Genomic DNA, 64,375 nt, shown 5'->3' on the forward strand with positions numbered 1-64,375 from the left:
TTATTTTTTTTATTCCTTGTAATCTTTGGAGGATGAAAATTTACTTAAAACCTTTGGAGATGTGAACGTTTAGATTTTGTTTCACCCCTAGGATTTAGATGATGGAATATTGATTGGGGTTTAGTCATAATTTAATATTTAATTGTCTAAATTTTGGGGCGTGACAATTTGGTATCAGAGCTCTAGGTTACCCTGGACTTATGAGAGTTTAGGTGATCCTCAGATTGTGAAAACATGGGTTAGCTGGTTTAGGTTAGTGGTTGAATTTATTCTAAGTAATTATGAACGAATTCTTCTTGTGTGTTTCACTTGAAGGTGATGGCTGGATGGTATAATTTGATAAGCGCTGAGCCCAGTGGCACAGGGGAAGAAACAAGTGCTAATGCGGCGGCAGTGGTAACAGCAGTGACAGCTGCTACTAGGGCAACGACAGCTGTTACCGGGGCAACCAATACAATGCAGGTTAATATGGAGGAGATGATGTCTTAGTTACTTTAGGTTGTTCAAAACAATAATCAAGGCCAACATGGAGATCCCTTTGTAAAGAGAAACAAAGACTTTGGTTCATTAGGAGTTCAAAAATTCTCCGGAGATAGAGGACCCTGTGCAGCTGACGCTTGGGTTCAGAAATGTGAGATGTTGTTTGGTCGTATGTAGCTCACCAAGGTTCAAAAATAGGAATTGGCTACATATCAACTTGAGGGAGCATCCCTATTTTGATGGAACTCGTGAAAGGAAGGTCTAGATTTGACAACTTTGACTTGGGCACATTTTAAGACCCATTTTGACCGGAAGTTTGTTCCTGCTGCTATTCGGTCTCAGCTGAGTAATGAATTTTCGAAGCTGACCCAAGAGGGTAGAACAGTGATCAAGTATCTCACCAAGTTTAATGAGTTGTCTCGTTAAGACGTTTACTTGGTCGACACGCAGGAGAAGAAAAATAAGAAGTTTATTAAATGATTGAATCATTACCTGTCTAAGTCCCTTATTCCCTTTGATGCTGAACCGTTTGACAGAGTTCTTGACTTGGCATTGAAGTATGAGGAAAATGAGAAGCAGTTTAAAGAAGGGAAGGTCAAGGTCGGAGAGACTTCTAGAAGGAGTCACTTCTAGTGGCGGGATGGAAACAGATACTGACTCTATGATCAAAGGCATATGGGTCAGCAGTTTCAGAGGACAGAGCAGGGTAGTCAAGGAAATTTCAGACCTCAGGGTAATTTCCGACCTCAGGGCAATTTCCAGCCCCAGGGGCACTATTATCCGAGACAAGGTAGTCCGCGCCCACAGAGTTGTCAAGGATAGCGGCAGCAGGTGCCACAGCTTGGTTATCGTCCTCCCATACCTCAGTTAGAGGGACCCCCACCTATCAGAATAGTAGCACTTCAACCGATCAATAGAAAGTGTTTTGGGTGTCAGCAGTTGGGACATGTAATCAAGGATTGCCCTCAGAGACAGCAGGCGCGGTACAAGGATTGCCCTCAGAGACAGTAGGCGTGGTAGGGTCAGGCAGGTCCAGCTAGGGCATTTGCAGTGATGCCAGGAAATGACAAAGTGCAAGGTACTGTTAATCTTTTTCAAAAACCTATTAGAGTACTTTTTGATACTGGTGTCTCCCATTCTTTTATATCTAGATAGTTTGTAGAAAGAGAACATATTGTAACTACCTCATTGTCTAGACCTATTCGTGTTAAGACCCCTTTAGGAGGGGCAATTACTCTTTATGAGATGTGTAAAGATTTTTAAATTGACCTTGCAGGTAGAATCTTGTATGCGAACCTAATTATGTTAGGGTTTGAGGGGTTTACAATTATTTTAGGTATGGATTGGTTGCAAAATACTTTGTGACTCTAGATTGTGCTGGAAAGACTGTAGATATAGATATTCCCAGTATGCCACGGCTTACCCACATTTCTAGAGATGGAGAAGAGTCGGTAATGACGAGTTTTTTGTGCGCGGTAGAAATCCCCAAACAGGATATTAGTGAGGTAGATGTGATACGTGAGTTTGAGGATGTATTTCAGGAGATACCTGGACATACACCTCGATGGGTAGTAGAATTTCTGTAACAACCCTCATTTTGACTTAGTCATACTTGCATACATTTATGGATGATCTTGTTTTAATATGTGCATTTGCAAATCTTGTCTTGTTTTGCTTGAATGATTGCTTGCATGCTTTGTTCTCGTCTGGTGCGTTGCCGAGGTCATCTTAAGCCTAGACACCTTCGAGACCTTTGTCACTTAGAACTATCTTGGAACCCCGTTGGTTGACCTCCATCTTTACCCTGGCATATTGGCCGAGATGTCACTATCTAGGCCGAGGTGCGCGTCGCCTAGGCTGAGATGTGCATCATCTGGGCCGAGATGTTAATATCTAGGCGTTCTAGATCCTTGATCCTTGCATGAGTGATTTTGTTCCTGGAATGGTATGACCTAGACCGAGGTGTGGCACATCTAAGCCAAGGTGTGGCACAGTATAGTCAAGTGTTGTCCTTCCAAGCCGATGTCCTTGCCCCTTGATTGCCGGAGTCTTGTTGTTAGCCGATGTCGTTACTTGCCGGTGTGTTCTTGCCACCTAGCTTGTTGAGTACACTTTGTCTTGGTCTTGTCTTGTCATGTCAGTCACCTTTTTGGATAAAGCCAATCAGCCGATGCCACGTGTCCCGGCAGAGGGATTAAGTCAGTGATTGTCGTGAGGAGCATATCATTTTGTATCAAATCTTGCCTTTTAGAGAGAGAAACTCTAGGGAGAAGAAGGAGAAGTTTGAGCTAGAGAGAGTAAACTTCCAAGCTTGATCGTTGGAGCTTGAGCCGTTAGATTCGAGTTTTGAGGTTAGAATCTTAACCTATTCGTGTTGTTCTTATTGATCATCTAGCTGCATTGCACGATCAAACCTGTTCTATACGCCATTCATGGATTTAAAGTTGGTTTTAGAAAGAGAAAACGGTTTTCATGTGTTTTTTAAGAAAAGCCTTGTTTGATCCGAAAGTTTGCATTAAGGCTCATGCTTTTGTGTTTGTTTTGATAAGATTCTTGAGTGTGGGTACCCAGGTCCATGTTTTTGAAATTATAGCATGAAATCTCAGCTTTTGTAATAGCAAGTTTTGATCTTTGCATTCATCTTCTTCATACTCATGTTCTTAATGTTTATTAAGAAGGAAACCCAGATTTTCCCGACTTCGCTTTTGAATGTGGCCATCGAGACTACACCTCGGCAAGGAGGTGTGGGACCTCAGCCTAGACTTGGTAGTTGCCCAGCATGTTTTTCCAAAGATCAGAAACTGTGTTTCGATTTGATTGACTTAGTTTTTGAAGAATGCCGAGGTCATTTGCATGTAAGCTAGACTTGTTTTGAGAAAGTGCATTCAATAGACTTTGCCATGTGTTTGTAGGACTGGGACTTGCCTTGACCTTGACGTTTGAAGAACTATGTGAGTGGTTTTTTTAATAAAGCTATGTTATACGTTTTGATAAAGACTTTGCTTTGCTTTGTTTTGAAAGTGTTTGTTAAGCATGAATAATTGTCCCTGTTTTGTATATCAAGTATGGTCTTGTTGTGATGACCTTCTTGAAAGTCCCTTGTGCTGGAGGACTCTAAATTTTCGCAGCACATCTCGTTTGAAAGTCCTTTGTGCTGGAGGACTCTAAACTTTCGCAGCACATCTCGTTTTTGATGTCCCTCGTGCTGGAGGACTCTAAACTTTCGCAGCACGTCTCGTCTTTGAAGTCCCTCGTGCTAGAGGACTCTAAACTTTCGCAGCACATCTTGCCTTGAAAGTCCCTTGTGCTGGAGGACTCTAAACTTTCACAGCACTCTCGTGTTAAAAGGCTACGGGCCTTTGTAACATAGGTCCCTTGTGCTAGAGGACTCTAAACTTTTGTAGCACCCTTGTTTGAGATGCCTCTCTTGCTTTGTCTTGTTTTGCCACGGACGGTTTACCGCGTGGATATGTTTGCCGGAATGTTATTATTTGTAATATGTGATGCTAGTAAGTATCCCTGGAAACTTTGAAGATTTGTTAGATGGACGAGGTCCATTCCTTGTTATATATATAGTTTTGTCTTGTATTGTTTTGAAAGGATTTCGGCTATTATTCATGCAAACCCCTTTATTATTTATACCATTCACTGAGTATCCAAGCTCACCCTCTCTATATATATGTAGGTGATGAACAAGAAGGCGGTGACGCCTAGATGTGATTCTGGAGCTTATTTGGGTTTTTGATTATGTCAGCTTAACCGTATTTACGTCGGCAGTCTTGAAAATTATGCTTCTCGATTTGTAATACTTGTATGTTGCATACGTCGGCTTGAGAAGCCTTTTGATCAAGGTGTGTGTTTTGTATGATTGTTATGTTGGAAAAGTAGATGTCGGCAACCTGGTAGACTGTGTTCTTAGACCTGTAATTTGTACATTTTGTTTATGTCGGCTTGTGGAGTCCTTTGCTAATATGTAAGATGTAATTTGTACTTTGCTTTGTTTGTAATTAAGTTATAACCCATATGTAGATGGTTACTATTTCATTTAACGTATGCATAGCTCTTATGGACCAATCTGATTGTATGTATCGCTTCCGTACTTGTGAGCCCCATATATTTATACTCTGTTGTGTGTGAATTTTGTAAGTTGGCCTTCGGTAATCTCGGATTACTGGCCATCACGGCACCAAACTACTAGGGGCGGTTTGGGGTCGTGACAGAATGGTATCAGAGCACAAGTTCCTTATAGTACGTTATTCACACACTTTGAGTCCTAAAGAGCATAGGATTTCCCCTTAGAAGAATGTTAGGATTGCATCATATTGCTTGCTATGTGAACATGGTGTGCATTGTCTCGGCATGCTTAATTGTTACTTGCCTACGTGATTATTTGTTCGTCTTGTTTAAAAGTCACATTTTGCATACTCATAGCATCATGAGGAGGGGTAGACCTCCAGTTGGCCGAGATCAGTCCGAGGATAGATTGGACAGACTGGAAAGGTTAGTTGAAGGTTTGGCTCGTGAGTTAAGGCAGATAAGACAGCAGTATGCTAGTGCTACATCGACTCAGGCCGAGCAGACAAACGACCGAAATGCAGTTCCACCTCCACCTCCTCCAGTACCACAAGTGCCCCCACAGCCAGCTTTATATAGGGACGGCACGATAGCTCTGATCAGGGAGTTCAAGAAAATGAAGCCATTCCAAGGGGGTATTGAACCGATGAAGGCCGAAGCTTGGGTTTTGGAAATGGAAAAGCTGTTCGAGATCTTTCCCAGCACTGACACCCAGAAGGTGACATTAGCAGCTTTTACACTAGATGACGACACCCGCAGATGGTGGATGATGGTTCGAGAAAGCAATCCAGACTTGACCTGGACCCGATTTTTAGAATTGTTCTACACCAAGCATTTTCCCTTAAGTGTTCGGAATCGCAAGGCTACTGAGTTTCAGACTTTGATGCAAGGCAGCAGAACAGTAGCTGAATATGACCATGCCTTTACCGAGTTGGCAAGGTACGCACCCCACATGGTCAATGATGAATATATGAAGGCTAGGAAGTTCGAAAGTGGGCTCCGTGGACCGATACAAGACCAGGTTAACATGCTCAACATGCCGACTTATGCCGGAGTGTTGGACAAAGCTATTCTGGCCGAAGCCAACTTGAACAGATACCAGGGTTCGGGAGAGAGCCAGAGGAAGAGGCAGAGTTATGACAATCGCCGAGCACAGTTGGGTACCAAGAAGAAAGCGAACATCGGCAACCCAAGACAAGAGAGTGGTACTAAGCCGACATGTTCCAGTTGTGGGAAGCCACATTTCGGGGTTTGTCGTCGGGCGTCTGGGGCTTGTTACGAATGTGGTGAAATAGGTCATTTTGTGAGGGACTGTCCAAAAACGAAGGTTGATGAAGGTAAGAAAGATGAGAATACTTCGGGCTCCGTGCAGAAAGGTAACGCTGGAAAAGGACCGATGAGGCAAGGCAGATTTTTTGCACTGGTACCAGGGGACACTCAAAATGCTGAGACAGTGGTGTCAAGTATGCTTTCAATTTGCTCTCAAAGTGCATATGTATTGATTGATTCGGGTTCTACACATTCATTCATTTCTGCTAAGTTTGCCAAGAAGATTAATAGGAAACTAGAACCCCTTGATTATGTATTATCTGTATCTACTCCATCTGGGAAATCTATGAATGTTGCATCCATCTATCGAGCATGTGTTGTTGTGATTGGGAATGTTGAACTGTTAGCTGATTTAATGCCATTGGACATAACTCATTTTGATGTTATATTGGGGATGGATTGGTTAGTGGCAAATCACGCGTCCATAAACTGTGTTTCAAAGAGTGTCACGTTAAAACCCCCAAACCTGGCCGAGGTCACGTTTCAGGGAAAAGGGGTAGTATCCCCACCTTACTTAATTTCAACCATGAAAGCCTATAGATTGATCCAAAAAGGGTGTCAAGGTTATCTGTGTAGCATACTAAATAATTTGAATGGAAGTGTTGAGTTAGCCGACGTCCCAGTGGTTAATGAATTCCCCGACGTCTTCCCTAATGATTTGCCTGGCCACTTAGTCGATAGAGAGGTGGAATTTACTGTTGACATCATATCGGGAACCCATCCCATCTCTAAAACACCCTATAGGATGGCCCCCGCCGAGCTTAAGGAATTGAAACTTCAACTACAAGAGTTGCTAGATAAGGGTTTTATTAGGCCAAGCACTTCACCCTGGGGAGCACCCGTTTTGTTTGTTAAGAAGAAGGATGGAACACTTCGTCTTTGTATTGATTACCGGGAGCTGAATAAGGTAACCATTAAGAATAAGTACCCGTTGCCGAGGGTAGATGATTTGTTTGATCAGTTGCAAGGAGCATGAGTCTTTTCCAAAATTGACCTTAGGTCGGGTTATCATCAGCTTAAGGTTAAAGCCGAGGATGTTGAGAAGACCGCTTTTCGGACGAGGTATGGCCACTACGAGTTTTTAGTAATGCCTTTTGGAGTGACCAATGCGCCTGCAGCATTTATGGATTTGATGAACAGAGTGTTTAAGCCATATCTAGACGAGTTTGTGGTTGTCTTCATCGATGATATATTGATTTACTCTAGAAGTAAAGCCGAACATGAGGAGCATTTGAGACTTACCTTACAAACTTTGAGGGATCGGAAATTGTATGCTAAATTTAACAAGTGTGAGTTTTGGCTTTCCACTATTTCATTTTTGGGTCATGTAATTGATGAAGAGAGCATTTCGGTCGATCCTAGTAAGATTGAAGCCGTTGTGAATTGGCCGAGGCCGGTTAATGTGACCGAGGTTCGTAGCTTTCTGGGATTGGCTGGTTATTATAGAAAATTCGTAAGGGAATTCTCAAGGATTGCAATTCCGTTGACACAACTAACTAAGAAGGGAGTGTCTTATGAATGGACTAAGGATAGAGAAGCAGCTTTCCAGGAGTTGAAGACGAGATTAGTCGTGGCACCAATTCTTGTACTACCATCAGGTAATGAAGAGTTTCATGTCTACAGTGATGCTTCACATAAGGGTCTGGGTTGTGTATTAATGCAAAAGGGTAGGGTTATAGCATATGCCTCTCGTCAGTTGAAGCCACATAAAAAGAACTATCCCACCCATGATTTAGAATTAGCAGCCGTGGTATTTGCTTTGAAGATTTGGCGCCACTATTTGTATGGAGCTTCTTGTCAGGTTTTCACAGATCATAAAAGCTTGAAGTACTTGTTCACTCAAAAGGAATTGAATATGAGGCGGAGAAGATGGCTTGAGTTGTTGAAAGATTACGATATGCAGATCCAATATCATCCAGGTAAAGCTAACACCGTGGCCGACGCTTTGAGCAGAAAGATGGTTGGAAATTTGGCATGTCTAACCGCAATCTTAGTGGAGCCGACTATTGTTGAGGAAGTAAAGACAAGACAGATGGAGGATGAATTCTTGAAGAAAGTAGCCGATGAGATTATCACAAAGCCGAGATCAGGGTACACCATAGAGAATCAAGTGCTCAAGTTTGAAGGAAGGTTGTGTGTCGCCGACATCCCAGAGTTGAAAAGAAAAATTCTGCAGGAAGCTCATGGTTCCAAGTTTGTTGTTCACCCCGGGAACACCAAGATGTATCAGGATGTGAAGCAGACGTTTTGGTGGCCAAATATGAAAGGAGAGATAGCCGAGTTCGTGTCCCAGTGTCTGTATTGTCAACAAGTAAAAGCGGAACATCAAAGGCCAGCAGGACTTCTTCAACCTTTGCCAATTCCTGAGTGGAAATGGGAGCACATCTTCATGGACTTTGTGGTTGGTTTGCCAAAGACACAAAAGGGTATGGATTCGATTTGGGTTATCGTGGATAGACTAACTAAGTCAGCGCACTTCTTGCCTGTTAAGACCACCTTCAATGCCGATAAACTTGCTTTGTTGTATGTGAATGAGATTGTTAGACTTCATGGAGTGCCGATGTCAATTGTGTCAGACCGAGATCCAAAGTTGGTTTCCAGATTTTGGCAGAGCCTACAAAGAGCTTTCAGAGCCGAGTTGAGGTTTAGCACATCTTTTCATCCCCAGACTGATGGGCAAACAGAGAGGACGATTCAGACACTTGAAGATATGCTTAGGCTATGTGTATTGGACCTCCAAGGAAGTTGGGGAGTACATTTGCCTTTGGTGGAATTTACCTACAACAACAGCTATCAAGCTAGCATTGGTATGGCGCCGTATGAGGCACTGCATGGAAGAAAGTGCAGGTCGCCGATATGTTGGACCGAGGTAGGAGACAAAGCTCTGCTTGGTCCCGAGTTAATTCAAGTAACAACTGAGAAGATTAAGCTCGTTCAGCAAAGAATCAAAACCGCACAGAGTCGACAGAAGAGTTACGCCGACCAAAGAAGAAGAGAGTTAGAATTTGAAGTCGGAGACCACGTGTTCCTAAAGATTTCGCTGATGAAAGGAGTTACAAGATTTGGGAAGAAGGGTAAGTTAGCACCCCGTTACATCGGGCCTTTTGGAATTCTTGAGAAGGTTAACCTCGCTGCCTACAGACTTGCTTTGCCACCAAGATTGAGCCAAGTCCATAATGTATTTCATGTTTCGATGTTGAGGAAGTATATTCGAGATCCACTACATGTGATCGACTATTTTGGAATTGTAATTAATGAAGATTTAGGCTACGAAGAGAAGCTGATACGGATTGTCGATAGGCAAGTGAAGCAGTTGAGAAGCAAGTCGATACCAATGGCGAAAGTTAAATGGAAGGAGCATTATGGAGAGGATGCTACATGGGAAATGGAAGAGGAAATGAAAGTCCGACATCCAGAATTGTTTTTGGAACAAGGTAACTCAAGTTTGGGGACCAAACTTCTTTAAGGGGGGTAGGATGTAACAACCCTCATTTTGACTTAGTCATACTTGCATACATTTATGGATGATTTTGTTTTAATATGTGCATTTGCAAATATTGTCTTGTTTTGCTTGAATGATTGCTTGCATGCTTTGTTCTCGTCTGGTGCGTTGCCGAGGTCATCTTAAGCCTAGACACCTTCGAGACCTTTGTCACTTAGAACTATCTTGGAACCCTGTTGGTTGACCTCCATCTTCACCCTGGCATATTGGCCGCGATGTCACTATCTAGGCCGAGGTGCGCGTCGCCTAGGCTGAGATGTGCATCATCTGGGCCGAGATGTTAATATCTAGGCGTTCTAGATCCTTGATCCTTGCATGAGTGATTTTGTTCCTGGAATGGTATGACCTAGACCGAGGTGTGGCACATCTAAGCCAAGGTGTGGCACAGTTTAGTCAAGTGTTGTCCTTCCAAGCCGATGTCCTTGCCCCTTGATTGCCGGAGTCTTGTTGTTAGCCGATGTCGTTACTTGCCGGTGTGTTCTTGCCGCCTAGCTTGTTGAGTACACTTTATCTTGGTCTTGTCTTGTCATGTCAGTCACCTTTTTGGATAAAGCCAATCAACCGATGCCACGTGTCCCGGCAGAGGGATTAAGTCAGTGATTGTCGTAAGGAGCATATCATTTTGTATCAAATCTTGCCTTTTAGAGAGAGAAACTCTAGAAAGAAGAAGGAGAAGTTTGAGCTAGAGAGAGTGAACTTCCAAGCTTGATCGTTGGAGCTTGAGCCGTTAGATTCGAGTTTTGAGGTTAGAATCTTAACCTATTCGTGTTGTTCTTATTGATCATCTAGCTGCATTGCACGATCAAACCTGTTCTACACGGCATTCATGGATTTAAAGTTGGTTTTAGAAAGAGAAAACAGTTTTCATGTGTTTTTGAAGAAAAGCCTCGTTTGATCCGAAAGTTTGCATTAAGGATCATGCTTTTGTGTTTGTTTTGATAAGATCCTTGAGTGTGGGTACCCAGGTCCATGTTTTTGAAATTATAGCATGAAATCTCAGCTTTTGTAATAGCAAGTTTTGATCTTTGCGTTCATTTTCTTCATACTCATGTTCTTCATGTTTATCAAGAGGGAAACCCAGATTTTCCCGACTTCGCTTTTGAATGTGGCCATCGAGGCTACACCTTGGCAAGGAGGTGTGGGACCTCGGCCTAGACCTGGTAGTTGCCCAGCGTGTTTTTCTAAAGATAAGAAACTGTGTTTCGATTTGATTGACTTAGTTTTTGAAGAATGCCGAGGTCATTTGCATGTAAGCTAGACTTGTTTTGAGAAAGTGCATTCAATAGACTTTGCCATGTGTTTGTAGGACTGGGACTTGCCTTGACCCCGACGTTTGAAGAACTATGTGAGTGGTCTTTTTAATAAAGCTATGTTATACGTTTTGATAAAGACTTTGCTTTGCTTTGTTTTGAAAGTGTTTGTTAAGCATGAATAATTGTCCCTGTTTTGTATATCAAGTATGATCTTGTTGTGATGACCTTCTTGAAAGTCCCTTGTGCTGGAGGACTCTAAACTTTCGCAGCACATCTCGTTTGAAAGTCCTTTGTGCTGGAGGACTCTAAACTTTCGCAGCACATCTCGTTTTTGATGTCCCTCGTGCTGGAGGACTCTAAACTTTCGCAGCACGTCTCGTCTTTGAAGTCCCTCGTGCTGGAGGACTCTAAACTTTCGCAGCACATCTTGCCTTGAAAGTTCCTTGTGCTGGAGGACTTTAAACTTTCGCAGCACTCTCGTGTTAAAAGGCTACGGGCCTTTGTAACATAGGTCCCTTGTGCTAGAGGACTCTAAACTTTTGTAGCACCCTTGTTTGAGATGCCTCTCTTGCTTTGTCTTGTTTTGCCACGGACGGTTTACCGCGTGGATATGTTTGCCGGAATGTTATTATTTGTAATATGTGATGCTAGTAAGTATCTCTTAAAACTTTGAAGATTTGTTAGATGGACGAGGTCCATTCCTTGTTATATATAGAGTTTTGTCTTGTAGTGTTTTGAAAGGATTCCGGCTATTATTCATGCAAACCCCTTTATTATTTATACCATTCACTGAGTATCCAAGCTCACCCTCTCTATATATATGTAGGTGATGAACAAGAAGGCGGTGACGCCTAGATGTGACTCTGGAGCTTATTTGGGTTTTTGATTATGTCGGCTTAACCGTATTTACGTCGGCAGTCTTGAAAATTATGCTTATCGATTTGTAATACTTGTATGTTGCATACGTCGGCTTGAGAAGCCTTTTGATCAAGATGTGTGTTTTGTATGATTGTTATGTCGGCAAAGTAGATGTCGGTAACCTGGCAGACTGTGTTCTTAGACCTGTAATTCGTACATTTTGTTTATGTCGGCTTGTGGAGCCCTTTGCTAATATGTAAGATGTAATTTGTACTTTGCTTTGTTTGTAATTAAGTTATAACCCATATGTAGATGGTTGCTATTTCATTTGACTTATGCACAACTCTTATGGACCAATCTGATTGTATGTATCGCTTCCGTACTTGTGAGCCCCATATATTTATACTCTGTTGTGTGTGAATTTTGTAAGTTGGCCTTCGGTAATCTCGGATTACTGGCCATCACGGCACCAAACTACTAGGGGCGGTTTGCGGTCGTGACAATTTCGCATTGACTTAGCACTAGGAACTGCACCAATTTCTAAGGTGGCATATAGAATGGCCCCTAAAGAGCTTGTGGAGATGAAGAAGCAACTGGAAGAGATGCTTCAAAAAGGGTTCATTTGTTCAAGTTACTCCCTGTGGGGAGCACCTGCGATCTTTGTCTCCAAGAAAGATGGCACTCTTCGTATGTGCATAGATTATAGAGAGCTGAACAAGGCGACTATCAAGAACAAATATCCGCTACCTAGAATTGATGACTTGTTTGATCAGTTAAAGGGGGCAGCCATGTTCTCTCAATTTGATCTCAGAACGGGTTACCATCAGATGGGTGTGTCAAAGGAAAGTATACTGCTTATTTCTTTTTGGACTCGGTATGGGTTGTACGAATTTCCTATAATGCCTTTTGGTTTGACCAATGCTCCTTCCTATTTCATGGACTTAATGAACAAAATTTTTCAATCGTATCTAAATAAGTTTGTGATTATCTTCATAGATGATATTCTGGTGTATTCTAAGAATGAAGAAGAACACAGAGAACACTTGAAAGTCGTGTTGCAGACTTTGAGGGAGCAGCAGTTATATGCTAAGTTAAGCGTCACTTTTGGGAGAAAGAAGTTCGATTTTTTGGGCATGTTGTGTCCAATCAGGGGATAGCGGTAAACCCTGAAAAAGTTGTTGCGGTCAAAGAATGGAAGCAGCTCACGAGATTTATAAAGGAGATTTATAGGACTAGCCGATTATTACGGTCAAAGAATGGAAGCCTACAGAGGTGAGAAGTTTTTAGGAGAATTATTGCGGTCAAAGAATGGAAGCTTACAGAGGTGAGAAGTTTTTTAGGACTAGCCGGTTATTACAGGAGATTTATAGTGAAATTTTCCACTATTGCAGCACCCATGACCAAGTTGACCCGCAAGAATATGAAGTTTGCATGGACAGATGATTGTGAGAGAGCTTTTTAGGAGTTAGAGCAGCAGTTGACTACAGCATCGGTGTTAACTATACCAGTACAAGGGGAAAAGTTAGTAGTGTTTACTGATGCGAGTGGAACTGGGTTGGGTTGTGTGTTGATGCAGCATCAGAAGGTTGTATCTTATGCTTCTCAAGAGTTAAAACCTCATGAGAGACGATACCCTACTCATGACTTAGAGTTGGCAGCAATTGTTTTTGCGTTAAAAGTGTGGCGACACTACTTGTTTGTTGAGCACTTTGAGTTATACACAGATCACAATAGCCTAAAATATCTTTTTTCTCAAAAAGAGTTGAACATGAGGCAATAGATGTGGGTTGAATTCATCAGTAGTTATGATTTCGAGATCCTTTACCACCCAGGGAAAAGAAATGTAGTTGTAGATGCACGTAGTCGACAACATGGGATTATAGCTTCTTTGATGATTCAGGAATGGAAGTCCTTGGAGTTAATTTCGATGCATGATGTTCAACTAATAGAGAGTATTGAGAGGGCATACATTGATAGTTTGACTGTGCAGCCGACGTTACTAGGTCAAGTTCGTTAGATGAAGAATTTAGATGGGTTTTTCGTCAGCAAGCTCGATGACCTTGTAGTGGATTTGATCGATGATTGTTCTACTGATTGGTCTGTGGACTCGATGGGGGATTGTGATTCAAGGGCAGGTTGGGTGTACTTAACATTGTTGAATTGATGAAAGAGATTATGGATGATGCCCATAGGTCCCGATATACCATTCACCCTAGTGGGACTAAGATGTATCATGACCTGAAGAGGACGTTTTGGTGGGAAGGTATGAAGAAAGAGGTAGGAGAGTATGTTTCTCGATGTTATGCGTGTCAACAGGTTAAAGCAGAACACCAACGACCGTTTGGACTTTTGCAGCCTCTCGAGATCCCTACTTGGAAATGGGAGTACATCTCTATGGATTTCGTGGATGGATTGTCACGTTCTAAGCGAGGCAATGAATCTATTTGGGTGATAGTGGATCAACTCATCAAATCTGCTCATTTTATTCCTATCGGTGTTCACCAAACTACAGATAAACTGGCTAGGCTATATATTCGGGAGGTGGTGCGACTTTATGGCGCACTAGTTTCTATAGTTTCTGATCGTGATTCATTGTTTGTGGCTGAGTTTTGGGAGAGTTTTCAACATGCTTTGGCTGCTAGGTTAGACTTGAGCACAACTTATCATCCTCTGACAGATGGGCAAATTAAGAGGGTAAATCAGATCTTGGAGGATATGTTGAGAGCTTGTGTCCCCAATCTTTGTGGTAGTTGGGAAGAGCACTTGTCATTGGTGGAGTTTGCTTATAATAATAGCTATCACTCCAGTATCGGAATGGCACCTTTTGAGGCTTTGTATAGGAAACCATGTTGATCATCTGCTTGTTGGATAAAGGTAGGAGATGCGCTGTTGTTAGGGCCAAAGTTGGTGAGAGAGACCACAGAGAAGGTGAATATTATTCAGGAACGTATTAAGACTGCATAGAGTCTTCAGAAGAGTCACGCTGATAGAAAACATAAGGGGGTTGAATTGAATGTCGGAGATTTTTTATTTTTGAAGGTTTTGCCGATGAAGGGTGTCATGCGGTTCAGAAAGAAGGAAAAGTTGGCACCTAGATTTGTGGGACCATGTGAGATCACTGAGATGATTGGTAATGTGGCTTACAAATTAGCCCTACCACCTGCCTTAGCTATGATTCACAACGTGTTCCACATATCTTTATTGCGGAAGTGTGTGCAAGACTCTTCCCAAGTAGTATCACCAGAATTGTTGGAGATTAGTGACGATCTAACATATGTGGTGCAACCGGTTGCTATTCTAGATCGGGATGTAAAGCAATTGCGGCACAAGAAAGTGAACTTGGTGTAAGTACAATGGAGCGAGGATAAGAATGATATTACCTAGGAGTTAGAAGAGAAAGTTTGGCATATGCACCTGGAGCTTTTTGTTTAGTACCCTCTTCTATCGAATCTCGGGACAAGATTCTTTTGAGGTGTGTATATTGTAGCGACTCTGATTTTTCGTAAGTCTTTATTTATTTATTATTACTTGATTTATTTTTGGCTTTATTAATTGCGTAGTTATATAAGAATTTAATGTGATACTTAATTAATTTAATGTGTTAGTTAATTATATATAATTAATCTGAATATTTATATTTATATATGTTTATATATATATATATAAAGAAATTATTGATATAGATTTTATATAAGATATTTATATTTGTATATGTTATATTTTTGATTTAATTGTATAATATAATATAATAGGAAATTAGGTTATGATATATTTAGACTTAGGTTTATAATATAGTATAATATAAGAAGTTAATTAGGTTAGTAAGCCCGTGAGAGAGAGAGAGAGAGAGACAGAGAGAAAAGAGGGCGTTGTGGTTTAGCCGCGAGTGAGAGAAAACATCGAGAGAAAGAGGAGAGGAAAGGAGAAAAAAATTAGGGTTTTATTTTGGTGGCTTCATTAATTGTTTAAGTGATTCTTTGATCTTCAAAAAAATATTGTGAGTACAAAATCCACTTCCTTTGATTTATGTTTAATTCGTTGTTTTTATTTTTATTTATTTATTTATTTGATGTTGGTTTGATTTTGTATTTGCATGTTGATGATGGATTGATTTTAATTATTTTGATTAGTTGTGTATGCCATGTTTAAGGTTTTAATATGGATTTATTTTATGGTTGTAATCACATTGATGGATATATGAAATTAAAATTAATTAGGAACCCATAGATAAATTCCTTATACTCCACCATGACTTCATGAATTGTTGTTTTATTTGAGTGTTGGTGAGAAAGAGTGTATAAAAAAAAAAAAAGAAGGACGATTATGAGATTTATTTAAATGCCTTAGGCTTGGCATTATGATGTTTGTTCTCATGAGTAGATGAGAGATTATGTATATATATATATATATATATATTGTTGTCTCGTTCTCATGAGTAGACGAGTGCTTTAATTTACGTGTGTACGTATATGCTAACCATCTGGGGAGTGTGGGTCAAACTCGAGATGATATCCCCGTGCAAGTTTGGCTTCAGAGCGGTGTTAGATATACGGGAGGCACATGGGATATATGTGTAGGCCGGAAATGGAGGCCGAAATAGTGGAGTTAAGGTACAAAAAATAAAATATGAGTTTATTGTTATAGTGTGAATTATATTGATTTGTACATCTTGAATAAATAGTAAACGACCTCGAGAAATTATGAAATTTGAGCAGAGGCTTGTATATGTGATTCTAGACAACTTTTGTGTTGTAACTTTTTATTAAAAAGATCGATTAGAACTTATAATCGGATGATCTTGGTTACAGTAGTTTTGATTCATTTTAGCAATGCAGATTTTAGAGGCTGTTTTAACCCACGAAACGTGCTCATTTTTATTGGTTTCTAGTAAATTGAAGTAAAACATTATTCTGAATACTTTTCATGTTTTCAACTTTTCCGAAAAAATTCATCTTACAGTAGTTTCTTTTTGTTTTCAGTTATAGATTTTTCGATCAAATTTCGGTTAGGATTTTCTATTAAGTTTTTCTCTCAACTTGTTCAGTTTCTACTAAATTCGTTTGCATTAGCTTTTAAGAAATTTGATTCTGTACAACTTTTGTTCTTTGAGTTTTGGTCAATTCGAATTATTTAAGCAAGAAACGGTACATTTTTATACTTTTTCAGCAAGTTATTTATGATTAAATTACAATAACTTTATTTTTTTGCAGAATGGTGGGTTTTACTAACTTTTTATGTAGGGTTGATCTACCATATTTTTATTTTTATTTTGTATATTTTATACTCAATTTATATTTCGTTGTGTACGGACAAGAAAGTAAATGCCACCGTATCTCGGGAAACTACCCATTCGTATCAGTGCGAATGGAACTACTTGTCTTGTCCTGTAACAAGAATTAAATGTATTTTGTTTGTGTCTGGTGGACACGTGGGTATTAAATTTTGTACTCACACCAGTATACCTATATACTGACTCGTTTTGTCTCTCGGCAACTCAGGTGCGTTCTGTTTGAGCGCAGCCGAGCTTCCTTTGCAGGATTAGTTGGGACTATGGTGGTGACAAGAAATAACTATGATCGTAGGACATGTCTTTTGGACTTCTTTTGGTTTTCTTGAGCTTAGGGTTAATATTAGTTTATGTATTTATTATTTTTTATGACCTTAGTATTTTTGACAATTTGGCATTGTGGGTTGTTTTTCAACGTTGCATTATTTAAGTTGTTTTGACTAGTTGTTGTTACTTTAATGTTGGAGGTATTGATTAGTTATGAAATCATGGTGGATAGTTTGGTTGGCGTTTTGTTAGTTTTTTTTTTTTTATTCCTTGTAGTCTTTGGAGGATGAAAATTTACTTAAACCCTTTGGAGACGTGAACGTTTAGATTTTGTTTCACCCTTAGGATTTAAATGAAGGAATATTGATTAGGGTTTAGTCCTAATCTAATATTTAATTGTTCAAATTTTGGGGCGTGACAATTTATTTCATCACATATCCACAATCCAATTAGACAATAACGATTTATTCAACTCCCACCTTTCCACTTCCATAATTCATAAACATAGTCTACGACTATCGCCATCACATTTACAAGTCTCATTAAAAGTTTTCTTCATGAGTCACACGCTTCACCGGTCACAAGCTGGAAGGAATGCGGAACCTCACACTTTACTGGTCACAAGTTGGAAGGAACGCGAAACCTCAACATACCACACGCTTTACCGAGCGCTACTCTGGAAGGAAGGCGGAACCTATTTCAAGTGCCATGCTTTGTCGGCTCAAAATACGGCGGGAAAAGGACCCCAAGGTAACATCACAATCCATCATTATAATTAGTGGGCAATGCCAACACATCTTCCATTATTTCTGTTACGCATTGGTTCAATATACATTCACCATATGATAAGAACTCCTTTACATAACAAGTTCCCATTTTCTTCCACCACCTGCTCTTTTATCCATCAAGTTATTCATTGTTTTTGTTACAATAATATAACAACACATCTATCGAAGGCATAAAGGTTCATCTTTAAAACATTCACAATACTTGTATTCTAACTATTTCTTTACTTTTCCATATTATGATCAAGTCTTCAAACTCAATTTTTCACAACATATTGATTATCAATTACAACGCAAAGTTATAAATTAAATCTCCAACACTAATTTCTTTAACATAACTCCTTCATATAACGCCGTCATATTTTAGGATTACCCATTTATCATTATTCACACTCATCTTAACCCAGCATAAACTTAATTTCATAAATTTAAAGTAATTGAAGCATTCTTCATTTTCCAAAAATAAACTTCATAACTAGGGTTAAGCATAATTTAGGGCTTTTAGTTTTGAGGTGTAAAATCACTTTCTAACTACACAATAAAATTCTTAAATCTTCACTTTACTATTTTATCACAAATCTCGTATCATCCATACCATTAACAATTCATTTACCCAAATTCAATCTCACATCATACACAACTTAAAACGTCAACAATAAGAATTCAATCACAACTTTCACATGGATTTCCAAACACTTTAAAAATTCAATTAAACTTGTATATGTGCAATTTAACACCTCAATTTCATGATTCTACTTTCAATTTAGGCAAAACAATCAACCATCTTAATGAGCCAAACTAGGGTTTTTAAGAAGGATTAAAGCTTTCACACCAACACTTTTTATTCCAACTCTTCTATTGATTACACACCCAAATTCATAACCCCAAAATCATAACCCAACAAATAAACTCCAACACTTCAAACCCTAAACCTCCAATCTCACGGTTAATCATGATATGCTTAAAAATATAAATTTTGTATTTATATAAAGAAAATACCACAAATCTATCTGTAAATGAAAGTATTGAAGGAGAACTAGAAACCCCTACCTCAAGGATCAAACAAGAAACAAGGCTTTGATGAGATTCCTTCATAAAACCAAAAATCCAATCGGTAGCAAAATGAGATTTTCATGTATTCTTCACTTTTTGGTAAGAGATCTTGGCCAAATCTTTGAGAAATGGAAGGTATTTGGGTCAAGAAACCAAGGGTTTTCGGACTTAGGATGAGAGGAGGGAAGAGAGAAAAAAAAAAGTGGAGAGAATAATCTGGAAAGGCACTTTTTAAATTGCTGAATTTGCTCAATCCGCTCAAGCGCACTTATTTCCAACACAAATACCAAAACTTAAAACAGGCATAACTCTCTCGTTCGGACTCCATTTTAGGTCGTTCTTGTGTCAAAATCGAAGCCTCACATCCAAATTCAAAGTGTGGAAAGAGAATAGGGCAAAAGAGTGGAAAATTATCCGAATCAAAGTTTTTTATCCAAACTTACTTTGCCATTATGTTACTACTTCGATCAATATTCCAAAATAAAACAAGGAGGCTCCAAACACAATAATAAGAATGTCAAGAGAAATCACACTAGTCCCAAAAGTACAAAATGTCACACTACGCTCAAGCGAATAGACACGGATAAGACAGTTCGCTCGAGCGGCAACTCTTGAGCTCGAGTGTAAATCACCAACTCTCAAAATCTCAAACAGACCTGCAAAAGTACTAGGAGCCTCACAAGACCACTCGAGCATCAACTCTTGTGCTCGAGCGGAGAGAAAAATTCTGGAGTGCTACATACACCCTAATCAGTTATTCCTATTCAAATCTCAATATCTTCTTTCCCAAGAGATCAAAGTTATTTCTTCTTCTTTTTCTTTGTTTTCATCCTCCCTCCAAAACTCCAATCTACCATACCAAAACTCACCATCATCATCAACATAATTGTATTTTATTATTTTGAAACCCTAAACTCTAGAAGAAAGTTTGAACAAAATCAAATAATGGATGAGAGTAGTAATCAAAATAGTTTTTTGAAGCAACCCATCAAAAAAGAGGTAAGTATTCATATAAAGGGGTTTCACAATTTTTGTAGAGCATTATCAATTATTTTATATATCGCTTTTTTGACAAAAATTAAAGGGCTTAGTAGTTAGATTAATAATAACATATTATTAGAGTTGTTCTTATTTTGTCATTTAAATAGTACATTATTTGATAACTACTCTTTCTTGTTAGTGCCTAATGCTTATGTGTTTATAAGTTTAGCTTTTACTTTTCCACGAGCATTCTTATGGATAATTTATAATGTAAAAGTATTTTTTTCTGTATCGAAAAGTTTTATAATGCTTATGTAAAAGTTTGATTTTTTTTTCTATATTTATAATGCTTATGTGCTTAAAAGTTTGGGTTTTTTTTTTGTTTTTTTTTTTTTGTATTTGAGAATTATTTTTTGTATTGAAAAGTTTTTGAAATAATTTAGTTTTTTGATTTGTTTATTATTTATTATTTGGGTTTACCTTGAGGGTAATTTGGAAAAAATAATAGGGTGTAATGAGAGTAAAATAAAATTTTAAATAATTAAACAGGGTATACTTAGAAATTGAGAGTACTTAATGATTTTTTGGTTATAAATAGAATCTCCCTTATTCATCCCACCATTCAACAATGGTAAGTGAGTTTCAGAGGGCTCCTAAATTCTAATTGGGCCATTAACTCTACCCAAACTAAGGCTTAAGTCCATTTCTAGTAAAACAAAGTTTGGGCTAAAACCCAACCCACTCTTCTTAACAAATAATCCATTTTGGGTCAAAGCCCAATCCACCACTCCAGTAATATCTCTTTCTAGTGAAGACTCCCTAATTCATGGCGTATTAATGATTCTTGAAGCGTCTCTGCCACCCTCTTTGAGTTCATTCCATGATAAGAGGGAGGAGTGGTCATTATTCATTGCATTTCATTGATTTTTGTCCAAAATTGTATCCGGAATCATCAAGCAATCAATTTGCTCATTGATGGTTTTGGAAATAATTCTAGCCTTCTCTCAAGGCTTTTTCATGATAGAGAAGGAAAGAAGGGACAAACAAAGCTTGAACAACTCTTTCTGCACTGTTTTCACTTCAAAACACAAAACAGTGTTTTGCACAAAATTGAGGCACGACCGGCCTTCTCTAGGCCCGGCGGGCTTCATTGAGGGCCGATTGGCCCTCAATGTTTGGCTAATAGTGTATTTTTGCAGAAAACAAAGGGAAATGGTTGAGGTGAGACAGAGCAAGCTTGGGCCAGACAGGGCTGTTCTTGAACATCGTGCATGTTCATGCATGCAACCCTTGCGCATCCTTGCTTACATTATGATCATTGTAATTAATTTAATTTAATGTTGTTTATTGTAATTAGTCTCGTTAATTATTAATTGTTATAATTATTATTTTATTTATTCGTAATTGTTGTAATTAATTAGCTTAGATAGCTAGTTTATTTATCTTGGTTATCCTTTTTGTAATATCATAGTTAGCTAGTTAATTAGCCTTGCTTATTTATCCATTCATTCGGTTTTGTATTAATTAGATTAAATTGGACTTTTGGACTTTGATTCACACCCTTTTGCACGAGGGCAATGTTGTAATAAGTTGTATATCTTCCAACCCCACTTCTTTCTCTCTTTTACGTACTTGCTTATGATGGTTAGTATAAGGCATCACGTTTCATTAGCATTCTTATGTTTCGCATCCATTGGTCTTGCATGCATATAAGGTTCAACTCATCATGCTTACCCGATATCAATGTTCGAATTCATTTACTTGAATACGTGCTCTCTCGCATATCTTGAATGAAATCATATGTCATGTTCATAGCCGAGCCTATAAAATACATAATGTGTGTGTTGCATTAGTCAATATTGCATAAATTAGGAACATGCACCTTTTACTAACTCTTTTACCTTTTTGGCTCGGAGTACTAGGTGAGCTTTTATCATTTTAGCATCTTGCATCGGATGTTTGTGTTGCCATGTCCAAAGCATAAATACCATAAGGCTAATTGCTTAATGATATAACTGCTTGAATGCCTGTGGATGAAGGCTAGATGCCTGAAATGGGATGGTTGGATTAAATGTCCATTTTAGCCCACTTTTTCAAGTGGCAAATTCACAAAACAATTTCAAAACAAAACATGAGATCAAGCATTCCAATTCTTCCAAACTAGTCTATATATGTACGTGCATCACATAGTAAAAATAGCTAATAATCAGAACAAGAGCGTATAATGTAAATAAGAAACACATCATGATTAGTAGAGGCCGATTTTTGATCGGGCGAGGGGGGTGCTCAATTCATGACCTTCCTCTCTCGTACCTAAGTTCCCGAGCCGAGACACTTTAGTGATGATGAACTAATGACATTTGACACGAGTCTTGGGTTTCCTAAATTTTTCAAAAATATTTAGGTGGTGACTCTGAAATTTGGCAAAGTAGTCCATTTTTTTTTTAGCATTTGATTCAAACATCGATTTTTCAAAAGAATTGCCGAATTTGGACTCTTTTATGTTTTCACTATTTCACATCGCACTTTGTGAAATTAGATTCAGAACCACAAGTGGAGTCCAAACTGTAGGGCTATTCGCCTTCCGAAAGGAGCGCGAAAAGTCGGGCCTGAGGCCGTTCTGAAAATGTGATTATGAATAACGCTATGCTTAATGTAACTATGGTGGATGCTCTGAATATTGCACTTGGGAAAAATATTGGGCTTATACCACATGCCTTCATTTAATTCAAGCCTATTTATTGGATTCTTTTTACTTTACTATTATTTACTGAGCTTCGCTCACTCTGTATTTATATATTTATGTAGGTGTCCAACTCGGAGGTCAGCCCTAGATCAGCTTCAAGAGTATTTTTGGTGAACCTACTTTGATAAACCTCTGTCTTTTGGGGATTTTCTGTATTGGCAAATTTTGTTAAGTCTTTGGTGACTATTGTTTAGACACCTGGTTAATATGTAATTTTGGGGTTGCTAACTCCTTGTATATACTTGCATGACTCGTACTTGTATGTATGAACTGTGTATGTGAACTTTCTGTATATGACATGATGTTTAGAATCCTGGCATATAAGCATTGCTCATTGGACGTTCTGTTATTTTATTTGCTTCCGCTCACGCCCCGTTATTATTAATTCTTTGTAATCTATCTGAGGTCTTAAGTACTTAAGAGGTTACTGGCCGGTCATGATCTAAACTTTTAGGGGCGGTGTCACGACCCAAACCCGCCCCTATAGGTTTAGCGTCGTAACCGGCCAATAATCCGAAGATTACCTACGGCCTCAAGACAAAATTCAAAACATTTAAATATAATTGGGGCCTGAAGCGGAAGCAAAACAAAAATAATAATGTCCATTGAGCTGTGCATACATAATCAACTGTAGTAATTAAAACATTTTTAACACACTTTTATATATACATGTACGAAGGCATATTTTATAACATATCTCACACACTACATGGAGGACTTTTAACAAAACACAAAGATTAACTCAAGCCTGACAAAATAAAATAAAGCCTCTACATAGAGGTACTTCTTGGGTGGCTTGACAAAGAGGTAGACTCCGGGGCAAACTCTAATGTTCATCCTCCAATTGCTCACCTACATATATATATATATATAAAGAGTGAGCTAACGCCCAGTGAATAATACCAAAGTAAAGAAGTTGTATGAATGAGATTCTTAATTAAGTAAATCACATTAATACATATTACATGTAAATCAAAATCAGGACGACCTATGCTCAAGACATATTAGAGAGGGCAAAACAACCTCGGGTCCAAAGTACTTGTCTAACCATGTTCATATTTATATCTACGTGCATATTCATATTCGTGATCATGATAACTTTTTTATTCAGTCGGCCTTTGGCCCATTACATTCATATTCAAATGGCCTTTGGCCCATCACGATATTCAAAAGGCCTTTGGCCCGTTGCATTCGTATTCCGACAGCCTTGCACCCATCACATATTATTCAAACGGCCTTTGGCCCATCATAATATTCAAATGGCTTTTGGCCCATTACATTCGTATTCAGATTGCCTTGGGCCCATCACATATTATTCAAACGACCTTTGGCCCATCATAATATTCAAACGGCCTTTGACCTATTTATTAAACGGGAAATGGCCTTAGGTCCAATTTAGACATCAAACGCATCAAACAGCCTCAGGCCCAATTCATACTCTTCTCGCATATCAAACGGCCTTGGACCCAAATCATGTTCTTCACAGAGTCTTACACAAAAATTAGGCATATAGAATACTCATTCGTAATTCAAATCAACAAATCCATGAAGCTTATACAGAAGTAGCATTTGGAAAATAACATACTTGAAAATATCTTTACTAAGATATTACTCACAGTGTTCAGATGCCTGGTTCACCCTTGTAGTTGACCCTACACAATTCATAATACACATAGAAATCGGGTCACAATACAATTCATTTCGTTCTTAACTTGTTTAATTCTCTTATGCTTCTTTCTTACTCTTTCAATTCATTTATAATGCTTAATGTATGCCTAAGAGTGCTTAGAAATAAAAGAGAACGAAAATCGGTACATGAAACAGCTTTTCAAAATTTTCTAAAACATGGCTTTTCGCTCAAGCGCAACATTGGTCGCTCGAGCGGACCCCTTGGTCTGCAAAAATACTGGTTGCTTGCATTCTTCGAGCGATAATGACGAATTTTGGGTTTTCCAGAATGTTGTTTAAACTTCAAAACACAACTTTAAATGATACAACTTACATGTTTTGTTCTATATGTCAACCATACAACTTCTAACATGACATAATGCCAATTTTACAAGATTTGAAGCTCAAATCTCCAAGGATTCATCATACAAGCCCAAATTATTTTAGATTCATTTCTATAACTTCAAAACTCATGCACATGAATTCTATATTTTCATGGATTATGCATGTGAAATGTAGACTCTAATTTCATCTCAAATGGTATAAATGACACTCAAATTCATGAGATTCAACAAAATTATGTATGTATGTGTGATTTGGTGCCAAATTCTCCATGTTTCAAAAATCATCTTTCAATTCTTTCTTTATTTTATGAAACATAAATTGAAGCTATAAAGCCCTTTCAAAAATATTTGCATGTATGAAATTTAAACCAAAATCAAACTAATTTTTAATTTTCAAATATAAATTATAATTCATTTCCAAATTTAAGTTTAATTCATTTTTCTTCATATCAAGCCCAATTTCAAACTCAAATTCTAAAACATGAATTGAACTTTCAAAATATAAACTCAAAACTTAGGTTCATACATGGCTTGTCTAAAACCACACAAACTCTTAATTAATTAAGAAAATATGATCAATTTTAAATCATTTACATCAAAACTCCTTTAATTTAAAAATTGAACTCATTTGCTCATAAACTCCTTTAATTCAAATCTATGATGCATGTACAATTAGAGTACTAAGACTTGTAGGATTTGTCCATACATGTAGAAATTAGACTCAATTCATGCATGATATTCCTAAATCCAACCCAAAATAATTAATTTCTAAATTAATTTTCATAATTGTGAATCTAATTTAATGTCATACCTTAAACTTTAATGGGCTGAAATTCTTGAGCTTTTCCTTTCTCTCATTACCTCTCTTCTCGTATTCCTTTCCTTTAACTTGGATTCTCCAGCACTGCTGAACTCTTTCTTTCTCCTCCTTCCTCTCTCTCTCTCTCCCTCTCTCTGTTGGTTTCTCCTTCTTTCCTTCGGCTGTTTCCAGCACACTTACATCCCTTTCTTTCTGATTTCCTTCTTTCTTCTTTTCTTTTCTTTTCTGCTTATTTTATTTTACTTAGTGGGACACTTGTCCTTGTTATATGAACCCAAATGAGTCTCACTTAGACTCTTCAACACATACAAACACATACACTCCTTTTGCTGACCATAATGCATACGTGCACCTTGTTTTAAGCCTCCAGTACAACACCTACACACACCCACCAGTTTTCTCTGCACACCCACCAGTTTTCTTTATACACCCACCCTTGACTTTAACACAAACATAATATACACACATATGCAAGGCTCCAGCTCCTTTTTATTTTATGAATTGATCAATATAAAATACGTTGGCACACAACTTCGCAATTAATCGTGTGGGTAGGATTAATCTAACTCTCAATTACATAATTAGTTTAATTAAATCACAATTAATCATGTTTAATCTTGATTGGTGAATTCCAATATAACTCAATTAGCCTAGTTGACTTCAATTAAGGCCCAATCAATCATAACTAAATTTATCAATCTGAATCAGATTTTTAATCAATACCCCAAAAAGCTCCAAGTATCAAATTAAACTTATTATCATCATCAATATTGGTTTCGTAAATCACTAAGGCCTTCAATTTCAAATCAAACCTAAAATCATTGTTAATAATTTACACATTCAATTGAACATCTCATAAATAAATTTTAATTCATAATAATCTTAATTCCCAATATTCATAACTTAATCGACTCCAATTCGGACCCAATTAATAAAATCTCAATTTTACTAAACTGAATCGAGTATTAATTAAACTCCCAAATGGGTCCGTATTTAAAATTAAACTAATTAATTTCATTTCCTTAAGCCATTTGAACCTTAATTTCTAATTCCAAAATAAATTGTTATTAAAATCAAATGCGAATCAGACTCCAAAATTCTCATAAATCCCAAATTACATTAGAGTAATTACCAATTAGAATCCAAATCTCCTTAATCAATTAAACATAAAATCCTATACATGATGAGGTTGGCTTAATCTAAGGTTTATGCTAATTAAACTCAATTAATTCATTACGAATCGTAATTTTGCGAAATTTCACCGTAGGCTCTAAAAATCATGCTAAACATAGATATGAAATCGGTTTTGGTTTCTGGTGTCTCTAAGGCTATAAATTTTCAGTTCAAGGTTCCAATTGCAATAGATTTTTTCTACACTTAATAGATATAAATTCATAATCACATAATAACTCACATAATTAAAAATACAAATTCATATCAAACGCATAATCACATGCATAATTAAGTATATTACGAGTTGGGTTATCACAGGTGGGTTTGGGTCATGACATTAAGGCTTTCCGGGTTGGATTGGGCTTGGCCTTTGCTGAGTTGGGTACTGCTCATTCTTTGGCTCAACAAACCTAGCATTAAAAACAGATGCCCCATCAAATTAGGGTACTAGGTATGCCAACCAAAACAAAGCAAGATGTGATTTTTGGCCTTAGTTCTGATCTTGCTGAAAATTCACCCATATCAAACACAAACCCCTGGATTTTGATCCAAATTTTGATTCTGATATGACCCTCAACTTTTAAAAGCAATCGCCTCAAGATTAAGACTCTCATAGGATTGCATCACACATTTCCAAAGATTTCACATTTTGCCCAAAAGCATTCAAATGAGAGGTTAGCGTTTCCATGTCCTAGCTTTAAAGTGATCTACAGTTTTACTATTCAAACAAGCGGTATCACAATATCCTGAAAAATAGGAGAGCATCCTACCCTAGTTTGAAAGGTCACTAGAGCTCACTACATGCACTAGGTCGATATGGTCAAAAGGGGTACCCATAGACACCCCATTTTTTACCGCCCTTAAACTTGGACGTCACCACTTGCACACCCAATGATGAGTGTTTATGCTTGTCAAGTGATTGAAGTTCTCAATGAAATGCCACAGCTTTGAGCCTTCAAACCCTACACACCTGTTGCCTTATTTTTGGACCAAAACTAGAGATTTTCAAGCCTGTAACCTCTTGTGGCCTGCCAGCCCTTTCTATTGGCTATCGGCCACTACTTCTGGTTGTCGGCCACCAGTAGTGGCCTGCCGGCCACAAGTGTGTTTTGCAGATATTTTTCTATAGACACCCTATTTGTGACCGACCTTAAGACTCAGATGTCATCGATTGAGCGCTCGGTGATGGTGCTTATTGTGCTCGTTCTGAGATTTCAGAGTTTCGGCTGAGAGCCTTACTCCCAGACCTCGGGACCCTTTTGTGCTTTGCCTTAGTTTGCGAACTGAGTCTTGTTTTCTCTTCTCGAAGGGAGGGAGAGGTCTTGTAGACCATCTCTCAGTGGCTGTAGGTTACTTTTCGTGGTCGTAGGCCACTTTTCCCGTTTGGAGACCAGTTTTCAATTTTCAGAGTCGTCGGTCGTGCGCCTCGGTTCGGGATCGCTTAACTTTCTCCGTTTGGCACGGTTTTTAGCACACACCTTGCTTCCTCTCTCTAGAGGGACACTGTGGCCCGAGAGACCACCTTTGTGGTCGCACGCCACTTTCGTTGCTTGACAGCCTGTTTTCGGGGCACTCGGCTGTGCGTTTTGACCCCCGAACCCTCGTTTTGCATCTGTCTTGGTTCATTTTTGGCATGGACCTTGTTTTCATTGTTTGGGAGGTGGTACAAGGGTGGGAGATCACCTTTTCTCCTTGGAGACCACTTTTCTCCAGCCAGCCGATTTTCTTGTCGGGAAGCTAGTCTCCTTGGTCTTTGAGCCACATTTACTGGTCTCGTACCATACCACTAGCTTGCATTCGATGTGGAGACCACCAAATGAGGCTGCCGACCACCTTTTATTGGGTTGATCCTTTTGAACTGGTCGGCCGACCAGGGGAAGTGGTCAGCCGACCACCTGAACTGGTCGGCCTGCCTCCCCTAGTCTTGTCTCCGTGAGTGTGTGCCAGCTGGAAGGCACAGTTTGTATCCTCCATACACGTGTATGGAGGATCTTGAGCCTTGGTTTTTAGCTTCTTAAAGAAGCTTTAGCGTTGTATCTCTATAAGAGAGGCCCTCCTCTTCCTTGGCACAGGTTCAGATTTCCTCGAAGGCAAATACAATAAATCTCCCTCTATATATCTCTATTTTGGCTCAAAAAGTGCATTGTTCTTGCACCTTTGCACACCACCTCATATCCTAACCCTTCCACCATTTCTTGGAGCTTCTTGGAGGCCATTTTCAGAGGTTAAGGAGTAGGGTTTTGGGTCCAGAAGTTGCTGTCTTGCTGAGCTTCAAGGGTAACACACTTTTTCCCTCTTTTAAGCTTTATTTTGATCCATCTCTTAGCCTTATTTTCATGCATATTTGAGCTTTGTTGTCAACTAAAAAAAATCTTTTTTTGAGGTCCTTTTGATGTTTGTTTAAGGTCATTTTGTTGTTGGGGGTCATCTACCCCCTTGCATGCTTCATTTTGCCTTGTTTTGAGCCATGCCCTAAGGCCTTTGTGTTGACCTTTGCTTGGCCTTTTAACCACTGAAATTCAGCTGATTTTTAGTGTTTAACATGTGTTTTTGAGAGCCAAAATCAGAGAGCAGTGACCCTCTCCCTCCTTGTCTTGTTCATTAGCATTTTTGGCCTTACAAAGGAGCCTTCATTTGCACACCTCCAAACCTTGTTTCAGGCCCTTTTCCGTGACTTTTAGGGCCTTCCTAGGCTCTATCCAGAGTTGGTTTTGTCACCTTGGGTGTGTCTCTTGCATGTGTAGAATAACCCCTCTTATAGCCTATCAAAGGAGCATGTCATTCTTGCATGCATTGATCATGTTTCAGTGGGTTTTTAGGCTTTATTTGGCATGTCATGTCTCTGAATTTTTCTGGTTTAGTGGCCTCTTGAATGCTTCATATGCTTGTAGTGTAATCCATGTTCGCTAGCTCACATTGCATGTTGTTTTGGCCCTTGATTCTAGCATATTTTGGCCATGCTCTAAACTAATTTTATTCATGATTTGGGCTGCCTTAGCTTTTTTTTGAGGTCCCATGGTTGAATGATGCTTGCCATGCATGCTCGTAGTGTAATACCCTTGCCTAGCTTCGAGTTTTGAAACCTCTTGCATGCTTAACTTGAGTTGTTTTCATGTTTTGGCATCATTAAACATGTTATTTCAGAGCTTATACTTGTGCCATATTCCCATGTTTTCCACTCTTTAAACGCGTTTGAGAGTTGTGCTTGTATGCCTCATTTTTAGGCCATTGCATGAGCTTCATTTTTGTGCATTGCAAGCCATCATTTTAGTCAATTTTGCCACTGTTTTGGGTCTGTATAGGGACTGTTTGGGGTTGATTTGGTCATTTGGGCATCACTTTGCATACCTCTAGTGTAATGCACTTCACTAGTTTCGGTAATTGTGCCATCCAACATGCATCGAGTGAGTTGTTTGCATGATTTGGAACCATCTTGTATGTCATTTCAGAGCTGGAACATGTGTCATTGTATGCCATATTTTATCCTTGTTATGCTTTGGTAGAGTTGCACTTTGTTCCTTAGGTTTGGTCCCTTGTATTTGTGCATGTTTGCATGTACCTTGTTGCCTCATTTTCATCATATTGGCCACTGATTTGGGTGTGGCCGAGGCTCATCCATCTTGGTTTAAGTCTATCTTGCATTGTGTATGCCCTATAGTCCATGTTTTCGCATGTTTGATCATTGCATTGCGTATGCCTTGTTCATAACATTGTGTATGTTAGTGCATTGTGTATGCATGCCATATAATCCATGTGCATTGAGCATGCCATTGATTAGTTCATAGCATTGTGTATGCCATTTGCATGCTTGCATGTCACTCTGTGCATCTTCGTATCACTTAGTTGCATTGCATTTAGATCGCATGCTAGAGTTGCATTTGTCCATACATTGTTTGTTGCATTGTGTTTGGAGTAGGGTTTAGTCCAAACATAGGAAACAAGGGACGTTTCGTACTCAAAGTGACGAAACGTGCCTCGATTCTTGGTCACCGACACTATTGACTATCCATGATAGAGTTGTTGGCTTTAGGTGTTTACATGTGCATTCATTTCACATTGAGTTGTGCAGTTCGACTCCTCAGCCATCATGTATCGGGATGCGTGATTGATGGCACGAGGATCGAGGACTACACTTCCTAGAGCTTATGCAATGATGGGGAGAATGGTCGGGCACACATATGTTGAAAATACCTTGCCTTCTCTCTCTCTTGCCTTTGTTGCAGAAAAAGTAGAAACCAGGAGAATGAACTGGTCGGCCGACCACCTTTTCTGGTCTTCACCACCAAGGGTGGTTGGCAGGTGGTCTCGTTTTGCCCATAGCTGGTCGGCAACCTTCCCACAGCTTCCTTGGGTGGAGTTTCATCTCTCTGGAGCCTCGTGCAAGTTTCTGAGATCAATTACAAACAAAGGCGAGTTGAGACATCGCGATGGATTTCCCGACAAGGCGAATTGAGCATGCATGCATCCTTTATCATTCGGAACAGAGCTGAGGCAGTCCATTTCATGTAGCTTGCATGCTAATTTATTTGCTTCCTTAGTTTAATTTGTTAATTAATTAATGTTGTGTAATATTTAGCTGTAATTCGTTATTCATTTCGGTTGTGTAATAACTAGTTTAATTAGCTTAGATTAGCTAGTTGGTTCTGTATTATTTATTCGGACCCTCCGCGAGAGGGCGAACTTTGTAATAAGTGTGCGTGTGTGTGATGCATGTCTTTTAACCCCACGTCTTTCTCCCTTTTATTTACCAGCTTATGATGGTTAGTTTTAGGGCATGTTTCAATTAGCATCTATATGTTCGCATGCTTGCATTCATTCATCTGTATTTCATACACCGGGCTCGGCGCATCATGCTAACTGCATTGTATTTCAATTCCAAGTTGAATACATGTATCGATTGTTGCATCTCATATGCCATCTTAGAATAGCCGAGCCTATTATAGTTGCATTTTTTTATGTGTTGCAATAGGCATTCTTAGCATAGTTAGGATTCATACATGATTTCTAATTAGCTTCTTTCTTTGGCTCGGAGTACTAGATAAGTGTTTATGTTTTAGCATCCTTGCATGTGTGTGAGTGATTGCCATGATAGCATGCTTACCATGAGGCTATGTGCTTATGTGATATAACTGCCTGAATGCCTGTGGGTGAAGGTTGGGTTGCTTGAGTTGGAATAATTCGTTGAAACCCGTGTTTTAGCCTACTTGCGAGTAGCAAACTTCAATCCATTTTCAAAACAAACGGATATGCGATGCTTTGTTCCAACTTAGGCAATCCAGTCTATACTTGTATGCTGTACGCATCACATAGTAATTCTAGGCTAATAAACCGGAATAAGAGCACATGTGTCTTCAAAAACTCGATATCATGCTTAGTAATGGTCGATCTTCGATCGGGCGAGCGAGGGTGCTCATGAAATGACCTTTCCCAATCGTACCCAAGTTTCCGAGCCGAGACAACTTTGGTGATGACGAACATGTGGCCTTAGGCATGAGTCAGGGTTTCCTAAATTCCCTCAAAACAAAACATTTAGGTGTCAACTCTGTATCTGGCAAAGCAGTCCATGTTTGGCACTTCTTTCTAAAAAATTTGTTTTTCAAAACGATTTGCCAGATTTGGACTCTTTAGTGATTTATCGGCCTCGCATTGCACTTTGCGGGATTAGATTCAGAACCGTGACATTTGAGTCCGAACTGTTGTAAGCCCAATGAACAAAACGAGATTTTCCTGAGACGTTTGAGGACGTCCACAGTTTCTGGCGACTTTGCTGGGGAGTTAGAGAACTTGACTCGAACTCATGATATCTTGTTTTGACTGCACTTATGTGTTTCTTTGCATTGCATTTGCATTGATGCGCCTAGGACACCGTGTTTGCCATCTACTATTCCTGAACGGTTTACCGGAGGCTGCGTGCCATAAGGCTGACCGGTTACGGGCTCTGCCACAATGGGAACACAAACCCCGATTTTACCGGGGTACTCTTTTTGACCATTCGACCTAGTGCATATTCGGAATCCATAGTGACCATTCCAAGCTAGGACAGGTTGCTTACCCGATTGTAGGTTGTGTGAAACCGCTGTGTGCGTAGTGAAACCCTAGCTCCTAACAAAATAGGACAGGAAAACTCTACCCCTCCATAGGGGTGTTTTGGCTCTCACTTGTTTGCTATGTGCTTTTAGAGTGTGTCTCTACAGGAATGTATGTATCAGTTTGCAAGTTTGGGCATCAGGCCTGGGGGCACCAATGTTTTGAGAATCAGTATATCCGCAGGTATCAGATTCGGATTTGGGGCAGTGATTTGGGGAACAATGACTAGTATTTGAGAACAGTATATTCAGCTTACACGTGCCAACTATGTGTTGTTATGCTAACTGTGTGTTGTGTTTATTTAAGCCGTTATGCTGTCCGTTTCTGGTTGTTCATTTCCTTATTATGCTTTATTTGTCTTTTTGCTAGGTAGTTTAGCACAATTTCTTCCAACCAAGCAGATATTCCCCAAGCACTCTGGACTAGAGGTCGTCGACTCCATCGATCTGAGGATCTAGTAGACGGACAACCAGTGTTCTATTCCTTACCCCGGTTGTCAGGCAAAGGTCGAGAAGACGCAGTGTATCGGTACTGAGATTGCCAGATCAGTGGTCCTTGAGCAGTCAAGTCAAGATTTCTGAGTCTACTGCAGAGGTAGATATACCGGCAGTTTAGTTAGGACAGGGCAATATAGTAGGGATGGAGGAAAAGATGCGTCAACTCCAAGAAAGTATGAAAGCCATGCAGGAGGACGCTGCTCGTCAAGCAGAATTTGCCAAACAGTAGGCCGTCGTCATGGCCCAACAGGTAGAGCTAATTACCCGGCTACAGCAGCAAGCCGGAGCATCAGCTTCACACCAAGCTCCTCCTCCACCAAGAGTTCCAATACTCGGGGAGACGACGAATGTCCAGAACGTCCAGGAGGATACAAACATCCCAACAGGGCCGGCTCCGCCCCTGATTCTACCTCAACTATCCAAGGCACCCACTCCTATCAATCAACTGGATTCTCCCTTCGAATTCGAGGTGGACCCCACGGCATTAAAAGTGAGCAAGTTTGAAAAGCTGTTCAAGAAATCTCAGGGTGTGAAGTCCATTCCGGACATTGAGGATGGGTATACTGACGCAGCCGTGACACTACAGAATATATTTAAGATGCCACATATTGACCGCTTTGACGGGTCTGGCGATCCCATGGTGCACTTACAGCTGTTTTCAGACATATTAAGGCCGATGGGCCTCACTAGACTACAGAAGCTTTCTTTATTCGGCCGGACCTTGTCGGGTGTGGCGGCCATCTGGTACGCAAAACTAGAAGACGATGTTAAAAGGAATTGGGATGAGATGGCCGAGGCTTTTGTCGCTCAGTACTCCTATAATACATAGATCGAGATCACAACCCGTGATCTCGAGACGACTAGGCAAGAACCTAAGGAGAGTTTTTTTGAATTCATAAGCTGCTGGAGGGCCAAGGCCTCGATGATGACCCTTAGGCCAACTGACAAAATCAAATACGGATGATTGTGCGCAATCTCCAGCCTAAGCTCATGCAAAAAATGATCGTACTCCCCTTCCCCACCTTTTCAGATTTACATGAGATGGGGGTACAGATCGAGGATGCTTTGAAGCAGGGTCTGATTGACAATGACAGAGAGCAACCCAGGAGAACCTTCAACCGCAACACAAATGCAGGCTCGAGCAGTGCTGCAACTACTAGAGCCTCGGAAGTAAGCATGGTCACCACCACCCCCCCTAAGAGCCCTTGCGGCTACACCATTCACCGGTGCATCCGGTAGCAACCCACAAACAACCAAATACCAAGCTCGAGGCCAAAGAACCTTCACCCCATTATATATGCCCCTGTCCAAAGCTCTGGGGCTTTTAATCAGGAAAGGGCACTTGAAGCCCCTGGAGCCGCGGCCATTGCCAAATCCACTACCTCCCTCTCATAACCCGGCAAAGTATTGCGCCTTTCACCAACAACATGGTCACGATACCGACCATTGTTTTAGATTACGTCACGAGATTCAGGATCTCGTTGATAACAGGGTGATTGTGCCTCCAAAAAAACCCAACGTCACAACCAACACTCTCCCACCACACAACCAAGCTCCACCTCCCAAACGAATCAACTTTATCTGGACCAGGGTCATGTCATACAACCCCAACATATATATCACCCCGTCCCACCTACCCAAGCCGGAGGTGTTCCTTCCTGACAGCACTGACTTGTGGATGTTGGGCATCTCCCGAGCCCAACCTGAACCAATGGTGGTGACCATCGAAGATGGAACATGGATGATTTCAGAGGAAAGTGGCGTTGTTGATTTAAGGTTTGAGGAAATTGGGAACTGTGCTGAGAAGACGTATGATCCGAGTGGCTACATTACGACAGTGGGCCAGGCTGGACCGAATGTGGAATTGTCGGTAGGGGCAGAAATTTGTGTAATACGGGGAAAGGGACTTGATCCGAGGATGGATGACTTAGCAGCTCTGGAAGGGGACCTTGCTAACCTTTAGTTTTTTAACGAACAAGATCCGGGAAACATAACAATCAACTGGTTTGATTTTGAGGAGTCAGCAGAGGTTACAGGGTGGCTTGACGACTAACCAGATATTGTTGAAGAATCTCAGCTGGAAAAGGGCCTGTCAGGGGCAAGGACATCAATTGTGGCCAGAAGGGTCGGGGATCAGAATACATCGCCGGAGAGCGCCAGTGCCAAGAATTTTGCTCAGGATTTGGGCATTTTCAATACAGGGAATGTTGAACGGCAAACTGTACTGACGCAATTGGAACAAGAAGGAATCGAAAACTCTGAGAAAGCCAGAAAAGCCAAGGCCCCTGTGGGGACTGAACCTACTATGTGCACAAAGATAGAGTGTGCTGCGAGCACCTGGATGGAAAGTACTGGGAGTACAGGGATAGTTACAACGGAGCCGGACAGGTGTCTGTTGGCTGCCGATGGAATGTGGTGGGAGGATGATGATCTATGTCTTGCCCACACAGATAAGGGTTGGGGGAGCAATCAACCGGACGATACCTAGTATATTGGTGAAGTTGACCATATGACTAGGAGTGGGCGGTATTTCAAGCCCCCACACCTAGATCAACCAGAGGCGTCCGAGAAGGACAAGGAGGCGGAAAAATAGAAAGAGAAGCTACTTGAGGATGAGGTTGTGCTGAAACAATTGAAAAAGATACAAGCAGACATCTCTATCTGGGGATTGCTTATGGCTTCACGTGTTCATTGACAAGCTGTCTTATTGACAATAGACAAGGCCAAACTCTCAATAGACACCACACCTGAACAGCTGGTGGGATTGGTCTTTCCGGGAGGAGGTTCCCCGGCGTTGACTTTTTTTGACAAGGAACTACTGCCTGAGGGCTCGGATCACAACAAACCTCTCTACATCTCTGTGGAGTGTAGAAACAAATGGATACTGGTGGTTCTTGTTGATACCGGATCCGCCATCAACGTATGCCTGGCAAGGACAGTGTATGCAATCGGGTTGAAGCCCGCAGACTTTGTGCCGACAGCTCAGGTGATAAGGACATATGATAACACAAGCAGAGAAGTAATGGGGACGGTGAAAATTTAGACCCAGGTCGGTCCAGGACAGCATGAGATTGACTTTCACGTCTTGGAAGTTCCTGCAACCTTCAATCTACTCTTAGGGCGACCGTGGCTGCACCAGGTGAAGACAGTTTCATCCACCTTGCACCAGATGCTAAAATACCCCCACGGGAAGGGGGTGGCCATTGTTTTTGGAAATCGAGCATGGTATAGAGGATGTGTTCTTGTCGGGCTTTACCTGGCTGTTGATGAGGGGTTGTATGTTAGCGCTCAATCAGTTAACCTCATGAACAAGCTCCAACATATCCTCGGGATGGGATTAGGGAAGAGTGGCCGGAAAGGCATTGTAGTATCGGCCGAAGTGCTGCACAACCCACATACATTTGGCTTGGGTTATCTGTCCACCAAAGAGGATTGGGTGAGGAAAGGCAAGGAGATGGCCGGGAGAGCCAGAACAAAGCAGGCAGGGAAGCCTTTCGAGTTGATGCACAGACCCATCCAGGGTACCCTAAACGGACGCTTCGTCCAGGAGGAGGAGGACTTTCCATTTTGTGGCTTCCCAGAGCCATGGCTGAATGCCGAGAGGAAGCGCCTGCCGGGGTTTGAGATCTTCTTTGACCTGCAGTTATCCGGGGATGATGTTGCCGAAGAGCAGACAGACCCACCAGCTGAGGTTGAGCAGTGCAAGAAAGTGGATTTTGAGAACGTTGAAATTGAAATGGGGGTAGCGCTGGCTTGTCTACTCTCAGATCCTTCGATTGTATAGAAGTGCTTGGGGGATAACTTCTCGGTGTCCATGATTGGGAATGAAATAGCTGCGAGCCCACTGTTAAGCATTTTGGATGCATCCATCGCACCCGCTCTCATCTGGCAGTACGAGGAGGGATTTTTGTCAAGCAGCACCGGGTCAGGTAGTGAGCTGGAATTTGATTCCACCGAGTCTGTAGAGTCGGAATCAAGTTCCAGCTTGTCTGAGTCTGAGTCCGGTAATCCTGGGGGTGATAACCCAGATACCACAGTCCTGTCTAGGTCGTCTTTTTCTTTCTCTTTTGAGTCTGTTGTAACAGAGGAATTGGACGATATGTGCTTAATGAGAATGGAATGGTTGTGGTTTCTGAGTACTTTTCTATGCCTTTGATTTATTGTATTAATCAGGACTTTCAAAATTTTGATGAAAACGACGAGGAAGAAATTCCTCCGGTTTTACAACGTGTAATTGATCAAGAACATGAGAGATTTATTAAACCCTTGGTTGATGAAATCACTACAGTTAATGTGGGTACTGAGGAGGACCCACGGCTGGTCCAGATCGGGTCCACGTTGTCTTCGGAGGAGCGCGAGCGCTTACTCACTTTATTAAAAGATTTCAAAGATGTTTTCGCGTGGTCCTACGAAGACATGCCTGGGATCGATCCTGAGATTGTACAGCACCGGATCTCTCTTGACCCCGAGGCCCGACTCGTTAAACAGAAACTCAGAAGGATCTGCCCGGACTGGGCCCTCAAGATTAAAGAAGAGGTCACCAAGCAAATTGACGCAGGGTTCCTGCTAGTATCTGAGTACCCAACTTGGTTGGCCAACATTGTTCCGGTGCCGAAGAAGGATGGCAGAATCTGAGTATGCGTGAATTTTAGGGATTTGAATAGAGCTAGTTTGAAGGACGACTTTCCTTTGCCGCATATCGACGAGTTAGTAGACTTCACAGCGGGGCATGCTTTGCTTTCGTTCATGGATGGATTCTTAGGCTACAATCAAATAGTGATGGCACCTGAAGACTGGGAGAAGACTGCTTTCACCACCCCGTGGGGGACCTATTGTTACAGAGTGATGCCATTTGGGTTAAAGAATGCTGGAGCCACATATCAATGGGCCGCAACCACGATATTGCATGACATGATCCACAAAAAGGTTGAGGTGTACGTGGATGACATGATCGTCAAGTCCAAAGACAGAGAGGGCCACTACACCGCCTTGCAAAAGTTCTTCCAAAAGATCAGAGAATTCTGGTTGCGGCTGAATCCTTAGAAGTATACGTTTGGTGTTACAGCAGGGAAAATGCTAGGGTTTTTGATTACACAGAGAGGTATCGAGGTCGACCCTTCCAAAATCAAGGCCATCTTAGAAATGCCACCACCAAAGACTGAAAAGGAGGTGAGAGGCTTTCTGGGTAAAGTGCAATTCATAAGATGGTTTATCTCAAAATTAACCTTGACTTGTGAACCACTTTTTGGTCTCCTGAAGAAAGGAAAGAAGTTCCAATAGGACGACCGATGCCAAGCTGCTTTTGAACAGATCAAGGAATACTTACAGAACCCACCCGTGTTGTCACCGCCTGAGCCGGGAAAACCGTTGATTTTGTATCTTTCAGTGATTGAAACTACGATGGGCTACATGCTTGCTCAGGAATCAGACGATAAAGTGGAGAAAGCTATCTACTATCTGAGCAAGAAGATGTTGGATTACGAGACCCGCTACACTCCACTCGAGAAGGCTTGTTTGGCCTTGGTATGGGCTACCAGGAAGCTGTAGCACTACCTGTTAGCTCACTCTGTAATGTTGGTTTCAAGATTAGATCCCATCAAATATCTCTTCGAGAAACTGGCACTTACGGGTAGGCTAGCTCGTTGGTGTCTTCTGCTTTCCGAATTCGATCTGAAGTATGTGACTCGCAAGTCAGTAAAGGGGAGAGCGGTAGCGGAGTTCCTAGCCGATCACCCAATGGAAGGGGATGAAACAGTTGAGTACTTATTCCCAGATGAGGCTATTCTGCATAGCGAAGATGAGTTTTGGACGATGTACTTTGACGGAGCGTCAAACCAATACGGGTATGGGATAGGAGTGTTGTTGATAGCACCCGACAATTCCCATGTCCCTCTAGCATTTAAGCTCCGGTTCAAAGTCTCGAACAACGAAGTAGAGTATGAAGCATGCATTGTTGGTTTAGAAGCCGCCCTAGAACTAGGGGCAAAACGGTTGGACATCATCGGGGACTTGAACCTTGTTGTATCTCAAGCTAAAGGAGATTGGAAAGTCAAAAAAGAAAAGATGAGAATTTACCACCAGACCTTGGACTTGCTGATTCCTCGGTTTGAGAAACTGAACTTCGCTCATCTGTTAAGAGAAAACAACAGGTTCGCAGATTCATTAGCAACTCTATCTTCTATGATAGAAATCCCTTTTGGAGTCCGGATGCGTCCAATCATCATTGACTAGAAGTTTGCACCAGCCTACGAGTCGATTGCTGCCATAGAAGAGGTTCAAGATGAGAACCCCTGGTATCACGATGTCTGGAACTTCTTGGAGAAAGAAACGTATCCACCAGGGGCAAATGCTAAAGACAAGAGGGCAATCCGAAGAATGGCTGCTCAATTACGGAGGAAAACTGTACAAGAGGGGTCATCTCAGGATGCATAAGCTGTGTGTTATGCTGAAGAATCTAAGCGCCTGATGGAGGCCATCCATGGAGGAGAGTATGGAGCGCACATGAGCGGGGTGATGCTAGCCCTGAAGATCCTTAGACAGGGTTATTACTGGTCAAGCATGGAGGAGGATTGTATTGGCTTTGTTCGGCGATGCCACAAATGTCAGATCCATGCAAACCGCATGAACATTCCACCGTTGAAGCTGTACAACATGACTTCGCCATGGCCGCTTTCAGTCTGGGGGATTGATGTAATTGGGGCTGTCACTTCGAAGGGGTCCAACGGGCATGAGTACATTTTGGTAGCGATAGATTATTTCATGAAGTGGGTTGAGGCCCAATCTTACGCTGTGTTAAAGGCATCACATGTCACTAAGTTTATCAAAAACAACATCATCTGTCGCTACGGGGTCCCAAATGAGATTATTTTGGATAATGGTTCCCACTTCAAGAAGGAGGTGATTGACTTGTTGGAGAAGTACAATGTGGCTTTTCATAAGTCATCTGCATATCGGCTGCAAACCAATGGAGCTGTTGAGGCCGCCAACAAGAACATCAAGCACATTCTGCAAAAGATGGTGGAAACCTATAGGGACTGGCCAGATAAGCTGCCATTTGCTCTTTGGGGCTACCAGACTTCAATTCGAACTTCTACTGGGGCAACTCCGTATTCCTTGGTTTATGGGATGGAGGCTATTCTGCCTATCGAAGTTGAGGTTCCATCATTACGGGTATTGGCTGAGTGTCAGATAACTGAGGCAGATTAGCAGCAAAGCTGGTTCGAAGAACTCATGCTCTTTGATGAAAGAAGACTGAAAGCACTGTATCACATCCAGGGTTATCAACGAAGAATTGCTAGGGCTTTCAACAAGAAGGTGAAGTCTAGGAATTTGAAAGAGGGGGATCTAGTGCTCAAAGACAACCGAGCTCCCATCCACGACCCTAGGGGCAAGTTCAGACCTAATTGGACTGGCCCTTATATCATCAAGTCAATCTGGTCGGGTGGAGTTATCGTTATGATGGACCTAGATGGCCTAGAGTTCTCCCAGCCAATCAACATGGACAAGTTGAAGAAATACTTTCCCTGAGTGGCTCACTAGGCCGAAAACCCGAAAGGGTGACCTAGGCAAAAGTTCGAGCAAGAAAAATTTAAAATAATAAAAACTGAGCTCGCAAAGTTGAAAACCCAGAAAGGGCGGCCTTGGCAAAAGTTAGAGTGCAAAAGGAGATTGTTAATACATAAGTGAACTTGAGCCGAACTACGTAAGGCTTGATTCCCATCTTCGGGATACATAGGTAACTTCATTCTGAAGTCCAGCCATAAACACTTCCAAATCAACTTTGTCCATGTGATCATGTTGGTCATCTCTATCTATTCTACATTCAAGAGCTCGGTTGTGATCTCCAGTGCAGTGTTATTCAGACTAGGGGCAACTTTCCAGTTGCTTGTATCTGGGGATGTACATCTCAGTGATAGATCTCAGGCATGTCCAGTTGTGATCCATATCGAAAATGGTTTTGAAAAGTTTTAATAAAAGTTGATTTTGCTCAAATTAGTCTTTTTACAACTTAGACCATTTTTGGACCAAACGGAAAATTTTCAGTACCCACAACCTTCAATTACATTGATTTCAGTATAGAGTTCTCTTGCTCTTGAATACAAATTGAAGTTGCTTTTTTTATTACATTCATAAAGAAAACTTGAAATTACTGATTAAAGCAATAAATTCGGGGCATAGTCAAGTTAGGTGTTCCTGCGCCCCCTCCCAGAACTTGTGGAAGCCTCTGATGCCAAAGTAGGCCCAACTTGCGCCTCTTCATCGAGCCAAGCTATGCACTCATCAGAGAGGGTGCAACTGAAAGTGGGAGTGGGAGCCAGAAGCTCTCTCGTCCTCCATGCTGTGGCATATCGAGCTAGCTGTGCGCCTCAGATTGGAAATGCAACAAGGTACTCTATCTCCTCCTCCGGGCAAGTCTGATCATGTCCAAATTGGTGCTGGATTCGAAACGGGAAGTAAAAGACACAATGTGTCAGGCCGATCAACTGGACCCCGGGCTAGCGAGACATGTTGTAACTTATCGCCAGCAGATTGAGCCAAGGGCAGCGCCAAGCAATGTTGGCAGTGGACAAACTGCACATCTGTAGACACCCCATTTTTGACCGTCCTCAAGACTTGGACGTCACTGTTTGAACACTCGGTGATCATCCTTGTTCGCGTTCGTCTTGAGTTCCCGGAGGTCTTGGCTACGCGCCCTGCCTCAGGATCTCTCGACTCGACTGTTTTGTGTCTGGTTTTGCACCAAACACTTGTGTTTTGCTTTGGAGGGCAGGGAATGGCTTGTGAGACATCCCCACACTCCACCGGCCACGGCTTGAGGCCACCGGCCTTGTTTCCTTGCCACCGGCACTATTGATGGCCGATCGACACTATTGATGGTCGGTCGGCATTATGTTTGGCTGGCCGGCCACTGTTTTGATCAATCGGCCACTTTTCCTGGCCGAGGCCTTTTCTTGAGGGAGCTTGACCCTTTTGAACCTTTTTTTTAGCTTCTCCAAGAAGCTTGAACCTTTTTAGCTTCTCCAAGAAGCTTGACCCCTTTTAGCTTCTCCAAGAAGCTTGAACCTTTTTAGCTTCTCCAAGAAGCTTGACCTTTTTTTTTTTTTTTAGCTTCTCCAAGAAGCTTGACCTTTTTTAGCTTCTCCAAGAAGTTTGACCTTTTTGAACCTTTGTCTAGCTTCTCCAAGAAGCTTGACCCTTTTTTTTAGCTTGTTGAAGAAGCTTGAACCTCTTGACCCTTTTGCCTAGCTTCTCCAAGAAGCTTGGCCCTTTTGCTCCAAGCTTCTAAGAGAAGCTTGGCCTTTTTGGTCAAAGCTTCTAAGAGAAGCTTTGCCCCCTTGGTTTCTCTATATAAGGAGAGCCTCTCCCTCCATTTTAGGGGTTAGAAAAATCTGATATAGATCATAGATATATCACTCCCTCTCTATATCTCCCTCTCTCTCTACATTTGGGTGGGTTAGAGGGTCCAAAAGGGTCTAGTTCTTGGCCATTTGAACTACACCTCCTAGCACAACACTTCCATCATCACTTGGAGGTCCTTGGGTCTTGTTTTCAGAGGTCAAGGGTTGCATTTTTGGGTCTAGAGGCTGCTGTCCCCTTTTGGCTACAAAGGTAACCCATTTTCCCTCTTTATTCTCCATTTTTGCACACCCTTTTATCCTGTCTTGCTTGCTGATTTGAGCTTTGTGTATAACATAAAAAAGTTCTGTTTTTTTGTGTTTAAGATACTTAATTAAGGCCACTTTTGTGAATGGGGTCGTTTACCCCCTCTTAGGCCTTGTTTGGCCCCATTTTGTGCTATTTTTGGTGAGTTTCGGGACCACCTTGTTTGGGCCTCCTCACCACTGAAATCTTGAGGGATTTTAGTGGTGAGGATGGTGGTTTAAGATCCTAAGAAGGAGAGGGGTGACCCTCTCCCTTGTTGCCTTGTTTGTTGCCCTTTTTGGCCTTCCAAAGGGGCTCCTATTTGCATGCTTCCAAGCCTTGTTTCAGGAATTTTTCAATGGGTTTTAGGACCCCCATAAGCCATTTCCAGAGTTTTTTTGGTCATATTGAGTGTCCCTCTTGCATGTGTATAACAACCCCTTGCATGGCCTTCCAAAGGAGCACCTCATTCTAACATGTGTTGGCTCTATTTCAGTAGGTATTTGGTGTTTATTTAGCATGTTTTACCTCTGTCCCATGTTGGTTTTTTGACCCTTGGCATGCATCATACACTTGCTTTGTATTCCTCTATTTTGCCTAGAAAGGCATCTTGCATTTGGACCACCATGCTTGCATGTTTTGGCTTAGCTTTGTGAAGTTTTTAGTCATGTTTTAACATGTTTAAGTTCTGTTTGGTGTCATTTTGGTCATGCTTGCCATGTTTTGTATAGCCCCTTTGCATTCTAGCTTGTTAGCCTTGGATGTGTGTGTCACTAGCATGCTTTACTTGGCTTGTTCTCATGATTTGGCATCATTGGAGACCATATTTCAGTCCATGTTCCATGCTTTCATACTTGCATTTTCCATCCCTTTTCATGCTTGGAAGAGTTGATAGCTTATGCTCCATATTTAGGCCTTTGTGCATGCATGCTTGTGTGTGAGTTTTCATGCCTTTGTTATACCATTTTGGCCACTGTTTTGGGCCTTATTAGAGCTGTCCAAATCATGTTTAAGTCCAATCTTTACATGTTGTTACATGTCTTACACTTTGCATGCTTTGATTGCACCATGTCTTGCATGTCCACTAGCTTGCATGCTTGTTCATTGCTTGCTCATTTGCATTGTCGTATTGCATGCCTAGTTAACATGCTTAGGTTGCATTGCATTGGCATGCATGCTTGACCTCTTGACTATCCATGATAGAGGTTAAGTCCCCATTGGTTTGATTGTTTGCATTGCATTTGACATGGAAATGCATAACTTGGTCTCTTGGGCCATCACGTATTGAAATGCACGATTGATGGTCCGAGAACCAAGGAGCATGTCCCTTTGAGTCACTAACATGATAAGGGACATGATTGGTGCATATATGCCTTGAATTGTATTACCATGCTCTGCCTTACCCTCTGTTGCTATCAAATGCAGATTCTGCAGGAACCTTCTGCCGACCGGCAATCTTTCCATGGCCGATGGATGCATTTACAGCCGGTGATCACAGGCCACTGCCGGTGGGCATTCTACTCAGCCGGTGGTGTCTCCCAATGTCTAGGGAAGCAATCCTGAGACTTTGGCAGTCTTCAGAGGAGCATAGCATGGAAAACAGAGGCAACCTATGCATGGCAGTGCACTTCCGAGCAAGACCCGAGCATGCGTGCATCGAACTCTCTTCCCGAGGCGGTTTACTATTTTTCCTAGCTTAGTTAGTTTGTTAACTAATTAGGTAATTTGTAATAATTAATTAGCTAGGTTAGTTAATTCGTTATTTAATCTGTATTATTCTTTTGGTTCCTCCGAGCGAGGGTAAACTTGTAATAAGTGTGGGTGAGTGTGTGCATGTCTTCCAACCCCCACTTCTTTCTTCCCTTTCATTTACCTGCTTATGATGGTAGATTAGGGCATGTTTAAATTAGCATACCTTATGCTATGCATGCGTGCATTCATACATTTGTCTTGCATGCACCGGGCTCGGTACATCATGCTAACTGCATTTGTATTTCAAATTCCAAATTGAATACGTGCACCAATTGATTGCATTTCACATGCCATGTTTAGATTAGCCGAGCCTATTCTAATTGCATTCTGTATGCGTTGCATTAGGCATTTGAATATGAACTAGGATCATGCATGTGATTACTAACTAGTTTTTGTTTTGGCACGGAGTACGATGTAAGTATTTATGCTTTAGCATCCTTGCATGCGTGTGAGTGTTGCCATGACAACATGTTTACCATGTGGCTGGATGCTTATGTGATAAGATGTTTGAATGCTTGTGGGTGAAGGTTGGACTGCCTGAGTTGGAAAAGTTCATTGAAAATCCGTATTTTAGCCTACTTGCGGGTAGCAAATTCCAAAACGTTTTCCAAAATAAACGGATGCGCAGTGCTTATTTCCAAATTAGGCAATCTAGTCTATACTTGTATGCTGTGCGCATCACATAGTAATTCTAGGCTAATAATCGGAATAAGAACACATAACGTTTTCAAAACTGGATATCACGGTTAGTAGAGGCCGGTCTTCAGATCGGGCGAGAGGGGGTGCTCATAGCTGACCTTCCCCAATCGTACCCAAGCTCCCGAGCCAAGACAACTTTGGTGATGACGGACACGTGGCCTTCGGCACCGAGTCAGGGTTTCCTAAATTCCCCCATAAAAAAAATATTTAGGTGACGACTCTATATCTGGCGAAGCAGTCCATGTTTGGCACTTCTCTCTCAAAAATCTGTTTTTCTCAAAACGATTTGCCATATTTGGACTCTTTGGTTCAGATTAAGAACCGTGACACAAATCGAGTCCGAACTGTAGCGGGGTCCCTCGCGGACGTGCTACAACATCCATTTGCACCACCAGCCACGAGCTGAATATGCTAGGCATGAGTCCGCAACCTTCAATTTATCCATCAACTATATCTGAGAAGGGATGAAAAATGAGAGATTAAAGAATAGAGAGGTGTACGTGGAGAGAAAAGTGAGAAAATGGTTTTGAGAGAAAAACCGAGCCTAAGGACCGAGTGATGTGAGAAATATATGTGAGATAGGGTGGGAAACATTACCTGTAGCAGTAGTGGACTCCCCGAAAATCTAGTCGCCTCTCGGCGATGGAAAGCATCCAAATCCATCAATGTCTCAGCTAGTGTCACGGCGATGCAGCTCTTGCCCTCTTTCAAGCCTTGGGCAACCTCAATCAAACAGACGCTAGACCCTCCGGAGCCTGGGGCAAGCAAGAAATAAGACAACATGCACAAACAAAGGGAGTGTCACTGAAAACTCTGCCAATGATGATCGCCGCGATCACCGGCATCAGAAAACCGACGAATCAAGATGGGGATGTCCAATTCCCCATCGCAAATCAAAGACTGAGCGTCATGCAAAGTGAGCCCGCACATCCGTCCTAAGGCTTGGATATGACCGAAATGGAGTTGGGGCAAGATCTCTTTCTCACGCTCGGACTCCACCAAAGCTTGGAAGTCTTCGAAAATGGGACACATCTCTTGTCCGCCAAAGCTAAAAACTTGAGTTATCGGATTCCAACACCTAGTCGAGGCATGGAGGAACGGAAAACGCAGCAGAGTGCGGCTCAACGTAAATAGTGCACTTATGTCGAAACCCCAGAAATTCAGCTTTTCCGAGCCATCTAAGTTAGCAATCCAATTTGTGAGATTTTGGATAAGAAATGCCTCCATTTGGTGCAAAAACAGAGTTGAAATGGAAAAACTACGAAGCTGGAACCTTTATAGAAGATAAGGTGTTGAGTGGAAGACAGGTGGCAGCATTCTGGAGGTTCTCATCATTAATGGCCGACCGGCCAATTTTATGGCCGACCGACCATTTTTTTAGCCGATCAGCTAGTATTGGTGGCCGATGGTCATTTCTTGTGGCCGATGACCTTCCACCTTGGCCGATGGCCTCTCCTTTTGTTCTTTGAGCTGTCCATGTGTTGGAGGTGTTGAGAATTGGTGAAATGTTCCACTTCGAATGCCCTTCGGTGACGATTTTGCGATGTTGCGCCTGTGTTACTTCAATTTGTTTGTCGAGTTGTTGTATATCTATTTATCGAGTTGTCATATTTTTATTTATTGAGTTAAGTTAATTGTTAAGCTCTTGTCTTGCTTATTGAGTTGTATTCACTTTTTGGTTAGCATGTCAAGTCTTGTTTTTCTTATCGAGTTGTTTTGTTTGTTGTCAGTTGGTTCACTACTTGATTAGGGCAATGCGATCCGAGTGTGCAATTTTCAAACAAAGTTCAATCTCATTTACATTGTTATGTGATGCAATGCGATGCGATGCGGTGCTTTGAATGTAAAATGCAACACTTTTTTAATCAAAAAGCCATTTTCATTCCATCATCATTTCTTTTGCAAAAGAGTACAAAGTTTCGAAGAAAATAAATCTGCCTGACGCAGTACAATGTGCAAAACTACTAGCAAAAAAAAAGAAAAATAAAGCAAAAAAAAAAGAGCGGCATCTGGATCGGCACCGGTCACCTCAAGTGTGGGAATCCCTCCTCGTCGTCCAGGATCACCGCCGTCAGCTCTACTACCTGAGTCTGAACCTGAGCCATCTCCAGCCTTATCCTGAGACGACTCTGCCTCCTCGTCGGACTCATCCTCATATGGGGCTGGCGCCCGTGAACTACTCCCAGTCTGAGTATACCCAGCCCTACTGCGGCTACACGCTGGAGTCCCTCGTCCTGCTCTCTCTACTGCTCGGGGAGGTACTGATGGTCCCGCTGAGGCACCCACTGTGGCTGGTATCCGGAATAGGGCTTGAAAAGAACAAATTGGCAAATGCATCAGTTATGCTATGCGAAGCTGGGGATGATATCAAATGTAGTGTACGTGAATAGTGTATGGATGCTGTGAGCAGTGTATGAATGTTGTGAACAGTGTATGAATGTCATGAACAGTGTATGAATGCCGTGAGTGGTGAATGATTGCAGTGTATGAAGGCCATGGCCAGTATATGAGATGCAGTGCATCAGTGCCGTGAGTGGTATATGAGGACGATGTGTCAAATGCAATATTGATAATGTAGTGCATCAGATCTGTATGGAACAAATTATGCAGGGTTTTAGGACGGAGGTTGAAAGAACTTACAGGAATACCGTAGATGCTAAGCAGGTCCATGCTCCTCTGCAGCATCCCCATCACCGAAGCCGACAGCTCCAGAGCCTGCCCAGTGTACTCGATGGAAGCCTGCAAAAGTGTCGAGGTAATTAGTACTCTGCGGGATATCAACTGAAATGAAATGAATGTACAGAATGAAAAGAATAGCATATACCGGGGTCGAGCCTCGAACTCCGACGAGCTCATGATCAGCCGGGGGAGGAGCGATGGGAATCTGATAAGTCTCTCCAGCCTGTCCTCGGCATGTCATGGTAATGGACAGGTCTGGCCACTCTGCTCTCTGTCCACTCCGGGAACCCTTATTGCCACGGGCTTGGGTCGCCCTCGATGCTCTCACTCCTCCTGCTGGGGCTGCAGGTCTCTCTCTCTTGCCTCGTCGAGCACTGGCCAGAGGCCGCATGAGATGTGTCTGGATGAAGACGGTGTAGTCGCCCTCATCTCTAAAGAAGTCAGCATCCCAACTGATTGTGTAATCAGACATCTCCTGATGGGTGTACATCTCTCTCTGCCTCATATGCGAAGGAGGCGGTATCGGAACCAACAGCTCAGGTAAACCGAGGCTCTGTCGCAAGAAGTGCTCTCCCAAGTACCATGCCCGATAGATCGGACCCTCAAGAAAAACCCGGAATCTGACAGCCTCCCGAGCGCCCAGGTACTGGTCTCTCACTGCGTTAGGCAGCACTGCCCAAGGTTGCCAAGTGATCTACAAATGGCAGGATATATAGTTTGTTATCTGTTGTTGAAAGTGCGATATAAAGCAAAACTCAAATGAACTGTAAGGTTTGAAATACCTCTATTGCGGCTATAGTGTCAAAATATCTGTGGAAGAACAAGAAAGACTCTCGCGGCCTCCGCTCGCATCTCCCATCGAACCGATGTGAATATGGAACCATGGGGGGCATCTCCACCTCTGGCTCTGGAGCAAGCCTCGGGAAGTAGGCATACACCCACAACTACAGAATGTGAAAAGGCAATAATGAGTATGTTTATCAGTAAAGCAGTATACAGATAAAGCAGAAATCAGAGAAAAGTGTGCAGTGTATTGAGCAATGTGTGCAGTATACAACCAGTGTAAAGCAGATTACGTGTATGTAGTGTGTATGGTGTATAGATAATGTAAAGCAAAACTGTAAAGCTGAAAGGAAAGGTGTACCTCCCAGGCTCACAAGTAGCCTCCTAGCAGGTGTCCACTCCGGCGAGATGAGGAACTCATATATCCGTACAATGTGGCCAGGCCTGCGCCGCCCTAATCATAGCGCCGGATGCGAGTCACGTCCACCAGTGCGCTCAAGAGGTAGAGGCCAACAGTGTTCGCCCGGTCGGCGAAGAGAGTAGTGCCCAGCATAAACATGAGGAACCCCCGAGCATAGTGCTCGACCTTGTCACACCCCGAACTTGCCCCTAACAGTTCAGGCATGACCCGTTCACAAACAGACATATAACCTGGTATATATATAGTCTATGGGGCCTTGACGGAAGCACAAAACATACAAGAGTACAAAACCAAAACAAAATCCATTAAGCTATTTCTAACATGCCAGGATCTCATACATTACATGCACCTTAAGAGGTTGATAGAATCCAAAAAAAAAATAATTCCTGGGCAGTACATATATACAGACACATATACAGACCCAGCCCTGTAGTCGGGCATATAACAAAAACCATTGGAGTTATACACATTCAACCTTGGAAGGGTAGCCAAGAAATAAGCTAATTATCTTAGTAAACTTCACAAAATGGGTGGCCTCGTGAGTGCTTGGATACACGAAGGTTGTCAAAAGGAACCGGGCATCATAGGTTAGGATTGACCACCTGGTTGGTTGCCTACAGAACAGACATAACAGAGAGTGAGCCGGGCTCAGTGAATAGTAATACATAATAAAGCAATGCTCAACTTGAAACATGACATATATCAATACATGTGGAAATGCAGAGATTACAAAGTTAGCCTGATTCTGTATTCATCTTGTAACAGCCTTAGGCCCAATCTTGAACATAAAAGCTTGATATATTACATTCTTAATTCATAACGGCTTGAAGCCCTTAAACATGGTGGCATAATGCCCTTGAACATAATGGCACAAGGCCCGTAAACATGGTGGCACAAAGCCCTTGTAACATATGGCACTAAGGCCCTTGAAAGTGTGGCACAAGGCCCTTGTAACTTGTTGGCATTGAAGCCCTTGAAAGTGGCATAAAGCCCTTGAAAGTGGCATAAAGCCCTTGAAACCATATTTATACGAACTCAAGAGGTGTCTCACACGGATTCTAGAGGTGGCTCACCTCGTAGCACTTAGTTCTGTGTAGCACTTTGTTTCGTATCATAATAGCTTATATTGAGTGGCTGTAGGCCCGGAGTCTTATAGAATAAAGGTATTTTATCTTTCCCATTTCATTCTTTACATATTTGGAACATACTTGAGTATTAACATGCATACATAACTCATACATACTTGAAACATTAATCATAGTTGCGTACTTGAGACATTAACATAGTCGTGTAAACGAAATGCTAATGAAAATAATTAGCCATATGTAAAGAAGATAATGATATTACTACTCACAGTGTTGCGATGATGTTCTTGTTCTTCCCGGAGTGTGCCCTGCACACATTCAACCTTACACAATTTAGTTTCCTTTCCACATTAGATCACTTTCTGTTTCGTTTTACTTCGAAGGAATTTATACATATTAAAAGGCATCAAATACATATTCCGACAACATTGGAGGGTTCTACACGCAAAACGGAGCGATCCATGTTTTTCAGCATGGGCCGCACGTGCGGCTGTGAGCCCCGCACGTGCGGCAAGCTCTCCCGCACGTGCAGCAAAAATGTCCCGCACGTGCCTTTTTGACAGTGTCCCAGCCCCTGTTTTTCACCATTTCCCCCACGTGCGGCCATGACTCCCGCACGTGCGGCAACACCTCCCGCACGTGCGGCCATGACCCCCGCACGTGCGGCGATTCTGCCCAAAAATGCCCGAAAATTCTTACAAAATCTCACCCTTTGGAAGACATGAACAAGGCTCTAAAATGGATCTTTTCATTACTAAATCATGGTTCAAAAAGCATGAAATTCAAGGTACAATATACAACACTCTCTAGCTTGAACTAAATCCATGCACACAACTCAATTCAATGGACCAAAAGTTGAAACTCATAAACACACTTCCATATCTTGAGGTTCTTAGCTTCTCATGCACATGACATAATATGGATACACAAAATCATGCTCTACACTTAAGTTCAAAATAAGAAGATAGAATATAACTTCTCCATAGTCAATTTCAATTGAATCAAACAACCAAGTAAGGTTATCTTGTCCATTAACTTCTTACATACCTATGGAATCATCCTTCCAACCCCTAAGTGACATGATCATGAGGGTATTTCACACATCTTAAGAAGAAGAGTTATGGGAGTCAATTGAGATAGTCTTATACATACCTTGTACTTAATCTTCCACAAATTCCCAACCTTTTTGATGATCCCCTCCCTCTACCCTTCAATTTCTCTCACTTCTCATCTTCCCTTAGGAGAAATATGATTCCTAAGTCTTATGTGTCATAAGACTCTTATAAGCATGTATATATATATATAGAAAGCTTGAATAGGGACAAAAATGAATCGTTTAAGCATCCCCAAATTGAAATTTCATAGAAGTGCTTAATATTACTTAAAAATTATGCTGATTATATATATGAAATCAGTTGCAGATACTTAAGCCTCTAAGGCTTCCAATTTCTGATCTAAGCATTCTCATGTAACAGATACTCTTCTTGTTAAACAGATAGACATTCTTTTTGAACCATGATTTAGTAATGAAAAGATCCATTTTAGAGCCTTGTTCATGTCTTCCAAAGGGTGAGATTTTGTAAGAATTTTCGGGCATTTTTGGGCAGAATCGCCGCACGTGCGGGGGACATGGCCGCACGTGCGGGAGGTGTTGCCGCACGTGCGGGAGTCATGGCCGCACGTGCGGGAAATGGTGAAAAACAGGGGCTCGGACACTGTCAAAAAGGCACGTGCGGGACATTTTTGCCGCACGTGCGGGGCTCACAGCCGCACGTGCGGCCCATGCTGAAAAACATGGATCGCTCCATTTTGCGTGTAGAACCCTCCAATGTTGTCGGAATATGTATTTGATGCCTTTTAATATGTATAAATTCCTTCTAAGTAAAACGAAACAGAAAGTGATCTAATGTGGAAAGGAAACTAAATTGTGTAAGGTTGAATGTGTGCAGGGCACACTCCGGGAAGAACAAGCACATCATCGCAACACTGTGAGTAGTAATATCATTATCTTCTTTACATATGGCTAGTGATTTTCATTAGCATTTCGTTTACACGACTATGTTAATGTCTCAAGTACGCAACTATGATTAATGTTTCAAGTATGTATGAGTTATGTATGCATGTTAATACTCAAGTATGTTCCAAATATGTAAAGAATGAAATGGGAAAGATAAAATACCTTTATTCTATAAGACTCCGGGCCTACGGCCACTCAATATAAGCTATTATGATACGAAACAAAGTGCTACACGGAACTAAGTGCTACGAGGTGAGCCACCTCTAGAATCCGTGTGAGACACCTCTTGAGTTCGTATAAATATGGTTTCAAGGGCTTTATGCCACTTTCAAGGGCTTCAATGCCAACAAGTTACAAGGGCCTTGTGCCACACTTTCAAGGGCCTTAGTGCCATATGTTACAAGGGCTTTGTGCCACCATGTTTAAGGGCCTTGTGCCATTATGTTCAAGGGCATTATGCCACCATGTTTAAGGGCTTCAAGCCGTTATGAATTAAGAATGTAATATATCAAGCTTTTATGTTCAAGATTGGGCCTAAGGCCGTTACAAGATGAATACAGAATCAGGCTAACTTTGTAATCTCTGCATTTCCACATGTATTGATATATGTCATGTTTCAAGTTGAGCATTGCTTTATTATGTATTACTATTCACTGAGCCCGGCTCACTCTCTGTTATGTCTGTTCTGTAGGCAACCAACCAGGTGGTCAATCCTAACCTATGATGCCCGGTTCCTTTTGACAACCTTCGTGTATCCAAGCACTCACGAGGCCACCCATTTTGTGAAGTTTACTAAGATAATTAGCTTATTTCTTGGCTACCCTTCCAAGGTTGAATGTGTATAACTCCAATGGTTTTTGTTATATGCCCGACTACAGGGCTGGGTCTGTATATGTGTCTGTATATATGTACTGCCCAGGAATTATTTTTTTTTTGGATTCTATCAACCTCTTAAGGTGCATGTAATGTATGAGATCCTGGCATGTTAGAAATAGCTTAATGGATTTTGTTTTGGTTTTGTACTCTTGTATGTTTTGTGCTTCCGTCAAGGCCCCATAGACTATATATATACCAGGTTATATGTCTGTTTGTGAACGGGTCATGCCTGAACTGTTAGGGGCAAGTTCGGGGTGTGACAAGTGGTATCAGAGCACGAGTTGCTATCTCACACACGGATCCATTGAGCTTTAGGGTGTCTAGAAAAGCTTTAGGCATCTTGCATGACATTCTGAAAGTATATGAAAAAGCGATGGCAACGTTAAGTCTACTCTGATAATACTAACACTTTTGAAATATGTTTATTATGTATAAATGCTTATTGTGTAGGCAATGGTGAGGACAAGGACAGAAGAGACAGAAGATGCTACTTCTGCACGGCTGGATAGAATGGAGAGAATGATTATGGAAATGGCGGAGACCCTACGGCAACAACAGCAACAGCCACAACAACCACCCCCACCACCGGTACCTCCACCGGCAGCGCAAGATTTCCATGTTGAAGACCGGACTATCACTCTTACTAAGGAGTTTAAAAAGATGAAACCACAATCCTTCAAAGGAGGAATAGAACCAATGAAAGCTGAGGCGTGGGTGTTGGGAATAGAGAAGTTATTTGAAGTCTTTCCCTGCACAGAAGCCTAAAAGGTGCAACTGGCTGCCTTTACTCTTGAGGATGAGGCGCGCAGATGGTGGATGCTTACGAGAACTGTACTGCCAAGGAATTATTTTTTTTTTGGATTCTATCAACCTCTTAAGGTGCATGTAATGTATGAGATCCTGGCATGTTAGAAATAGCTTAATGGATTTTGTTTTGGTTTTGTACTCTTGTATGTTTTGTGCTTCCGTCAAGGCCCCATAGACTATATATATACCAGGTTATATGTCTGTTTGTGAACGGGTCATGCCTGAACTGTTAGGGGCAAGTTCGGGGTGTGACAGACCTCCTCTCGGGTCGTCGGTGTCTCCCCTCTGAACTGGTCCTCGAACAATGAATATCTCACGAACCCTGGTAGGAGAGAGGTGGGCGAGTGCCGAGAAAAAGATCTGGGCAGCATCCCACTCGCCCATGTCGGCATCGAAAGGGATCGGATCACCCCCAACTCCGATGCCAGTGAGCATAGAAAAGTCGAAAGGAGTCATCGTCATCTCCCCTACCGTGGAAAGGTGGAAGGAATCGGTGGTGTCCCACCACCTCTCCACTAGCGCGCCTAGAAGAGGCCTACTAGCAGTGAGGCGCGAGAGTCCCATGCAGAAAATATCGAAACCGGCCTCGTCAATGATGTGGCGAACCTCATCGGGTAGCTCCATGTACCAACCCCGTGCAATGGTATTCCCGTAGCCTCGGAAGGCATGGGAATCTCCCTGTGTTCAAAGATAAACAGATGCGAAGCAGTGTCAGAAATACAGTGTATGCATGTGTTCAGAATTGATAGAAATACAGTGTGTATATGTGTTCGAGTTGATAGAGATATTAGTGTATGAATGTGCTCAGGGTGAACTAGGCATGCGGTATACAAGTGTGTTTGGGTCAATCAGATGAAGAGTGATATTAGATATCCAAGGCATATAACCTACATCGCAGAAAGTAAAGGGGAAGAGTATACCTCAGCGGCGCCGTAGGATAGGTATGACTCCGACTCGCGTAGTAGGAGGTCCTCCGGAGCACCTCGCGCGAAGCTCCTAAACTGGCAAATGCTGTGAGGAGGCAATACATGTACCTCGGGCTGGTACGTCGCCGGGTCGAAGGGCCGAACACTGAGTGGCAAGAGCTCGAACTCAGGATCCATCTCTATCCCTGGAGGAGCCCCACCCTCCAGAATGTCATCCACCATCTCAAGAAGAGGGAGAAAATGGTCAAAGGTATGGAAATGGGCAAGAACGCCAAAAGTCAGCCGAAAGTCAACCTCGAGGGGTGAAAATGGAGGAAAATGTCAAGGCTCGGAAGAAGGCACAGAAACCAAGGGTAACTTTGGGAAAACAAACCCCAAGTGATGGAAATCAAGAATGTGGCACCGAAATCACTTTTCAATCGGTTCAAAGTGTTGGAAATCTCGAGGGTTTCGCGAATCGAACGTTTGTGGGACGCTTGAAAGTGTGTGTAAAGCTCAGATCAAAGGAACAAAAGTGATCTAAAGAGAAAGGGAAATGTTTTTCGGTAAAGAGAAAATGAAAGAATAGGGTTTTGAACCCTATACTTAAAGACCCGAGGCAAATGAACAAAACTGCCCTAAATCTGCCACTTTTGGCCGATCGGCCAAATTTTTGGCCGATCGGCTAAATTGTTGGCCGATAAGATTGTTTGATGTCCGATGGGTGGCCGATGACCCCCCCTTATGGCCGATGTGCCTCCAATGCCCTTGTTTGAGGTAGTTATGTTGATTTGTACCCTCATCTTTCAAGAAAGTGCAAGAAAATGCACTTTTGAAGCTTAAGCAGCCTCCGTGGTGACCTCGAATCGTGTCTTCCGTGCGTGGCACTTGATATGCACAAGGTGTATCCTTTATTTGTATCCTTTTCTTTATTGCGAGATTCAAAAATTGCTTTTGAATATGTTGCATTACAGTTTTTTGTCATGTTTACAAGATGCGTGTTTGTTATATGCCTTTTCACTCTTACATTGAGCATGCCTTATCTTGTTTTTAGGTTGTATCTCAACATTGTGAAGAACATGCCTTTACCATGCTTATATTGAATATGTGCGTCCTTATAATGTTGCATAGAGCATACATTACACCACTTGCATTGTCACGCACGTTACTTGCCTTGTTATGTACACTTTACTTGCGTTGTCACGCACACTTGTTGCATTGTCATGCACACCTTACTTGCGTTGTCACGCACACTTGTTGCATTGTCATGCACACCTTACCTGCGTTGTCACACACACTTGTTGCATTGTCATGCACACTTTACCTGCGTTGTCACGCACACTTGTTGCATTGTCATGCACACCTTACCTGCATTGTCGTGCACACTTGTTGCATTTTCATGCACACTTTACCTGCGTTGTCACGCACACTCGTTGCATTGTTATGCACACCTTACTTGCGTTGTCACGCACACTCGTTGCATTGTTGTGCACACCTTACTTGCGTTGTCACGCACACTTGTTGCATTGTCATGCACCTCCTTACTTGCGTTGTCACGCACGTTACTTGCATTGTTATGCACATTTTACTTGCGTTGTCACGCACGTTACTTGCATTGTTATGCGCACTTTACTTGCGTTGTCACGCACATTACTCGCATTATTATGCACCATCTCCACGTGCATTGTTATGCACTTTTCACTTGCATCGCTACGCACTTTTCGCTTGCGTTGCTGCGCATATTTTCACTCGCATTGTGTATGCACGCGTTTATTTCGTATTGCAATTGTATCTTGATGTGATGTTGAACATGTGTTGCTACTATATTGTACCTGTTGAGTTTCTTTCTTATGCAGGGACGATATTGTATGTACGGTTCATTTGAGGCTAGTGCGACCAGACGGTACTGTGTGTATGGTTCATTCAAAGGAATTCCAGGTAAGACCTTTCCTATCCTTTGAGTTCGTTTTGTTTCGGTTAAGGAACACTCGGGTGCGCTTGGTGTTTACGCTATACCCTTGTTAGAAGCATTGGGATTCATTCCGATGTTTATGCTTCTTTTCCTCTCTTGCATGTGATACGCTGAGAGATGCTTCTTTTCCTCTCTTGTGTGTGATACGCTGAGAGATGCTACTTTTTCTCTCTTGCGTGTGATACGCTGAGAGATGCTTCCTTTCCTCTTCGGCGTGTGATACGTTGAGAGGTGTACCTTTCCTTCTCTTGCGTGTGATACGCGGAGAGATGTTGCCTTTCCTCTCCTACATGTGATACGCTGAGAGATTTGTGTTTGAGACTTTGGGTATGCTCGGTAGTAGCTTTTAGCCTTCTCTGCGTGAGACGCAGTAAGAATTGCATAATTTTCTTACATCCTTTATGTTGGAATGTGTGGGACTATTCTTTCTTACTCGCTTGCTTAAACTGTTGTATTTATTTTGCATGAATGCTTTGCCTCAGCTCTCTTTGCATGATCATAAGTTATGTTCCCCATCATGCATGTCATTTGCATTTTTCCCCTGCCTGCGGGTGCATCTTATTGTTATCTTGTAAGTTTGTCTAAGTCTTCGGCCTTGTAAAAAATGGGTCGTCTCTGGGCTTTGACATTCACTCCCGTCATCTTATGACTTTCGAGTTCTGTCAAAGAGGGGCAACTGTAGACACCCCATTTTTGACCGTCCTCAAGACTTGGACGTCATCGTTTGAACACTCGAAGATCATCCATGCTCGTGTTTGTTTTGAGTTTCTAAAGGTCTCGATTGCGCGCCTTGCCTTGGAGCCGCTCAACCTGTCTGTTTTGTGCTTGGTTGTGGACCAAGAGCTTGTGGTTTTGTTTCTGAGGGAAGGGAGTGGCTTGTTGGCCAGCCCCACAACCCATCGGCTAGGCCCTGTGCCTATCGACTATGCCTTCTCTCCATCGGCCATCAGTGTTGGCCGGTCAGCACTATTTTTGGCCAGTCAGCACTCTTTTTGGTCGATCGGCCATTTTTTTGGCCGAGCCCCCTTTTTCTACTTTTGCAGATATTTTCCTTCTAGCTGGTGCCAGCTGTAGGTCACTTGGTGTATCCTCCATACACGTGTATGGATGGATTCAAACAAGTCTTAGCTTGTTCAAGAAGCTTAGGACTTGATTTTCTATAAGAATAGAGGCCCCTCTCCCTTTCCAGAGGTTCTGAAAATTGGTTTAGAGTGATACATATCTCTCTCTATATATATTTCCCTCTCTCTCTCTCTCTCTCTCTCTATATTGGCTCTTTTTTGTGCCTTAAAGTGAGTGTTATTCACACATTTTGCCTAGAACCCCTTAGCCAAACCCCTTGACCTTGGAGCTGAGGTTTCATAAGACTTGTTTTAGCATCCTAAGGTTGGTTTTGGCTCAGAAAAGCTGCTGGTTTTGTTGTTCTTCAAGGGTGAGTCCCATATCCTCTTCTAAGCTTTGTGTTGCTTAAGTACTTAGCCATCTTTGCATGCTTCTTTTGGCTTGATTTTTAACTGTAAAAAGCTTCTTTTTTTAAGTGCTTAACATGTTTGTTTAAGGCTTCTTTGGTGTTGGGGGTGGTCTACCCCCTTTAGAGCCTTGTTTGGCCTTGTTTTGAACCATCACTTTAGGCCTTTGTTTTAGCCTTTATTTGGCCTCTTCGCCACTGAATTCCAGAGGAATTTCAATGGTGGAAAGTGTGTTTTGAGGTCTTAAATAGAAGGGGGTTGTCCCCCCCTCCTCTTCTCTTGTATGCTTGTGTTGATGGCTCACCAAAGCAGCATGTTTTTCTACCTCTTTATGGCTTCATTTCAGCATATCTTAGGCCTTGTTTTGCCATGATATAACACTATTTTGTCTTGGTTTGATCACATCATGCATGCTTCTATGCATCATGCTTTTAACCATCGTTCTAGCATGCTTTTGGCTCTACTCAAAGAAGCTTTTACTCATGTTTTACTATGCTTAAGCTCTGGTTCATGTTGTCTTGGTCATGCATGCATTGCTTTGTATAGCCATAATGCATTCTTGCGTACTAGCTTTGTGTATTGAGTCCACTAGCATGCATTGCTTAGGCTATTTGCATGATTTGGCGCCATTTGTTATGTGATTTCAGTGCATGTAGTATGGCCATACACTCACATGTGTCACTCTTTTAATGCCTTGGAGGAGTTGTGCTTTATGCCTTAAATATGAGCCTATATGCATGCCTTATTGACTAAGCTTTTTGGCTGCCATATCAGTGCATTTTCAGTGTTATTTTGACATGCCATAACTCTGATTTTTGTTGGTATAGTCATCTCATGCTTGGTTTTGGTGGGTGTAGTGTAATCCTCCTCATTGGCCTTGTCTGCGTCATGTTTTGTGCTTACCATGCTAGCTTGTTTTGGCCTCATTCCATGCATGTTTTGGGCCTTATTTTGACCTGCCTTGGGACTATTTTGAGTCACCTTGGCCCTTTGGGGCTTGCTTGATATGGCCATGGTGTAAGTCCCTTGGCTAGCTTTAAGCTTTGAGCCCACTAGCATGCTTTGTTTGTCATATGCGCATGATTTAGCATCCTTTGGAATGTGATTTTAGAGCCTATTTCATTGCCACACTCTCACATTTTTCACTTCTTCAATGTGCTTGAGAGTTAGTGCCTTCACGCCTTGCTTGTGAATCAATTGGCATGCATGCTTGTATATACTTTCGGACTTCATTTTCAGCATGCTTTGGCCATTGTCTTGGCATGCATGAGGCTTGCTTGAGTTTGGTTTGGTCCATTAAGTGTTGCATTACATAGCCCTTGCCATTGCATTATGTTTGCATGTTGTCACGTTTGCATGTTGTTAGCATGTTGTTGCATGCTCATGTTGTTTGCATGTTGCATGATTGCATTATGTTTACATGTTTGTTGCATTGCATTGTGTTTGGGTTGGGTGTCAATCCAAACATGAGGAACGAGGAGCGTTTCATACTCAAAGTGATAAAACGCGCCTCATTCCTTCGGTCACCGACACCTTTGATCATGCATGATAAGGTGGAAGTTCATTGAGTCTTATGTGGTATTTGTGTGCATTCATTTGACATTGATTTGTGCAACTCGGCCTCTTTGGCCATCATGCATTCAGATGTGTGATTGATGGCACGAGAGCTGAGCACTACACTCCTTTGAGCTTTAGACATGATAAGGAGTGTGGTTGCACACACATTTTCTTGCAAATACACTGCCATGCCTCTGTTAGTGCTTTGTTGCAGCAAAAGGGAGAATTTGTAGGAAGCAGTGGCCGATCGACCACTTAGTCTGCCGATCGGCTATCAAATTTGGCCGATGGCCATTAACCTTGGCCGATGGCCACTCCTCTCGGCCGATCACCTCTCAGAATGTCCATGAGGTGGATCAGAAGTATCTTGAAGGTTGGCACAATTTTCAGAGGTCTAAAACAGTGCAAACAGAGGCATCACGAGGCACGGTAGTGGATTTCCGGGAGGACGCGACCGAGCATGCATCTTTCGTTGTTCAAGGCGGAGCTGTGGCAGCCTAATTTAGATGCTTTTCATACTTAGTTGGTTGTGTAACTTAATTAATTTGATTAATTAGTTGGTTTGTAATTAATTAGCTTAACGTAGCTAGTTAGTTGATTTATTCGAACCCTCCGTCCAGAGGGCTAACTGTTGTAATAAGTGTGCGTGTGTGTGATGCATGTCTTCCAACCACCATTTCTTTCTCCCTTTTACTTATCAGCTTTTGATGGTTAGTTTAGGGTCATATTTCAATTAGCATCCTTATGCTTCGCATGCGTGCATCATTCATCTATCTTGCATGCACCGGGCTCGGGCATCATACAAACTGCATTGTATTTCAATTCTAATTTGTATACATGTTATCTAATTGCATTCACATGACATCTTAGAATAACCGAGCCTATCTTAGTTGCACTTTGCATGTGTTGCATTAGGCATTGTTAACATAGCTAGGACCACGCATTGATTACTAACTCGCTTTTGTTTTGGCTTAGAGTACTAGGTAAGCTTTTACGCTTTAGCGTCCTTGCATGTGTGTCAGTGACTGCCATGACAGCATGCTTGCCATGAGGCTATGTGCTTATTTGATATAACTGCATGAGTGCCTGTGGGTGAAGGCTTGATTGCCTGGATTGGAACAACTCGATGATTGTGAGTTTTAAGCCCACTTGAAGTGGCAAAATCATGTTTTTCTAAGCCCACTTGAGGGTGGCAAATCCACGTCTTAGCCTACTTGCAAGTAGCACCTTCAAACCACTTTCAAAAACAAGCATGAGTTGTTTTGTTCCAATCCGTGTGATTGAGTCTATACTTGTATGCTGTGCGCATCACATAGTAAGCTAGCTAATAAATCGGAATACGAACACATGTGTTTTGAAAATAACATATCATGATTAGTAGAGACCGATCCTTTGATCGGGCGAGTGGGGGTGCTCATTTCATGACCTTCCCTCCTCGTACCCAAGTTCCCGAGCCGAGGCAACTTTGGTGATGACGGACATGCGGCCTTAGGCACGAGTTAGGGTTTCCTAAATTTCCGAAAACAAAATATTTAGGTGGCGACTCTGAAATCTGGCAAAGCAGTCCATGTTTGGCACTTCTTGATTAAAATCGATTTTTCAAAACGATTTGCCAGATTTGGTCTCTTTGGTGATTTATCAGTCTTACATTGCACTTTGTGAGATTAGATTCAGAACCGTGACAGGAGTCCAAACTGTAGTAGCTAAGAACCACAATTCGCCCCCTCGCACGTGGAGCGGAGTTCCGAGGCGGTCTACAAACATCTTCTATTAAAGTTCATTCTTCAGATTGACATTGGCGTACTTATCCTTCAAGTGAACCACCACACTTTCGTACAGCCACTCATTCCCTATTTCCTCAGCCTTCAGAGTAATGCTGTCTTTCCTAGCACTACTTTGTCCTATCACTGCTTTTGCATATGACCTCTGGTCTGTAGATACTCCTACCCTGCTTCTTTCTTCCCTTTTGTTGCCATGGTATCTTGTTGCTTGAAGACGCAATGGGCCTGTTACGCCTTGCCCCCTTACCTTTTCCTTGCCAAAAGCTGCATGCTTTACCTCTATTGCCATATCATCCACCCATAATCCATTTGCTTTTTGACTGCTACTTTTGCAGCTACAGAGCAATCAAACCTTACAAACCCAAATCTTGTGTTAGTGAGCTTTCTTTTCTTTTGCGGAATAAACACATCCTTCACCAGACCAAACTTAGAGAAGAGATTGTACAGCCCCTTCGGATTCACTGATTTTGGTATATTATCCACAAATATAGCGAAAAAGCTTATGCGTCCTTTAATCATTCCTCTTCATTGTCCTCCCCTTTGCCTCACAACAGGAATCCACCCTCATTGCTTAGTTCCTAACATTATTTTGATATTAGTGATGGATCCAATTGATACATATATAGTGTTCAGTTTGTGAAATCTGATCAGTATTGGTGTACAACATGATGCCACCATGATAAGCATATAAATAAAAAGGAGAAAGAAATGGGGGTTGGAAGACATACACAAATATTACAAGTGTTACAAATTGGCCCTCGCACAAGAGGGTTCGAATGAATGTCCTAATTAAACTAATTATTACAACACCAAATAAATGAATTAATGCTAATTTAACTAGTTATTACAAGTTTTGAATGAAGCTACTAATTAAGTACAACACATTACTATTAAAACATTAATTTAAAGGACTATGGGAATCGAAGAGTCACATGTGCACGAACGAGAACATCTTCCCGGAAACCTCTCTGTTTTGCTGCCAAAACTGTTCTACTTGCAGTCAGAAAATTAATCTGTTTATGCTATGTTCTACCATGAAAATGTCATTGTCTGCATAAACAATAGTGGCCGACCAGACAGAAAGATGGACAACAGGCCACTATTTTTGGGTACCGCCCTGTTGCCACAAAATTGAAATAGAGCAAAAAATAGAGTGTTTTCAGGGGGATGTTTATCCTTTCTGCCTCTCCCTATCATGAAGTTGATCAAGGGAGGAGTAGATTGGATTCACAAACCATCAATTGTCGCGAGGTTGTTACGTGATGATCTATGAATCAATAAGACAAAGGCTCACTAAATTGAAATAAAAGACCAACAAAACACCTCCTCCCTATCATGGAGTTACCTCAAGGGAAGTGGTAGACATTACTTCTTGAATCATTGATCATCACTAAGAGTATGTAATGATTTAAGACGCAATAGGTTCAATATAAAGTCCGATTGAACCCAACTCAATTTTATTTCCCTTTACACCAATTTTATTAGCCTCTTTTACATTACCTTTCCATTTCTTGTCTTTTCTTCATTTTTGTTCAAAAGTGTAGATTACGTCCACTAAATCCAAAAGTAATAAAGTGTATCAAGCATTGACTTAATCCGAGAAATGAGCCTTTCAAGCCCTTTTCTTCGGGGGAAATTACAAAGGAGGAATCAAACTCATTTACAAGCGATAAAGGATTCGGAGTCAAACCTAAAAAAGGGCGATGATGACTCTAAATCCAAACCCGATAATAAGCTATAATGAAACATTCCTTTATGATTTCCAAGGGTTTAACTAAAAAGTTAGTCCCTTAGAAGTAAGGCACCAATCATAAAGAGAAGTGTTTAAATAAGGGATTGTGCTTAGCATGAGAGAGATGTAATGCCTTGGTAATGAACCTCCGAAGAGATTAAACCACTAAGCATAGAAAGTCTCTTTCTTATGCTTGAACAACAATCTTTTGTTGAATACAACTCTTTAATCAAAATGAACAACGAATGGATGGAGGTTGCAGAGATGATTACGCAAAGGTGATTACAAAGGTGATTACAAAGGTGAGACTCTTTACATGAAAAATAAGGAATGAAAAGCTACCAACTCAAGTGAATTGGTGTCTATGGCCTAAACCCCCAAATCCATGAGGACTCACAACAACACATGCATAGTATTCAAAGCATAAATTAAATAAACAATTAAAACAGCCCCAAAAACTGAAAAATAGTGTTGAAATCATTTTGAAAAAGCTAGAAAAGGTAAGCAAAAACAGGAACAGAATAAAGCTAGTAAGTAAGCCTAAGGAAGGGTAGCTAACCCCTCCACTTTTGGTAGATTTAAATCACATGTTTTAGCCTCTAAAAACTCTAGAAAAAACAGTAGCAAAAAGTTAAGAAATAAGTGGGAAGAACAAGGATATAAGCTACGGGATAAGGTTCAAGAAAGGCTGGTTAACCCCTCCACCTTTGGTAGTTTTTAAATCACATGTTTCAGCCCTCAAAACTAGTCCAAAACAGTGTATAAATAGCAAGAAAAAGAGGAGAAAAGAGTGGTGTAAACAAGGGAGAAGATCGCGAAAGTTATACCTCTTGAAGAGAGGATGTTCTTTGGTCTACAAACCACAAAGTGATCACCCTCAAGAGCTGCAATTTTGATTCAATAATCTCAGCAAGAAGTCTCAAAATTTTAGTTTAGGAAGTGTATGTATATTGCAATATAAAGAGGGAGAGTGTTTGGCAAGTTTTTGGCTTTT

At 41.6% G+C, this 64,375-nt stretch overlaps 1 protein-coding gene and 1 long non-coding RNA gene across 2 annotated transcripts; both read right to left on the minus strand.

Annotated features, from left to right (window-relative positions):
• Positions 1 to 23,249: 23,249 nt before the first annotated feature.
• On the minus strand, positions 23,250 to 25,678 carry LOC114309122 (uncharacterized). Its single transcript, XR_003645681.2, has 3 exons — positions 25,439 to 25,678; positions 24,232 to 24,267; positions 23,250 to 23,467 (listed from the first exon to the last, which is right to left on the minus strand). It is a non-coding gene; the product is annotated as an uncharacterized LOC114309122 (long non-coding RNA).
• A 21,477-nt stretch (positions 25,679 to 47,155) lies between these two features.
• LOC145802395 (uncharacterized) lies at positions 47,156 to 55,113 on the minus strand. Its single transcript, XM_082895108.1, has 6 exons — positions 54,886 to 55,113; positions 54,572 to 54,643; positions 48,759 to 48,920; positions 48,122 to 48,670; positions 47,938 to 48,036; positions 47,156 to 47,606 (listed from the first exon to the last, which is right to left on the minus strand). Exons 1-6 carry the CDS (start codon positions 55,111 to 55,113, stop codon positions 47,541 to 47,543), a joined length of 1,176 nt encoding a protein of 391 aa, XP_082751234.1. The 3' UTR covers positions 47,156 to 47,540.
• Between the last annotated feature and the right edge of the window lie 9,262 nt (positions 55,114 to 64,375).

Source organism: Camellia sinensis, chromosome 11 (genome assembly GCF_055761805.1).
Source record: "Camellia sinensis isolate YWXY chromosome 11, ASM5576180v1, whole genome shotgun sequence".
NCBI lineage: Eukaryota > Viridiplantae > Streptophyta > Magnoliopsida > Ericales > Theaceae > Camellia > Camellia sinensis.

What these genes read in the sequence shown, in the direction of transcription:
- LOC145802395 (XM_082895108.1), bottom strand. Translation starts at nt 55,113, where the DNA reads ATGGTGGATGACATTCTGGAGGGTGGGGCTCCTCCAGGGATAGAGATG. An exon ending in ACATGGAGCTACCCGATGAG is followed by an intron (nt 48,921 to 54,571) that starts GTTCGCCACATC and finishes CACATTCTGTAG; the next exon opens with TTGTGGGTGTATGCCTACTT. An exon ending in TTAGCATCTACGGTATTCCT is followed by an intron (nt 47,607 to 47,937) that starts GTAAGTTCTTTC and finishes GTTCTTTTCAAG; the next exon opens with CCCTATTCCGGATACCAGCC.